The 72089-nt window shown below is 40.8% G+C and overlaps 2 protein-coding genes across 2 annotated transcripts in view; one reads left to right on the top strand and one right to left on the bottom strand.

Moving 5' to 3' along the window:
- SELENOT (selenoprotein T) overlaps window positions 1-13379 on the top strand; it is a 23618-nt gene extending 10239 nt beyond the window's left edge. The window contains exons 2-6 of the mRNA XM_058550959.1: window positions 6294-6404; window positions 6957-7083; window positions 9299-9386; window positions 10869-11022; window positions 11542-13379. Coding sequence (XP_058406942.1) covers window positions 6294-6404; window positions 6957-7083; window positions 9299-9386; window positions 10869-10993 — 451 coding nt within the window. The 3' untranslated portion in view covers window positions 10994-11022; window positions 11542-13379. The remainder of the gene's footprint in view (window positions 1-6293; window positions 6405-6956; window positions 7084-9298; window positions 9387-10868; window positions 11023-11541) is intronic.
- Window positions 13380-30146: 16767 nt separating this feature from the next.
- ERICH6 (glutamate rich 6) lies at window positions 30147-61577 on the bottom strand. The gene is made up of 13 exons (XM_058550946.1): window positions 61488-61577; window positions 57056-57147; window positions 54285-54347; window positions 53941-53996; window positions 53722-53838; window positions 50634-50747; window positions 49526-49683; window positions 49013-49083; window positions 47991-48136; window positions 41289-41374; window positions 38913-39068; window positions 35979-36207; window positions 30147-30446 (listed from the first exon to the last, which is right to left on the bottom strand). Exons 1-13 carry the CDS (start codon window positions 61559-61561, stop codon window positions 30183-30185), a joined length of 1626 nt encoding a protein of 541 aa, XP_058406929.1. The 5' UTR covers window positions 61562-61577; the 3' UTR covers window positions 30147-30182.
- Between the last annotated feature and the right edge of the window lie 10512 nt (window positions 61578-72089).

Here is a 72089-nt window from a genome sequence, read left to right as displayed (position 1 = left end):
TAAAACACTGAGCAAGTTCTGGTCCACATTTTGATCTTAAGTCAAAGTGTATGAGCACTTCCTGTTTGCAGGGTTTTTTTTTGGCTGCTTTTTTTAATGTATATTTTGGTAAAATATAGTAACATAAATTTTACCATTTTAACCATTTTTTAAGTGTACAGTTCTGTGGCATTAAGTTGTTTGCAATTTTTTTAAAAAACATTATCAGATTAATCTATTATTCACTCCCTGAATGTCTTGTTCTTTTGTGGTTTATAGAGTACCTTGTTCAGATTTTATTGCTTACAACAGAGCGGGCAATGCACCAGACAAATGCCTGTTACTACTTCACCTACTAAACAGAGCAAGGAGAAATAAAGATTACGTCTAAAAACGCAGTTTTCAATGGTCAGTGAGCTATTGGACTGGTCAGTGCTGTAGACAATTAGAAAGGACAGTATTTACAAAATATCTTCCTGATTTTCTTGGTATAGCATGGGGGAAATATTAATTGAAATTCTTGGAATGCAGGTGGCAGAAACCCATTTGAACTCATTTGAACAACCCATTTGAAAATGCATTTAAAAATTACTAAACAGTAGTGTTAGAATCCAAAGGCAGGAGTGCAGCAGGGCCTCATGACGGGCTGACATGCAAAACTGGAAAGTCTGTGGAGACTTCATTCACCCTTCCTCTGGTTCACATCTGTACTTTCTCAGTAAAATGTACTTCATTTTTCTTCTTTTCTCTGAAGATTGACTTATCTCCTCTCCTCAGTCCTTTTGAAAGATTACTACTCTCCTCTACCCATAACAGTTAAATATTTTCAGTCTCCTGAAATGTTAAATGTTCACTTGCATGGAGGTAGTCACTTCCTAAAATCCCAGTTCTTCATTTTTAGAGGGAACTCAAGCCTCCCTGTGACAGGTTCACATTTCTGGAACATCAGCTATGGCAAGGAGTCAGATCTCACTGTGTAAACGGGATCCAGTCCTGTGTGTGGGTGAGAGGACAATTGGAGAGGAGGTGGTTGTAAATAAAAAGGGAAGATGAGTTCAAGAGATGCTAAAAGTAGAAAGAAATCACAAGTATTTATTTCCTAACAGTAAATATGTGAGATTTTGCCCTATTTTCTTATAATAAGGAGATGTGAGAGATTAGGGTTTGTAACATTCTTGAGTTTGAGATAAGTAGGCATTTGAGTACGATTAGGGGCAGATATAGTACAGAAAAGGGAAAAGTGGGATGGTTGGCACCATGAATTAGGAGACTGAAAACAACATGGACTTTAAAAAGCACAGAATCGATTTGAAATAGTTAGTATGGACAAAGGATTTTTCTGTATTTCCTAAATTTCCTTTCTGTCATCTAATTTGTATGCAAGTTCTTTCTTTTAGAAAAGTATTTTGAGAAATATTTTAAATTGAGCACTGCAAAAGTTGACTCCATATAGTAAGATATTTTTGTATTACTAGAAAGAGATTTGCAAAATGATTAGGACTTAGATTGAAGATTTCTTTTCAGAGTTTAAATTTACTTCTTAAGGACCTTTGGTCCATGGGCAGAAGGAACAGGTAGCTGCTGCAACATATTTTTAGCATGTTCACGTATTTCTGTGTTGGAGGTGTACTGGAACTCATAGTTTTACTCACTGACCCAGAAAGAATGGAAGAAGTTGAAAGAGCTGGGTGTGTGGTAGAGGTGGGGTGATTACTGGCTCCTTACCGTGTATGCCTTTAATTTAACATTTTGCCCACCTCGATAAACACGAGGTATGTTTTATTTTATAAAACATCTGTCTGCAGTAATGATTGCTGTTTCAAAACAGAAAAATTGTTTTGGGGAAAATGGTTATATAGGAAAAATGTGCCTTCCTTTTTCCTCACAAGTCTGGAGGCAAATATAGAGAGGAAAGTTTACTTGTGCATATGTAAACTTGTCTAAAAATACGTTGTGCCAGTCTTGTAAACTGCTTAGTTTTCAGAAATAAGAAAGGTACAGATTTTTTTTTATTGAGGTATAATTGACATAGCATTATGTTAGTTGCAGTTGTACAACGTAATGATTCGATATTTGTATATATCGCAAAATGATCACAATAAATCTAGTTAACATCTGTCACCATACATAGAAATTTTTTTTCTTGTGATGACAGCTTTCAAGATCCGTTCTCCTATCTTCTTTCAAATATGAAAGACAGTACTATTAACTGTAGTCACCATGTTGTGTATTACATTCCCATGACTTATTCATTTTATAACTGGAAATTTGAAGAAAGATACAGTTTTAAAGTCCTTTTTGGATTTCAAGATTACAGGCTGATTCTATTTGGAGTTTGAGGCAAAGAACTGAGACTCAACTAGAGTTGGGACCAGAAGAACTGAGGATGGAGTTAGGCTTCTGAGCACAGTAGCCAGAAAAGTAGGTGACTAGGAGGAATCTTACCAATAGTGTTGCCCGCACATAGACACGCCTCTCTAGCTAGGCCTCTTAGGGTTTCCCTTGGTGAGGGATTGGAACTCCCAGAGCAAATATGAGGGACTTCTTGGGGCCCACAAGCTTAGTTCTCCCAGAAGGAGAGTCTATACTGTCTTCATCGTGGAAGAACCTCAGAGATCTCTGCTAGCAGGAGGCCAACTATATGTGTACTTGATTGTGGCATTGTGGGCAAAGGGAACTTTTTTCCTGGACACAAGGAAGGATGGCTCTTGCATCAACTAACTGTTCTATTGAGGACTCTTGGAAAGGGCCTAGGATCTCAAATCACAAAGTCTATGTTCTAGTCTTAGCCCTGACTAAGGGCAGGGACCATATCTGTGTCACTCACCGCTACACACCCTCTGCCTAGTATAGTGCTTGACACATAGTGTGCATTCAGTAAGTACTTGAGTAAGTGAATTAATAAATAATACATGGATATATAACCATGGAAGAGTCACTTGACCTCTCTGGGCTTCATGTTTTTCCCTTCATCTATAAAAAAAAAGAAGTTTCAACTCAACTGAGTCTCTAGCTCTCAAAATATTGCATTAAAAGTTAGATGCTATCATTTTAGACCATCAATTCCATTGTAAACACCGATGCAAGCTTCAGCATTGAAATCAGATTGCATTTCTTGGTTTCAAGGTAGTTAGGCATGTAAGTGATCGAGATTATTTTTGTAATATCTTCAAAACAAAAGCAGCATTAGAAATTTCTTGGAGCAGTTGTGGCAAAATACTAATACTGGATAATCTAACAACAATAATAAAATATTGAGAAAGGTGAGTGTTTATTTGGTAAAGGTAAGGTGTCTGGAGCTTCCTAGGTTCTTTTAAGTATTTAGCTCGAGATTTGTCTCCCTTTGCAGAAATTTCATACTTTTTAGAGACTTAATTTTTTGTGAAATTTTCATTCTAAATGTAGAGGGGGTATTAATTGTAAAGAAAGAGTGGTGAATTTCTTTTTTTTTTTTGAAAAGTGAGTTTTCTTAAATTGAGATTACTAATATTTGGACTGTTTCACCCTGTCAGATACAAACTCGGTGCTGTTCCCTTGGGGGGCTGGTGGTGGTGGTGGTTGGTATTTTTTTCTTGATAACAGTGTAGTTGACACAGCTGGCATCTCAGATTTTACTGTACTGTAGCTTAATTAGTGATCCTGCTTCCTCTGTACCGAGTGGTACCTTCATTGCTTTGTATTTATCCGTTCCTTAACTTAGAATTTAATGTCCTTAAGTGCTTAACAGTCTTATCTGAATTTGTAAGCTCTTAACGTTGATATGGTGGAAGCACCTCCGTTTTCCTCCCAGTTTTATTGAAGTATGATTGACAAATAGAAATTGTATATGTTTAAAGTGATAATTTGATATATGTTTATATTGTGAAATGATTACCACAATAAGGTTAGTTAACACATATCACCTCACATAATTACCTTTTGTGTGTTTGTGGTGAGAACATTTAAGATTTATTCTCTTAGCAACTTTCGAGTATACAATATGGTTTTGTTAAGTATAGTCACCGTGCTGTACATTGGATGCTCAGAATTTATTCATTTTATAGCTGAAAGTTTATATTCTTTGACCAACATCTCCCCATTTTCCTCACTCCCCCTGGCAACCACCAATCTACTCTCCATGTCTATGAGTTTGGCTTTTTTAGATTCCATGTATAAGTGAGATCATACAATATTTGTGTTTCTCTTTCTGACTTATTTCACTTAGCATAACACCTTCAGGGTCCCTCCATGTTGTCGCCAATGGCAGGATTTCCTTCTGTTTTATGGCTGAATAATATTCCATTATGTATCTATATCGCATTTTCTTTATCCATTCAATCGTCAACAGGCACTTAGGTTGTTACCATGTCTTGACTCTTGTAAATAATGCTGCAATCAACATGGGGTGTAGATACCTTTTCAGGATGGTGATTTCAAAGTGGAATAGCTGGATCATGTGGTAGTTGTATTTTTCATTTTTCTGGGAACTTATATACTGTTTTTCACAGTGGCTACACCATTTGTGCACAAGGGTTTTTTCCTCCACATCCTCACCAGCACTTATCTCTTGTCTTTTTCCTGACAGATGTGAAGTGATAACTCATTGTGGTTTTGATTTGCATTTTCTTTTATTAGTGATGTGGAGCACCTTTTCATGTACCTGTTGTATGTCATCTTTGGGAAAATGTCTCTTCAGTTCACTTTGCCCATTTTTTAATCAGATTATTAATTTTTTGGCTGTTGAGTTGTATGAGTTCTTTATATATTTTGAGTATTAACCCCTTATCAGATATATGATTTGCAAATATTTTCTCCCCTGCTGTAGGTTGCCTTTTCATTTTGTTGATGGTTTCCTTTGCTATGCAGAAGCTTTTTAGTTTTATAATCCCACTTGTTTATTTTTGCTTTTGATGCCTTTGCTTTTTGTATCAAATCCAAAAAAATCACTGCCAGGACCGATGTTAAGGAGCTTCCCCACTGTGTTTCCTTCTAGGAGTTTTATGGTTTTAGGTCCTGCGTTCAACTCTTTAATCCATTTTGAGTTGATGTTTGTGTATAGTGTAAGATAGTGGTCCAGTGTCATTCTTTTGCACATGGCTGTCCGGTTTTCCCAACATCGTTTGTTGAAGAGACTATCTTTTCCCCATTGTATATTCTTGGCTCCTTTGTTGACCATATATGTGTGGGTTTATTTCTGGGCTCTCGATTCAGTCCCATTGATCTGTGTATCTGTTTTTATACCAATACCATACTGTTTTGATTACTCTAGCTTTGTAATATAGTTTGAAATAAGAAAGCATGGTGCTTCCAGCTTTGTTCTTCTTTCTCAAGATTGCTTTGACTATTCCGGGTCTTTTGTGGTTCCATATGAATTTTAGGATTGTTTGTTCTGTTTCTATGAAAAATGCCATGAAATTTTGATAGAGATTGCATTGGATCTGTAGATTGCTTTGGGTAGTATGGACATTTTAACAATATAAATTCTTACAATCCATGATCATGATATGTCTTTTTATTTATTTGTGTCTTCTTCAATTTGTTTCATCAATGTCTTAAAGTTTTCAGTGTACATCCCCCCCCCCCCCGTATGCACTCTGGTGGCATATTTCTCTTTTGTTGCTGGGGCAGCATATATCATATACCCATAGTTTAGTTGTTCAGAGATTTTAATGAAGATGATTGGATACTGTTGACTTAGTTTCTAGAGTAATGATATGGATTACTGTCATATTACTGAAAATTGTCTTCCCAATCTTTGTTTTTCTTTGCAAAGTAGAATCAAATTATAGAATCAGAAGGAATCTAAGAGTGAGTCACATTTCTTTTATTGTGACTCTTTTATTGTGAGCAGGCAGCTTTGCCCACTTGGGGGCAGAGTGGGAATAAGAAGCAGAGTTTCATATCTCATGCCTTGGTATTTTTTTAAACTTCCTGTGCCCCAATTTGAAAGTCCCTATTTCAGATGAATAAGAGTTGTTTTCATTTCAGTGTTTATACAGTCATCAGTACCCCCCCCCCCCAAAAAAAAGGCAGTGTGATTTGAGAGCTCAAAATATGCTGATGTGTGAATAGGTATTTGCTGCTGTCCAGCAATAACCCAGATCTATAAAGTGTAATGTTCTAATGGAAGGATTTACTTGAGCAGGTGTTAACTTAAATATGTGAAATTTGTTAAAAAACCTCCATGTCCCCATCATCCAGCATCAGTCATTATTTGTGACTGTTCTTGAGAAACACTTTTAATCTTGGTAGTATTTTTTAGGCTTTGTCTAACTGCAAAATAAATCTAGACATATTCTGAACCACTTAATGGAAGCACTTTTATTTTCCTGCAGTGTTTCCTGAGGTTATAGGCGGGTGTTTGAGGAGTACATGCGGGTGATTAGCCAGCGGTACCCAGACATCCGCATTGAAGGCGAGAATTACCTCCCTCAGCCGATATACAGGTGAGTCCATGTCAGTAACCTAAAAGGTATTTTTTTAAGTGAATTTTTTTCACTTTTGTGAATAAATTTTGTGAATTAATTCAATTAACTTTCCTTGTTTATTATGATTTCTCTAGTTGGTTATAATATAGAGAACACTTTTATAAATAGCAAGTTTATTTGAAGGAGAAGGAGAAGGATCATTTCAGAGAGGGCAACCCTTCTAAAGATGTGTTTTCTTACGTAATTTTTATTGTGGAAATAGACCAAGAACTCTCAAATTTTATTGCAAGTCAACGGTATAAAATTATGTACTGTTAAAATAATAGTATGTTTAAAGGCCAATGCTATATAATTTTATAAGTTAATTTTTGATTGATTTAGAAGATGATAAACATTTTTGTTTTAAAACCGCACAATAAACTTTTGTTACCATCTTTGTCACTAGTTATAATTAGTAAGTTTTAGATTTGGTGTCTAGAAAGTGTCCATACACATATTCTTGAGTTATGAAATTTTGAAGTAGATGAGAAATTGTGGCTTCTGATGAATTTGTTTCTTTTCTTTTGCTAGACACATAGCATCTTTCCTGTCAGTCTTCAAACTAGTATTAATAGGCTTAATAATTGTTGGCAAGGATCCTTTTGCTTTCTTTGGCATGCAAGCTCCTAGCATCTGGCAGTGGGGCCAAGAAAATAAGGTATGTAACTTAATGGCTTTAGTAGCTGTAGGTTTTTAGTTTGTCAATGAAAATATTTTAATGGATTTTTTTTTTAGGTACTTGTTGCCAATTCACCTGTTGACATGTATTATTTCAACTGCAACCACTTTTTATCTCTGGGAAGGAACTTAACCTCCGTTGGACTTAGTTTCCATATTTATGTATTAAGAATGATTAAGTCTTACCTTTTTATTATTTGAAGGATAGGGAGGTGTTACTTTAGTAGAACCTGGGCACAAAATAATTTAATATCTGGCTTTGATTATATAACTTAGGCCAAACGTTTCCAGCAAAACATAATATATACATAATATAGGCCTTTTATACCACCTGATATGAGTATTAATGGGTTTATTCACATTAAAAATGGGATTTCCACTGATTTGTTCTGATCAAAACTCTTTTTATTATTTGTCCTTTGACTCTTCTGTTCATGGGGAATCTGTTTAGCAAATTACTTGAAACAATCATTTTAAATATAGATAAGAATCTTGTGTTGGGGCTGGCCCGGTGGGTCTGGCCCAATGGGTCTGGCCCGGTGGCACAAGTGGCTAAATGTGCACACTCTGCTGCGGGGGCCCGGGGTTCGCAGATTCGGATCCTGGGCGCGCACCAACGCACTGCTTGTCAGGCCATGCTGTGGCTGCGTCCCATATAAAGTGGAGGGAGATGGGCATGGATGTTAGATAAGGGCCAACTTTCCTCAGCACACAAAAAAAGAGGAGGATTGGCATCAGATGTTAGCTCAGGGTTGATCTTCCTCCCAAAAATAAAAAGTAAAAAAAATAAAAGCTAGCTGTTTAAAAAAAAAAAAAAAGAAGAATCTTGTGCTATGTCTTTTTTTTCTCTATAGGGTCTTGCTGCAGCGTACATTCTTTCTAGATCTCTCTTTCCTCTGTTTTACTTAAAATCATCTCTTCTGGAGGGTCTACCTTTCTACTGTGAGAAATACGACTAATTTTTGTTTCTCTCTTGAGAAATAACATGAGATGAGATTGCTTAGGTTTCCTTGTAAGAAGTATTCTCTCTTGAAGTCCTGTCTCTGGTCTTGTCCTTTAGTGCTGGGCTGAGACTACCTTTAGCTGACTCCTACATAGCTGTACTTCTTTTTCTTGGGGAGCCACTTACTTCCAGTTAACAGGCAAGGCTTTTTAACATAAACGTGTTCAGGTGCTACCACTAATTGAACTGTATCTGTACCCTGTTACTAACAAAATACTGATTTGTATAGGATTAAGAATTGGAAGCTAAGTACTTATTGATAATGTTTTGTGCCATATTTATTAATTCTATTGCTTCCAAATTATCTTTAGTGCATATTACTTCTGTAGACATATAACGTTGTTGATATGCTGTGGAAGAGGAATGTACTTGAAAGCTGGAGCTTTCACGACACTTCCTCGTGCGTTGTTTCCATGAAGGTAGACTTATACTCTCAAATGCTAGGGTGACCTCTATGAAATCAAAGTCCTCCTAGCTCAAGTGGGACCGGGGCGGGGAAGGGGGGCGAAGCTCTTTCTCATCTGCTGTGGGCATTTTGATTTATTTTTCTGAAACAGCTTGCTGTGAGTTGACATTCTCACTAGATCCTACTTTTAGTCAGGTGATTTTGTTAAATTAAAACCTTTCTGTCCAACAAAGAGCTTCTAGTCTCTTTTGGGAGGGTATAGATTTGCCTTCAAAATGTGAATGAATGTAATTTAATATGTCAGTGCTTTCGAACCTACTGTTTTTTCTTAGTTTGGCTTAAAATGATTTGTTTGGAACATGGGCAGGTTGCATTGAATACATGGAGTTGCTGATTATTGCATTAGTAGCCTCTTGTGAATTCATACATTATTGTTATAAAAATGGTAAAATGAACCCTTCTTATTCTGGTATTCTTTTGTTTAACTTATTAAGGCTATTATGAGATCTCTAGAAATTCTATCTCTATGTTATGAATATCATATATAAGTTCTTTAGCATGTATAGAGCTGTGAATTAGTGTTGCATTTTTCTTGTTCTGGTACGTTATCTGAACATACAGAATAGCAGTAATAGTTTGTATAGAAACTTTTAAAGTAGATTAAAAAAGAGCAATTACCAAATAAAAATTGACTATATGCTTAAAAGATTACTGTGTTTTAAGTTGTCATATTGTTTTGACTTCAAAATGACTTTGCCTGTTGTATTTAATTGTATTTTCTTGTAGGTTTATGCGTGTATGATGGTCTTCTTCTTGAGCAACATGATTGAGAACCAGTGTATGTCAACAGGTGCATTTGAGATAACTTTGAATGGTGGGTTCTGCATAGTTTGCATTCTGTGATAAATTTTTAAAGATTTATGATGAGCATCAGGCTTTTCAATTTTTCATAATATGCTAAATTATCTCTTTATATGGTCCTCATCTACTCCCATGGCTTATAATAATGTCTGTATGATGACCCCTGAGTGTATAGCTCTAGAGAGCTCTAGACCTCTCTTCTAGGTGCTGTACCCAGGAATCTTAAACATTCGCCACTCCCAAACTGTCAATTCCCTCAGCTTCCTGCAATTCTTGTATATTCCAATTTGCTCCTTCCCTGGCATTTCTCATTTATTGGCACCAGTATCATTCTACCCAGTTGGCTATGTCAGAAACCTAGGATAACATCACTTTCTCCCTTACTCTCCATATGTAATGGATTACCAAGCCTTCAGTACTACCTTCTACATTTCTTAAAAATCTGCTTTTATTTATCTTCATTGCCACCACCATAGTCCAAGCCACAGTTATCTTGTTACTAACCTCTAATACATTCTCTAAACCAGAGGTTGGCAAATAAGGCCTATTAGCCAACAATGGTTTTTTGTGACACATGGAAATTATATGAAATTCAGATATTAGTGTTCACACCTAAAGTTTTGAGTTTCATCAATGAAAAATTTGTGGAAATTTTCTCTAGTTGTGAGTACCTATATAATATCCTTGATTTTATCTCTTGGTCCATAAAGCCTAAAATGTTTACTGTCTGGTCTCTTACAGAAAAATTTGCTGACAGCTGCAACAGTAGAGTGATTTTTTTTTTGATGCACATTTCATCTTGTTGCTACGCTGCCTCAGATTTCATTAAATGGCTTTACTTTGCTCTCAAGATAAAGACCAGACCATTTAACATGGCCAAAAAAGGCCCTGCATGATATAGCATAGGGATTGGCAAATTATGGCCCTATGGACCATATCCCCTGCTGCCTGTTTTGTAGTAAAGCTTTATTGGAACACAGCCATGCCCATTCATTTATGTATTGCCTGGTGGTGCTTTCAGGCTGCAGTGATGGTTGAGTAGCTATGACAGACCGTGTATCTTCCTGAGCTGAAAATGCTTGCTGTCTGACCCTTTGCAGTTTGTTGACCCCTGCCCACCTCTCCAGCCTCTCTTGTACCACTCTTCCCCTATATTTCAGCCCTCTCTCACTTATAATAATAATACCTCTCAGTTTTAATATCACTCACTTTTAATAATAAAGTGCAAAGGCTCCTGTCTACCCTCTCATATGTCCCTCTCATAGCATCTTCTAGTTTTAATTCTTAGTACACAGTTGTGATTTTATAGCTATTTGTATAGTTCTTTTTGTATTTCCGCTCCTATAATATAAATCCCGTAAGAGCAAGAAGCTTAATTCTTTTGCTCACTTTTGTATCCCCAGCTGTGTACATAGACAATAGATATTTGTGGAATGAATATTTGTTACAGAATCATCTTTAATTTGGGGGGGTGCGGTACCATTTATTTTTATAGATGTACCTGTGTGGTCTAAGCTGGAATCTGGTCACCTTCCATCCATGCAACAGCTTGTTCAAATTCTTGACAATGAGATGAAGCTCAATGTGCGTATGGATTCAATCCCACCTCATCGATCATAGCCCCACCTATCAGCACTGAAAACCCTTTTGTAAGTAGTCTAAAAATACAATAACTATATATAGGTATCAGTTAATTCTCATCACGAATCAGCAAGATTCTAGATATTACATACATTATCACTTGAGTTTCCAGTTTAAGATTTAACACGTGGATGTTTTGTTCATTAAAATTTATAAGTGATCAAGAGAGTGGACCTGCTAAAATAAAGTAAGGTTGTGCTAATAATTTTATCTTCAAGGCTTAATAATTGGGCCTGTAACATCATTTTTTGCTGTGAACTCCTAAAGACCAGATTTGATATATTATGCTAGGATGTTTATTTACGTAGCCTGTCCTTACCTTCAAATAACTAGTTCCTAAGAGTATGCAAAGTCTTTTAACATGCTCAAGATAGAAAATTAATAGGCAAATGTGTGTGAACATGGAGAAGTGAGTGTTAGTTAACTTTTGCTTAGCAGAGGTGTTCTCAGTTCTTTTCTGATCAGTGAGTTGATTTTACAAGAGTGGATTTTGAAATAAAATATTCTCTTTTCTGTGTATCTTTCAGACATTAAGGGATTTTTGCAAGAGCAGCGTGACTGACATTATGAAGGCCTGTACTGAAGACAGCAAGCTGTTAGTACAGACCAGATGCTTTCTTGGCAGGCTCGTTGTACCTCTTGGAAAACCTCAATGCAAGACAGTTTTTCAGTGCTGGCACGTTTTGGAATTCTGCACATTCGTGGAGTGCAATAATACTGTATAGCCTTTTTTTTCCTTCCCCAAATCCACTCAGTTAATAGTTTTTAAAAAATGTAGACATTACGACTTGTACGTTTTTTTCTTAGTCATATTTTAAAAAGTAGAAAATTGAGTTACAATTAGATTTTTTTCAGGGATGTCTGTCAAATCTGTTGTGATTTTGTGTGAATTTTCCTTTTTTATAGTTTAAAATCAATCTTTTGGGGATTACAGCTGAAGTTCCCAAAATACTTTATAAGAGTTTATCAGACATCTCTAATTTGGTCATGTCCAATTTATATAGTTTTCAAAATATTGCATATTGTGAACAGTGCATTATACAAGATTAAGGGGGGAAAACCTATATCCAGAGTACTCTACCAGTTTGTGTGTATGTGTGTGTGCGTGTGTGTATGTGATTAGTAGAGAACTACTAAAAGACCAACCGCTTTTTAAATCCTGTTATGTAATTCAAGTCTCTTGCCTTGACCAATCTAATGAGTTGATTGACTGGGCCTTTATACTTAACTCAATAAAAAACTAAGCAGATGTAAGTTAAATAAAAAGTTTGAATTTATTGCCCAGCATACCTGTTAACATTACGTTTAACAGCCTGCCTAAATTTTTGTTTTTCACTTACAGATAATTTCATAAGGGACACACTTTAGATACACACACAAATAATAGATCATTTACCATTTTTAGGATAATTGAAACTTACCTCACTAAGGAAAGTTCAGTTGAACCTCTTTACAACATTAATATAGGAGAATGGAGATTACTTGTCTAATAATTTAACTTGTCTAACATCATATATCAGAATTTTATTATATTTGAGGAACAAAATTGAAAAAATTTTTATTCAGTTAATTTAATATCTTTCCAGAGTTCTAAAAAGATAGTTTCAAAAAAAATTTAAATTGATAGTGACTATAAGAGTAATTTAGCAGAAATAGGACCATAATGTAGAAAAATAGTCATATAGCAACACTGGTAACACACTTCAGCTTCCATACAGGAATAGAAGTGGTAAGTCTAGATTGTTTAGTGGAAGTAAAGGGATTTGAGGAAAGTTACAATTCAACATTGGGTCCACCACCTGGTACTTGGTTTGGCACTGTGTATTTGTTGACTGCATGTCTGGTAATGATCATGATTGTGAACATACTGTAATCTCCAGCTGACAAGAAGTCAGTCTAATCATTCACTGCAGAGAATTGATTAAATGGTTTATCCTTTTAGTAAAGACGGCGGAACTGTTACCTAAGTTAAGATAGTGGCAAGAATCAATGCAGTTGAAGCTGGAAAGTTACTTACCGGTTATTATTCAGGTGTAGTAACATTTTGTTATCTGTGACGAGGGCTTAAAACCTTGCTAACTTGATTGGTACCAGCCCAGACTCCTGTCTTCTGCACGTTGAACACATTGCCCAGTGTGTTAGGTTTCTTCAGCTGAGGGACATTCCACTGGTGACACAGTTAACGTTTGGCATTTAGCCCCTCCAGACTTGAGCCTTGGATGTTGCCTTGTATCTGACAGGTCAGCCATGAAGAACCTAAGATTCGAGTCTAGCTTTTTTCATATTTGCCTTGAGTGAATAAATTGTCTTTTGGAGAATAGTTTTAAGTGGCTTAGACACTGATAAAAGTCAGCTGTTTTGTTGACACTCGTCTCAATATTGTTTTCTCTTTGGCCATATTTAAATCTAGAATTTAATTGAGTCTGGTGAAAAAATTAGTGGGAAGCATGAATATAAAAAGGAAAATTTAAGGAAAAAGAGAAAGTTAAAATGAAACTATTTAGAATGTAGTTTTATTATATTCCTAACATGTCAACATTTATTAGTTGCTTTTACAAATTGATGTGGCTGTGTAGTTTATAAGTGTCTGTGTACTATAGTAATTAGAAGACCATAGAACATGACAGCAGATTGGCTAATGTTGAGGTATTTACCGCAGTTGCTATTGTGGAAGAAATTATTTGTTACATTAATAAAAAAAAGTTGGCAAAACATAGCTTTATACCTCCGTATCAAGATGTGCAAGACAAATATGCTTTCAGAATATGAATGCATTGTTTACTTATGGCACTTAGCATTATGGCAACGGGAGTTGATCAGCCTTTACTACTATCAAAATGTCACAGAATCCAAATGATGACTCTTTCTTATTTTGAATGTTTTTAGTTTGGGACTTTGATTGGTTGGCATTTTATCTTTGTCACAATTTTAAATAATTCAGATTTTAAAAATAGCCTACAGAATTTTTAAGCATGATTTGATATTTAATACTAAAGCTTTTTTTTTTTTATTATTAATCTTTTGAGAGAAACGTGAGGAATTGTGAAGTTTGGGGGCTTACCTCCCTAACATTGTTAAAATAAACTTTTGTTAAGCTGATGTGAAAGGAACCCCTTTTGTGGAATTAAATCTGTGCTAGAGCACTTTATATGATAACTGTATTTAGGAAATTTTACGTTTTACAATTGTTTTCATCAAATAATATGTTAACTTGCTAATGGCTTCTTAAACCAACCACTGCTAACACCCCGCCTTGCCCCTCCCAGTCAGCATTCAAGTCTTACCGTCACTCTTGGACCTTAAACTACTACTTGAGCTTTATGGTCCACCTGTGGTTCCGTGTTGCCCAACTCCCCACAGCTCTGTGACGTATTCTGTGCTGGGGTGGAACAGAGAGGAGCAGTTTACATCATTGTCCATCTTTACCCCCGACCTTGACAGTTCTTGAGAAATTCATACTAATCTACCCAGATCTAGAGAAAAATAAAGTGAGGGCTTTCCCTCTTGACTGGTATAGACAATTTAACAATCTCAGAAGAGACAACAAAGTTCAGATATGCCTTTCCCTTCATGGTCCCTGGCTCCTTTTCCCTAGGCTTTAGAAAAGGAAATAGAAATAGACCTAGCTCCGAACTGTATCTTGAGGAAAAATATAAACTGGTATCAGCTACAGTGGGAAGAGTGTTAGGTCACCCATTCTCACTTAAGGCTTACAGAATGTCTTCTGTTGCCTATGTTAAGCATGAGCCAAATAAAAAGAAACAACATGATAACTATGCAAAGATACTACAGCATGGTTTTAAAACTTGGGTGTTCTGAGAATCGTAGGGACAAATTCTTGAGTCCCATCGCTAGAGATTCTGATCCAGTTGGTCTAAGATGGGACCCAATAATTTGCATTTCAGCCAAGCTTCCAGATAATGCTGGTGCTGTCAGTCTGTCCATGCTGAGAAGCACTTTCCACAGAGCAGAATGCAGAGAAGACTGTGACTCAGCCTGGAAGAAAATGTATCTCATGGAATAAAAGAAAACTTTGCACATTTGCTTCACATTTATAGAATGATTTAATAAGAACAAGAATTCAGTAAAATGGGATCTCAGGAGGAGAGAAACAGAATGAGATGAGAGGGAGATTATGTTTCTAATAAAACAAGTTGAGGACTTAATTGTCCCAATTAATCTATTTTATCAATGCAACACATTTGTTATTCTTTGTTGGGTTAGTGTTTTAAAAGTTTTTGGATGGATGTTTTAAAAGGAAATGTTAAGTCTTTGAGTATAAAATAATTGATTTGAATTGCTAGATTTTCTCAGAGTAAAGCAGGCAACAGACCTGCATCATGCTTATATTTTATAGTGACAACTGATCTTGATTTTCACATAAAACAAATCTATTTAAATGCTTTTAATTCTGAGTAGAGAAAATATGTACTTTTAGTTTTATTGTAGTAACAATAATAGAACTCTTTAAATCACTAGAGAAATCCATCTGAACAATTAAGCCCCCCAAAAAGAAAAGGATTTATTGGTCCGTGTAACTGAAAAATCCGATGTAGAGTTAGCCTCAGAGATTCAGATGTGATTTTCAGAACTTGCCGTCTAAGTTGGCCTCATTTCTCCATGAGCCCCCACCATAATCGGGGAGAAGATTGTGTGGGGATGAGGGTGGAGGAGGGATGAGAGCATGGATAAGGTCCCAGAAAAGTACTCTTGTACAAACTTGGGTCACATTCCTGTCTTTGGATTCTATTTCTCACTTGATATCTGCTCAACTAATTTTGTCATCTGTTAACCCTTCCTTTCCTCTAGTTATTGACTTTACCGCCTCCACCCAACCTCCTTGCTATTCAGGATCGTAATTGTTTAAGACAGGTTTATGGCTGTGTGGTTATAAGCTGCTCAGATCAAGTGCTTAGCTATTTGGGAATTATCTGGAATGGATGGGGCCAACATTGGGTTGCTTGGCCTGGTTAATAAAGACAAGTGTTAGAACCTGGACGACAGGTTGCTACCAACACTCCCTTGAGCCCTGCCTGTAGTCATTTACTTTGTGTACTAGCAACTCTTACTAGAGAAGAAAGCAATTACTGCTCCTTTGTTTATTGTTACTCTGGAGTTGCTAAGAGCAGGTCTGTTTGCAGGAACTGTGCTGATGACATTTTCCCCTAAACGTTTTTTGGAAGTGTATTAGAAAATGCTGCTGGATTTCACCTTTTAATAGCCCATAAGATCTGAAGATGAGACACTGTTAAGGTATTAAAATATATAATGTATTTAAACAATAGGTTACTTATAAATGAGATTCTCCTGGTAAAATTCTATAATATACAGATGTATAATATACAGACATTCAGTGTTGTGAAAGATTTTGAGATCCACTTCAATACTCTAAAGAAAAAACCAAGAGAGGTTAAGTATCTTGCCCTGATTCTGTAGCTTGTGGTCATGCTAAAACAAAAAGAAAAAATCCCATACCCTTGGTGGGGCTTGGAGGAGGAAGAGTAAAGCAAAGAGGGCTTTGTCAGAAATTACTCTGGTGGGAAGAGAAGAGACAGTAACAAAGCAAACTTAAAAATGTAATCTCGGTTTCACTTCACAATTGTTCATTTACTTTTACTTTAGCTAAGATGGACTGGAATTTTTCAAATCAACTAAACTGGGGAAAAAAATGGTGAGGGAGTGCAGGAGACACCAGAAGAAAAGAAGGCAAGTTTACATGACAAGTTCTTGTCCTAATGTAACTAAACTCCAGCTGTAGATTGACTCAGCCTGTCTTCCCATCTGGAGAGACACTGGCCCAGAAGTGGATTTAGGAGTTGCAGTTTCCTGACCGTGTATCCTCCTCACTGAATTGCAGAGCATGTAAAAGAGAGACTACCAGTGACATGTCCCAAGGCAAGGGACACACGAGATGCATTTAAAAACACCACATCTGCCTCTGAGCTGGTGTTTGGATCCTATATTCTCTCAAAGTTCTGTAGCTTCAATTCAGTGAAGATGCTCCGTTCCACTACACTAGGGCTTCCCACCACTTACGCTGACCCACGGGTCTGCCTGGGCCAGCTTGTTGTGGCCCGTTGCAAAACGCAACTTTGTTATGCCTCTTATTTTGAAAGTCATACAAAAAATTCATTTCACTCCAAATTGTTCATGTTGGTTTTAACAGAAAAACTTCATTTTATTATTTTTAATAACTCCCTAAATCTTCAAGCAAAATGCATATTTCAGGAAATTGTGTTTCTCCTGAAGTTGTGTGTAACCCCCGCTCCATTGCGTCTTATTCCTCTCTCGGGGATGTGTGTGTCTGTACACACTGTCTTAGGGAACAAAGCAATCTACCTTATAGTCATTTCCTTTAAACTTCTATAGACTTTCTATATAGTCTGCAGTAAAGCACTATGCTTGAGAATTATTACAGTGACTGAAGAGGAGGTGTTCCAGGAAATTTGGCATGTGGAAAGATAATATGGGAAGCATAACTATGAGTTTTAAAATGTTACATAAAAAGAGTTACAATACAAAAAACAAATACTGTACAGAGTAAAGTAATGACAAACATGCTGAAAACAGAAGCCTCTAAAAGTCTTGAGGAAGGCTAAAATGGTGGTCCTGTAAATGTTGCTTATGGATGAACGGATGGATGGGTGATGAATGCGTTTAGTTAAGACAGTGGTTCTCAACTGGGGGTTTACTCTCTGAGGGACTTTGGTGATGAGATGTTTTTGATTCTCACGACTGGTAGGGAAGGGCGCATTGCTCCTGGCATCTAATGGGTAGAGCTAGAGAGGCTGCAAAATATCCTACAATGTCCAAGACAGCTTCCCACAATAAAGAATAATCTGGTCCAAAATGTCTATAGGGCAGCTCTTGAGAACCCTGGGTTTAGGTTTGCAGAGTCGGAGGAGGGTGCTGGAAAAGGAGACAGAGACCAGTCTGTGGACACATGCCTGTGCAGAGTGGCCTCTCGGGGGTCCTGGAATGGAACCTCATAACCTCAGCCTCCAGCTCGCACGTAGGGGAGAAGTGCCTTAGCCTGATAGCCCCTTGCGGTGGGAGAGGGCAGCTCTTTTCTAGCCAACCCTGAAAGGAGTTTTCTCTCAAGGAGGCCTATGTGTTTTCAAAGGGTCTCTTTTGCCTCCGTGAGTAGTGTTTTCATATTTATGTTTAAAATTACTTTAACAGAGGAAGCCTTTCATTCCAGTAATGAAAGAAAAGACTAAATTGAAAGTGACGAACATTTTTGTGGGAAAGACTGTCAAATGTAACAGTCCAACAAAGAGGAATGGCTCTTTTTAAGTCCTTGCTCTTTTTGACTAGGGAAAAAAGTGAGAGAAGAACCTTGAGGTCTTGAAGTTGGTACTGGGCCTCCCCAGAGGACAGAAGAGGGTACAGAAAGAGGCTTCACAGTGTTTTCTAGGGAGGTTTCTGTTTCCTTGGAACTTGTGTGGGAAAGTGAAGCTGTGATCAGAAGAAGCTTTGAAATATATAACTTAAAAAAAAAAAAAAAAGACTGGCTTTGGCCTAGGAGGTTTTCTTCCCCCCTGAGCCATCTGTATTAAAGAATTGGATGGTAAGAGGTGATTAACATTCCAGATTAGTAGAGTCCAGAAATGTCTTCCGACAATTAAAATAACCTGTGTTTTAATCCTCTGGTTCTACCTTTCCTTAGGCGGACTGAAGGGGGAAATAGTTTTGGAGTCTGCACTGAGGGCCAAGCAAGTCCATAACTTGAAAGTCAGTCCTATTGGAATTTTCCAACTTCAGAATAATGTTTCCACGTAGCTTCTTGAAAGCATTGTTTGAGAGTTCCTGTGTGCTAGGAAGCATGGAGGCCAACATGTGTGAAGATGTGTAACAATGCGTGCATTCAAGGAGCTTAGAGCATAGCAGGAGAGACAACCACACAAATGTTAGACACAGTAAAACATGCTAAGTCCTGGCAGAAAAAGCCTAACGAGGGCTGCTGGAGCAAAGGGAGGGGGCATTGAATCTAATCCCTAAAGACAGAATTTTCAATAAATGGCAGGGGGTGGGAGGAGGTGCAGAAGGAATAGCATTTTAGAGATGAGAAAACAGAGGCACAGAGTCTTTGTGATAATTTCTGGAGGGGAAGGGGGCTGGACCATAGAGCTTCTGGGGCGGGAGGGATGGGTGATGTGGTGGTTAATAGGCTGGAAAGGCAGGTTGGGGAAAGATGGTTGAGGGCATTGAGAGCTGAGGAATTGGGCTGCATTCCATGGATGAGAGTCAAGGAGAGCTTTTGTGCAGATGAGCAGTAGGATCAGATTTGGGTTTTCACAGGTGGTTCTGGCTGTAGTGAGGATATAGGGGTGGGAGTAGAGGGGAGGCAGAGGAGGGAGAAGAGGTGGACAGAGGCTCTAACAGAAACATTATTCTGACGTCCTCATAGCATCTCACTCTTCAGACATGTTTGACTTTGAGTGTATATACAGAATTTATTCAATTTAAAAAATCCATGTCAGCTTTTGTGGTCACAGTTCTCCTGGAGTTTTCTTTTACTTTAGGGTTCAGTGTCATGCTGAAACTTACACTCCCTTAGAATTATCCTCAAATCTAAAGTCTCATGTTTACAATTTAGCTTTTAACCTTTGGATATCATTTAAATTCCTCTTGGTATCTATTTTCTGCTCATTGGCTAAGGAACCTCCCTTCTTGCCCTGAGAGCATGAAATTCACTGTAATTAAAGTGCCTAGTGGTTTCATGTAATTATTCTGTCTTGTTTTTCTGAGAAGTCATCTTTGCCCTTTGTGGCCCAGTCCAGGATATAATCTTGGCTTTAATCTCCAGGGACAATACTCTGTATGTGCTGTGAGTATTGATTTCAGGAAGGACACTGAGCCTAGAAATTCACTTAGGGGATTAATTTTTCATATTAATTCCAAGGAAAAGTGTATGATGGAAATTAAACCGATTACTCCCTTGGATTGAATGAGAATTCCATGTCAATACAAGTATAAGTAAGACCTAGAAGTGCTATCTTGCTGAAATCTGAAATCTTGCTAGGATTATGCTGAGCTGCCTGATATATAAAGGATCCTTGCTCACACCCCAGACTGGGTGGAGAGAAGAGTAAGCAGTGACTGAAAATTTCTCACAGGTCCCTGTGATGGGTTGTGATTCTCCATCTTTTCCCCTTCTTAGAGATTTCTGAAAATCATTTAGTTAAAATAAAAAGCATGCTGCGGGGGCCAGCCCGATGGCATAGTGGTTAAGTTGGTGCGCTCCACCTCGGCCGCCCAGAGTTCACGGGTTCAGATCCCAGGCACAGACCTACACACCGCTCATCAAGCCATGCTGTGGAGGCATCCCACATACAAAATAGAGGAAGATTGGCACAGATGTTAGCTCAGGGCCAATCTTCCTCACAAAAGAAAAAAAAACATGCTGCAAAGGGACTCATGCTTCTGGCCATGATGGAGCAACTGGAACCCAACTGATCTTCCTGAATAAACAACCAGCAGTAGATGAAGTATGTGAAACAACTACTTTCAGAAATTGGACAACAGGCAGTGCAGGACCTTGATCCCGTAGAGAAAGGAAGATAGCAAGGAACTACATACATTGGTCCAGGCGTTCTCCTTGGAGGCTGTTAGCTCGGCTCCATAACAAAATACCACAGATGGAGGGGCTTAACCAACAGAAATTGATGTTCTTGTGTTGTGGAGACTGGAAGGCTAAAATCAAGGTGCTCTCAGGGTTGGGTTTTCTGGTGCAGCCTTTTCAGGAAGACCTGGTGTGTAGATGGCCGTCTTTTGACTGTGTCCTCACATTACCTTTCTTGTGTGCCCATATGGAGAGAGAGATCTTTGGTGTCTCTTCTTATAAGGACACCAGTCCTAGGGATTAGGGCCTCACCTTTATGACCTCATTTAACTTTAATTACCTCCCTAAAGGCCCTATCTCCAAATACAGTCACGTTGAGGATTAGGGCTTCAGCATATGAATTTTAGGGGAACGCAATTCAGTCCATAACAGAGGCACTTTCCAAACTAAGGTGCAGAGGGGGGGATCCCAAGCAGAGCATAGTCACCTTGCTAAGTTGAGGCAGACTGGAGTTCAAGGAGGTGGCTAGAATGTGTAGGGCAGACAGCCACAGAGGAGGGAGCTATACAAAGGAGGATCCCTGGCAGTCTCCACAGAAGTTACATGAGTGTATTGCTCCATAAGGCTGGACAACGAAGGGACTTGTAAGCTGAACAATTCCCAAAGCTCAAAGGGCTGGGAAACGTTCATGTCCTGAGCTGCCAGAATGGAGAGTTACACATTGAGGGCATTTAGTAGAGACCCCAGAAGGGTCACACCTTGGCATAGGGCTACACTAGCCCTAAACTCACACCTACAGGCTTAATAACAAGCCTTGAACATGATTCACAAGTAACCTAACTGCCTCACAGTACAGTCTCACACCCTTTGAAGGAAACAGCAAAATTCAACACTCCCCAATGTAGAGTTTACAATGTCAAGCCAATAAAAAATTATACATGGGGCCTGGTCTGGTGGCATAGTGGTTAATTTCACATGCTCCGCTTGGGCGGCCCAGGGTTTGCAGGTTTGGATCCTGGGTGCAGACCTACGCACCGCTCATCAAGCCATGCTGAGGTGGCATCCCACATAGAAGAGCTATGAAAGACCTACAACTAGGACACACAGCTAGGCACCGGGGCTTTGGGAAGAAAAAAAAAATTATACATGGAAAGAAGCGGGAAAATGTGAGCCATCGCCAGGGGAAAAACCAATAAAATACCTCCCAGAAATTACTAAAATGATGTAATTAGCAGACAAAAATTTTAAAGCAGTTTTTGTGCATATGCTCAAATATTTAAAGAAAAGCATGGATACAATGATGAGAGAAATTGGAGGTACAAATAAAAGAACCAAATGGAACTTCTAGCAATGAAATAATACAATATCTTATGAATAATTCACTGGAAAGGCTTAAAGGATTAGACACTGATGAAAAGATCACTGAACTTGAAGACATAGCAAAAACTAAGCTGAAGAAAGAAAAAAGACTGAAAAGTCAACCGAGTCAGTGACCTGTGGGACAATAGTATGAGATACAACTTTTGAGTAACTAGAATCTCGGAGGGGGCAGCGAGGAGCAAATATTTGAAAAATGATGAAAAATGTTCCAAATATTTTTAAAGTTTTGTGATATAGTTCACATGCCATACAATTCACCCATTTCCAGTGTACAATTTGATGTTTTTTATTGTATTCACAGGCTTGTGCAGACATCATCACAACCTAATTTTAGAACATTTTTTGTGCTCCCTAAAACAAACCCCTCCAGTCACCACAGTCAATTTTGGAGAATGTGAATCACCTCAAAAAGGATCCTTATGCCCTTTAGCTGTCATATCCCTATTCCTGCAGCCCCCAGCCCTGAGTAACCACTGATCTATGTCTGTCTCTGTAGATTTGCCTATTGGACAATTCATATAAATGAAGTCATGTAAGATATGGTATTTTGTGACTAGTTTCTTTCACTTAGTATAATGTTTTCAAGGTTCATCCATGTTGTAGCATGTCAGCACTTCATTTCTTTTTATTGCTGAATAACATTCCCTGGTCTGGATATACCACATTTTATTTCATCAGTTAATGGACATTTGGGTTGTTTCCTTGTGACTATTAAGGGTAATGCAGCTAGGGCCAGCCCGAGTGGCCTAGTGGTTAAGTTCAGTGCGCTCCACTTCGGCAGCCCAGGTTTGGATCCCAGGCGCAGACCTACACCACTCGTCTGTCAGTGGCCTTGCTGTGGCAGTGGCTCACATACAAAAAGAGGAAGATTGGCAGTGGATGTTAGCCTAGGGCGAATCTTCCTCAGCAAAAAGAAAAAAGAATAACACTGCTATAAACCTTTGTGTATGAGTTTTTGTATGGAAATGTGTTTTCAGTTCTCTTGGGTAATATACCTAGAAATGGAATTACTGGGTCATGTGGTATCTTTATATTTAATATTTTGAGGAACTGCCAAACTGTTTTCCAAAGTGGCTGTACCATTTTACATTCCCACCAGCAGTGTATGAGTGTTCCACTTTCTCTATATCCTCCCCAAAACCTGTGATTTTATGCGATTTTTTGATTCCAGCTATCTTAGTGGTTGTGAAGTGGTATTGATTTACATTTTTTTGATAGCTAATGATGTTAAGCATCTTTTCATGTGCTTATTCGCCATTTGTATTTATTCCTTAGAGAAATATCTGTTTAGATCTTTTGCCCATTTTTAATTGGGTTATTTGGCTTATTATTTATTAAGTTGTAAGAGTTCTTTATATATTCTGCGTACTAGGCTTTTATCAGACATGATTTGCAAATATTGTCTCCTGTTCTGTGGGTTGTCTTTTTACTTTCTTAATGATGTCCTTTGAAGCGCACAAATTGTTAATACTGAGGACGTCCAATTTTTTTTTTTTTTTTTTTTTGCTTTTGCTTTTGGTGTCATATCTGAGAAACCATTGCCTAATTCAAGGTCTTCAAGATTTACGCTTGTTTTCTTCTAAGGGTTTTATAGTTTTAGTTCTTCCAGTTAGGTCTTTGATCCATTTTGCGTTAATTTTTGTATATGGTATGAGGAGGAGTCCAACTTTGTTTTTTGCATATGGATATCCTGTTGTCCCAGCACCATTTGTTGAAAAGACTGTTGTTTCATTGAATTATGTTGTCACCTTGTCAAAAATCAATTGACCGTACATGTAAGAGTCAATATCTGGATGTTTAGTTCTATTCCATTGATCTGTATATCTAGCTTTATGCCAGTGTGACACTGTCTTGATCACTGTAGCTTTGTAATAAGTTTTGAAATAGAGATGTATGAGTCCTCCAACTTTACAAGATTGCTTGGGCTATTCTGGGTCCCTTTCATTTCCATATGAACTTTAAGATCAGCTTGTCAGTTTCTGCAGGAAAGCCAGGATTTTGGTAGAGATTATGTTAAATCTGTAGATCACTTTGGAGAGTATTGCCATCTTAACAATATTAAGTCTTCTGATCCATGAACATGAGTTTCATTCCATTTAATTAGGTCTTTAATTTCTTTCCACAATGTTTCGTAGTTTTCAGTGTACAATTCTTGACTTCTTAAAATTGTACCTAGGTATTTTATTTTTTGATGGTATCGTAAATGGAATTTTTTTCTTAATTTCGTTTTCAGAATGTTCATTGCTAATGTGTACAAATACAGTTTATTTTTGTATATTAATCTTGTATTCTGTAACTTTGCTGAGCTCGTTTATTAGTCTAATATTCGTGTGTTTGTGTGGATTACTTAGGGTTTTCTTTATGCAAGATCTTTCCGTCTGCAAATAGAGGCCGTTTTACTTCTTTCCCTTCTGGTCTGATTGCCTTTTATTTCCTTTTCTCGCCCTGACCAGAACCTCCAGTACGATGATGAGTAGAAGTGTCTAGAGCAGGCATCCTTGCTGTTCCTGATCTTGGTGGAAAGTGTCCAGTCTTGGACGACTAAGTGTGATGTTAGCTGTGAAGTTTTCCTAGATGTCCTTTATCAGGGTGACGAAGTTCCCTGCTTTTTCTGCGTTTATTGAAGTGATCATATTTCCCCCCCTTTATTCTATCCTGTTGTCCATTACATTAATTGATTTTCAGATGTTCAACTTTATATTCCTGGGATAAATTTCACTTGGTCATGGTGATTAATCTTTTTTATATGATGCTATATTTGGTTTACTAGCATTTACACATCTATATTCGTAAGCGATATAGATATTTGGTTTCTTTTCTTGTGCTGTCTTTGTCTGATTTGGTATCAGGGTAATACTGGCCTCATAGATTGGGTTGGAAAGTGTCTACTCTTCTGTTTTTTGGAACAATTTGTGAAGATATTAATTCTTCTCTGAATGTTTGGTAAAATTAATCAGTGAAGCCATCTGGGCCTGGGCTTTTCTCTGTGGAAATTTTTAAATTACTAATTTGATCTCTTTATTTATTATAGACCAAGTCACATTTTCCATTTCTTTTTGTCAGTTTCAGTATTTTGTGTATGCCTGGGAATTTGTTCATTTTATTCATATGATCTAATTTGTTAGCGTACAGTTGTTCATAGTATTCTCTTATAATCCTTTTTATCTCTGGAAGGTTGGTAAGTGGCCTCTCTTTTATTCCTGTTTTAAGTAATTTGAGTCTTCTCTCTTTTATTCCTTGGCCAGTCTAGCTAAAGGCTTGTCCATTTTGTTGATCTTTTCAAAGAAACAACTTTTGGTTTTGTTGATTTTTTTTTTTTTTTTTTTTTCTATCTGCTGAAAACCAATAATGAAAAGAAAATCTTTAAAGCAGCCAGAGGAAAACAAGACACATTGTGTTTGGTGGAAGAGGAAGCGGTGCAGTGCAGAGGATGGTGGAATGATGCTACACTGTTCTTTTAAACAGTAGATTAAACAAAACAAGCACGTCTCCTTCGCGCCTGAGGCCCTCAGCCGGCTCTCTGGGGGAGACAGGCTGCTTTGTCAGGAAGAGCCCTCGCCCTGACCCTGAATCCCACACAAGCACCATGTCCTGGGCTCTTCACGATGGAGGTGGTGGTTTCCCTTCCAGCACAAAGGGAGAAAGAGAAAAAGCATGCCGTGTGGACACTGCCCACAGTGCCGGTCCCAGTGTAGGCAGGAGTCTGTGCTGATTATGATGCTTTCGGGAAATAATGTTTTCCCTTATTTTAGCCCTAATCCAGTCGTTATCAACCTTGGCTGCGCTTTAGAATCGGCTGGGGAGCTTTAAAAAACTACCGAAACCCGTCTCCATCCCAGACCAATTTAAATTTAGCATCTGGTGGTGGAACCAGGCCATCTGAGTGTGTGTGTGTGTATGTGTGTGAGTGTGTGTGTATCGATATAAAATATATGTATGTATATATAAATATAAAATATATGTGTATGTATATGTGTATGTTTACTTATTATTTGGAAATTTAAAAATATATACCAAAGTGGAGAGAACAGTGATCTTCAAAAGATATGAGGACCCCCAGGGGTGAAGGCTTCTCCAGGGGATCAGCATTAGCTGACTATCCAGGATGGAGGTGACACCCCAAATATGTTTTGTCCAGTTTCCCCACCCAGGTGAGGTGCAAAATGGAGGTGATTCTTGGTCACGAAACAGATACCGTTACACACACACACACACACACACACACACACACATTGTTGGGAGGAAAACTTCCTCTACCAGCGAAGGTACTAATAGTTGGGGCCTGCGTATTAATCGACAGCTGCCGGTTTGAGGATCACTGTCGAGTGGTTTGCAATTCTCTGCTTTCAACTAGATTTTAAAAGAGTGAGTCATAAATTTCCCCTAAAATTTTACTTTCAATTTATCAAAATTTGTCATGTTTTTATCAGTTATGTGCTTCTAGTAATTATAATAACACAAAAGAATTTTTTTGAACACTTAGATCCTCAATATCATAGGAGATAAAGTTCAAAAGTTTTAAAATAAATATATACTTTTGTTGTCAAGAAGAATGAGCAGGTGATCATTAATAGATATTCAGGCATAAAAATATATCACAATCCAATAAACTTCTTTGGAGGAAGTAAGTGTAAGTTCAAAAAGAAAAAAAGGAATGTTGTTGAAGAAGAGCTAGTTTCTATATTTAGATGGATCATGGTAGGTATCATGTTGCTGTGATATTTAGATTCCATTGGATTCACTTCAGAAAGTAATGTATTATTTCACAATGTTGAGATTTACAATACATTGGAAATCATTTTCTTTGCAACTGCTCAAACTTGTGATGAATCATAGATGTCAACTGAAAAATGTGCGAGGGAGAACATGCATTAAAATTTTTTTGTGTGTGAGGAAGATTAGCCCTGAGCAAACATCCGATGCCAATCCTCCTCTTTTTGTTGAGGAAGATTGGCCCTGGGCTAACTTCCATGCCTGTCTTCTGCTACTTTATATGGGACGCCGCCACAGCACGGCTTGACAAGCAGTGCATCAGTGCGAGCCCTGGATCTGAACCTGCGAACCCCGGACCATCAAAGCGGAGCGCGCGCACTTAACCGCTGTGCCACCGGCCCGGCCCTCTACAATTTTTTTTAAAGGCATGAGAAAAGTTTGAAGATCACTGGTCTGGAAGGGTTGCTTTGTTTCCTTCTGGAGGGCCAAGGGCTGTTCCCTAGAATGTAATTTATTTTAAACCTTGTCTTTGTAGTCTAATAAAGCAGAAATTGATTCATACTCGACAGCTTCACCTGTTTTAGGATAAATAATGAACACTGCAGAACTTAAATATGTGCTTACGGAAATTGTGTGGATGTGTTTTGCATAGCACTTTCTATCTGTAATCTCTTGTGAAGGAGAAACAAATATGTTTCTGTGGTACAAAGTTACTTTTACTATTGTTAATATAGCTTATTTTATAGTAATAATTAAATCATTCCATTCTGACATCAGCTTTCAGTTCTTATTCCTTAATCTAATTCTCTAACCTGACTCTGTAATCTATTTCTAATTCTATTAATCCTCAGAAGAAGGGTGGGTTTGTTCCCTGGTCTGTGTGAATGAGAGGCTGGGATCTCTGCACAGGCTTAGCCGGGTCTCTGTAATAATCACAGTGGTTCCCATCACTGAGCAGGGTTGGCCGCAGGCGCCCCTGTACATATGTTCTCTCTAACGGTCACTACAACCCTGGGAAGTGGATCTTATCTTTCTCAGTTTACAGCTGAGAGAACTGGGGCTCCCGGAGGTTAAGTAGCCCAAGGGCACACAGCTAGTTGGTGGAGACCTGGGACCTGGCCCTGGGTTGTGTGACTGATGATTTCCACCTCAGCACGCTGCCTCTGGGGTCTGGCCCTGGGCAAAGAGTGCACAGGTGAGGAAGGAGGGAAGCACGGTGGGTGGGGTCTGAAGACCAGGGCTTACTTCCTAGTTCCACTCCATGGTTAGCTGTGAGGCCAAAGAAGTCACTTACCATCTTTCAGTCTTAATGTTGTTGAAAATTTGCAGGATTATGTGAGACTTAAACTGTAATGATTTGATTTTGTGGAATTGGAAATTGGGTTATGTTTTTCCATCTGTGTTGAATGCGGCCGTGAGTGGATTGTCAGAGCTTGGAAGCGTATAGTATCCCTGCCTGGTTTCGGCATTGGAGAAAGAAGTCAGGTAGTGTGGACACAGGAAAACGCAGCACATCTTTTTAGATAGAGAAATATTCCCTGCGTGCATTCCAGATAAGCCTGAATTGAATGAACTCGGGTAGAGAACATCTAAATTGTTCACATAAAGCTCTGAACCTGGTCTCTATCTCTGGGGACTTACGTAAGTGTAGAGTTAAAACACAAGAATTCAGTTTGTATTAAAGGAACGTCACTTCTTTGGATTAGGAGAAAAGAAATCTCTGAATTTCAGGCTTCGTGGCCTGATTCCCTACTGACTTTCAAGGATTCAGTTAAAGCCTCTGCTGACTCACAGAATCTGCCCAAGAACTGCTTCAAATGTCTTTTCTATGTTTGCTTGCCTGCTTCTGGCTAGTCTTTTGAAAAAGGAACACAGAACAATTTTGGAATTAAAAATATATGAAGAAAAATTAATGAAGGCCCATGAATGTACCACCTTGCTTAAGAATGTACCACCGAGCACCTGTGTGCATCGCCCCATCACAGACACGTCCAATTGGGGCCCCAGCCTGGGACTCGACAGCTGTCACCCCAGGCCTGCCTTTGTACGTGTCCTGCATAGGGATGTCTGCTGAAGTGACACACGGCATTGCTTTGCCTGATTTAAAACTTTGTATAAATAGAATAATACTGAACGTATTCTGTCCTCTTGATTTTTTCATTCAAAGTGAAAATGTTTTTGAGGGTTGTTCATATTGATTCAGGTAGTTCTAGTTCATTCATTTTCACTGCTGGATGGAATTCCACCATATGAATTTACCATGTCTTAGTTCACTCATCAATGAAAAGGAAGAGGCAATAGGCAAAAATAGAGAGACCTTTAGCATCGATCAAGACATGAGTCCAGGAGCCTCTTTTTCACTAAGATAACAGTGGAGATTAGTGAGTGAAATGAAAAAATAATCAAATTGAATCCTCAGCGTTAACACAGTTCCTAAAAAGCAAGCTAATGAAAGGCAAAAACAAAAAAAAAAGGTGGAGAATGGATTAATACCACGAGACAGGCCCTCTGTCTCCCGGGAGCTCAGGGCCTCCTGCTGCCCGGCGCTCAGCCCTCCCGGGTACCCCATGCTTCCACCTCCTCCTCGCCCTTGCGCTGCCTCCGTGCACGTCCTTGGGTGGCGCTCAGTAGGAAAACGGTATGATTGAGTACTTCACGCTAAGGGTGAATAGTGGATAGGCTTATTCCCTCTTCTTGCACATTAGCACCAAGTTCGGAATTGACTATAAAGAATAGCCTCGAAAACTACATTTCTTCCCCTCCCAAAGAACGGAACTGAGAAGTCCGGGGAAATTCAGGAGAGGCAAGGTTCGGGCGCTTCAAGGCCATTTTTAGCATTCTCCACATCCAACTCTCAATTCTGCTTTCTGCTCTAAAGCAGTGTTATTGAGCAGAAGATACTGGTCTGGGCTGTCACTGCAGGCTCAGCAACATCCCTCCTCCGTCCCCTCGGAAGGGGAAATACGTGATATTCCATAATCCTTTGCCAGCCGTTTCCATTATGACAGTTCTCCGGCGAGAGGCGCCTGCCTGCGGTTTGTGGGGCGGGAGAGAAGCGGCAGCCACCCTGCATCTCCGGGAGAAGGGGTGGACATGTGGGTAGAGCGCAGGTTCTGTTACCCCTGACCCCACTGTGAGGCTGCGGCTCTGGCAGAAGAGCCCCGCCCCTCTCTCCCCACGGCCCCTGAGGTTCCTTCCCTCCCAGACGTCCTGAGAGCCAGCAGGGGCTTGCCGCGCCCTTCGCTCTCCAGCCTCTCCCACGGTTCCGGAAGCATCTGACCCCTCCCTGCCTTCTGTGCTCCTGGTGGGACTCTGCCTCTCTGGTCACTTTGGCTGATTCGCGCATCCTCGGGTGTCCCGAACGTGAGTTGCTTAGTTTCCCACCAAACTCAGGACGTGTTTTCAATTTATAATAAAGCATATTTCATAGTCATTTTATACACTTTTCTTGAAATCTCCCACACCCCCTCTCAAAAAAACTCAACAAAACAAATGGAAACACCATCATTCTTAAATTTTTTCATTTATTATAGCTGCTATTGTTGTTATCATATCTTGCTTTATACCGGAATTGTGACAAAGGGCCATTAGTTTTAGAGAAAGTGAAGAAAGGTAGGAAGGTTGCTCTAATGTTTTCCAAACCTGGCTGGAGGGAAAATTCACACATCCTTCAAGTTTATGAAACAGGCGTCGAATCTTGATTAAACTGGCCAGCAGAAAGAGGTCATCCCCATTCAGGTGCCGGAGAACTGGAATCTCCTCAGGCTTCGGTACCTTTTCAGCAAAGAGAAAGAGAAGGGAAGCTCGGGGTCCAGTAGAGGAAATGGTGACTGCAGCCCCGGGGGAGGTGAGGGGAGGCGTGTGGGGGCACTAATTTGGGGTTGAGTCCGTGAGTCTAATTATCCATAAACAGGGGCAGTAGTGTTCTTCTAATCTGAACGAGGAATGAGCTGAAATGCTGTGGAGGCTGGAGAGACTAGAGCAAGCCAGACCCAACGGAATTTGGATACTTGCAAATGCTTACAATTTACCCAAGTAATTTAACCAGCACACGCTGAGGGACACGAAGACGCCGCGCACACAGCCCCTGCCCTGGGAATGCCCAGTGAGAGGAGCGTGGCGGGAGCTGGCCTGGAGGCTGGGAAGGCACTGAGGGGCGGCCTTCCTCGGAGCAGGTAGCACCTGAGCTGGTTTTCAAGAAGGGCCGGGATGACTAACACTCCTTCCTTCTCCTAAAACGTGCCCCTACCTCCAGGAGGCCCTTCCACGTTAACCTCTCCATGACCCTTCCTTGGCCTCTGCGCTCCCCACTGCCTCTCAGCCTTTGGTGATTCAGGCTGATGTTGTCTCCTTGCAGCTGCAGGACAGTGAATCTGTTAGGACAGTCTTGCCTGAGGTGTTTCCAGTCTGCGGCTTCCGGACCAGCCTGGGAGGGGCGTCTAGCTTCGGTGGGCGGGTTAAAGGCAAGCTGAACCACTACCTTCTGCAAGCGCAGTGACCACTTACCTGCGGCAGACACGGGAACTCAGGGCACCTTTCTGCACTTTCATCCCTCCTCTCATCGGAAGGGAGGGAGGGAGGGAGGGGGGAGTATAAGATGGATGGATAACGAAGAATGGGTCAGCATTTTTAACCTCCCTTCAATCCCGTAAAATGACAGAAAACTTGTTTAGAGAGTAAATCAATAATGGTTCTAGGAAATAGGAAAGATTTTTCATTAGCAGGAATAATCTTAAGGAATTCCTAAAAATCAAAAAGCAGATGGGACTGCTATATCCATAGAGAGAGAAATGACCAAATGAAACCACGAAACCCAAACACACACATTCTGAGCTCAAAGTCAACGTGAGTGAGAAGCAGCAGCGGCCCTGAGGTAAATATTAGGATGACTGGTTGGGAGGCGGCCCCGCGCCGTCCTTCTGTGTTGAGCAGTGGTGCCCACAGGCTGGGTTGGAGCCTGGCACTGGGGCCGGCCTTCTGCCCTCCACAGCACATGCCACTTCTCCACAGTTATCAGAAACAAACTTTGGCAAGCAGAACATGCAGAAAAACAGGGATTCTCAAATACAAAAATGAGCACACAACCAAGAATCACCAAATATTTGGGGAAATTTGAGGCCATGAAAGAGAGGCACCAGATTTACCTATCAGTGATACCAATGCTCAAGCAAACAGAATTAGTAGCCAGAGGAAGACTTTAGAATATATATAGTTAATATTTTCTGAGAGATTTGAAAGAATTATTGTCAAGGAAAAGAAATAACTAGAAGACTTGGAAGTTGATTCTATGCAAATAGAAAAAAGTTATGTTACCAATTGTAGAGTAACCATTAAAATATAATGTATTAAAAGATTGAGTGTTATATTGAGGAAAGCAACAAAATCCAGTTTTAGGCTGTTTGCAAGAGACACATCTAAGTCAAAATTACATAAAAAGGTTGAAAATGAAAAGATGAAAAAAATGTACCCAGCAAATGCTAACTTTTAAAAGAAAGCAGCGGTAGCAATTTAACATCAGATGGAATAATATTTAAGGCAAAGACCATTAATAAAGAAATTAGGAATAATACATACTGATAATGTGACCTTTTTTTTGTTAAAATAAACACAAAACCCCTCACTGATACACTGGTCAATAACGGGCACAGCTGAAGAGCCAGTGGGTGAGGGGGAAGATGGAGGCACGGGGTGAAAGGAACAGCTCACAAGAAGACAGCATCTTTAACTTCCTAACCATAGAGCCTCAAGACATACAAAGCAAAACCTGATGGAAATGGTAGGAAAAACGGACAAAGTCACAATCATATTGGGAGACTTGCATACATTTCTCAGAAATAAACCAACAATATAAAAAGAAAAGGATATACAGAGAAGTGTGAACAGAACAATTAAACATATACAGTTTTGTGCCAACAAACAATACACTTTTGGGGGGGTCAAATATACATGGAACAGTCATAAAAACTATGTAATCAACCACAAAGAAAATATCAATACATGTGAAGCAGCAGGGAAAAGATGCAAGCCATATTCCTCGACCATTTAGAAATTAACAAGGAAAGGATAGTAAATTTTTTTTATCTATTTGAAAATTCAATAACTACTGAGTTGAAGAAATCAAAATAGAAGTCATAAACTCTTCAGAAGTGAGAGAAAATGAGAGCGCTACAAACCAAAACCTGTGGCAGATGGCCAAAGAGGCCCTTGGAGTGCCAGGGTGGAGGTGGGGAGAGGGAGCTGCCGGGTTCCACAGGATGGTGGGGAAAGGACTGTGAGCAGAAACCCGGGGAGGTGAGGCAGCAGCTATGTGCTAAATGGGAGAGGAATGTTTTAGATTGGGAATAGCAAGTGCAGAAGCCCTGTGGCAGGGACCTGTCTGGTATGGTCCAGGCACAGCAGAAAGGCCAGCACGGCTGGAGCAGGTACGTGAGGAAACAGTGCCGCAGAGGGGCTCTTAAAAGAAGGAAGTCCAGACCACTGCAGTATTGTCTTTTATAGGACCTTGGCTTTTACTCTAAGATTGGAAGCCACTGGACAGTTTTGACCAGACTTATGTTTTCAAAGTATCACTCCAACTATTGTACTGGAATAGACTTTGGGAAGACCAGAAGCAGGGAGACTCATTAGGAGGCTGTTGTAATCGTTTAAACAAGTGATAGAGTAGGTACAAGAGGCAGACCAGGGTGACAGTCTTGGAGGATGTGAGGAGTGTCAGAGTCTGGAGATAGACTGGAGTCGAGTTTACAGGTCTTGCAGATCATGGATGTGGGGTCATGAAAGAGAGGAGGATGACTACTCCAAAGTTGTTGGCCTGAGCAACTGAAAGATGCAGCTGCCGCTTTCTGAGACGGAGAAGAGTGGGCTGGAGCAAGCTTTCAAATCTAACTTTGCTATGTTAAGTTTTTAATGCCCTCTTAGACACTCAAATGGAGACGTAGGGCTGGAATCAGAGATTTACAAGTCTAGAGTTCATGGAGGATCCACCTGGAGAGAAAATGAAAGGGTAACCCGCACATGGACGGTATTTAAGGACAGGAGGCTCAATGAGATCACCTGGGAAGTGAGTGTAGACAGAGAAGAGAGGAGCCCAAGGAAGCCCTGGGCCCCTCAACATTGAGAAGAGGGGAGGGAAGAAAACCCACAGAGAAAAATGAGAAGGAACAGCCCCCGCGGTGCAAGGAAAATGAAGGGAGAGCAGTGTCCTGGAAGCAAGGGAGCAGTGCTGCCAGGAGGAGGGAGTGAGCAGCTGGTCCGATGCCACCGAGAGGTCACTGGATTCTGCATAAATTAACTATAGTACATGTGGAATATTGTGGAGCAATTAAAAGAAAAACAGACAAATATGCTTGGAAATGTAGAGATGGACAAACCTTTAATACTTGTTAAGTGGAAAACGAAAACAAATAGAACCCCCCCAAACAGTACAGTCAGAATAGTATGGTCCAATTTTTATTAAAAAAAAGATGTACGTGAATAATTTATGAATACAGAGAAAAGAGAAATACAAGCCAAATTTTGGGAGGTGATTTCCATTGGGAAGGGGGCAGAATTGAAGAAAGGATGATTACTCTCTATTTTTCTATATGATTTGAATCTTCAAATAGGAGAATGTTCACGTCACTTTTGTAATTTTAAAAAACTCAAAGAAAGGGTGATCATGAGGATGAGGAGAATGAGAAAAGTAAAAACTTTCAATATCAAATTCTTTCTTTTGCATCAAAATGCTCTTTTTCTGATTAAAATTCATTTCTAAGGGGGAGGGAGAACATTTTTTGCATTTTTGGTAAGAATGCATTTACCTAAATGTAATGTACCCAAAGGAAGCTATCTTGCATATTTCTAACCGAGGAAGAAGCTTTTCTGCAGCCTAAACAGCTGACTGCAGTGGCCAGACTGACAGTAGCGAGGCTAGAGCTTAGCACACTGTAGACCCTCCCTCTGTGTGGTCTAATCGGAAGTCTCCCTTCTGTTTGGCGTTTACGAGATATTCCTGCCCGTGCTGAATGCTGAGGTCATATTTCCTCTTACTAAAAGTATAGACTTTCTAGAGGTTGAAGACACCTTGAAGTTTGGAGCCATCTCTTTCTTTAATAATTGATGAAAGAAGGTCCTCAGAGTTTAAGGGACTTGTTCAAAGTCACACACTGTATATGCTACATATGTACTATATGGATACACACAGACCTCTATTTATATCTCTTTCTACAGATTTCAGCTTGGCTGAGGTGTAACTGACAAACTCCATGTCTTTAGGATTGAGCTGTCCTTTCCTGAGTACTTAGTTGGTGTCAAGCACAGGCCAAGAGCTATGCATTCTTACTGAATCTATAAGGTGGGAATCATTAGCCCCATTTCATAGATGAGGGAGGTCAAGTTCACCACTTAACTAAGTGGCAGAGTTGAGGTCTGAAACTACCTCTCTATAACCTGAAGTCCATGTTCTTAACCATCGCGTGGTATTGCCCGTCACCGAGAGTGCACTCTGGGCTGTGCCCTGGGCGGGATGCAGGAATCAGAGATTCTGTCCTCAGGAGCTCACTGTCCAGTAGGGGAGGTGGCCATGAAGGCAAATAAGGCAGCATGGTTCAGCAAGCACAGGGACAGAGGTGAATACACCAGACAGCTTGGAGAAGGACATGACCCACCCCGACTGGGCAAAGGGCTAGGAGGTCTGGGCAGCGTCTCCAAGGAGATGGGGCTTATGCTTGGTCTTGAACATGGTTAGAACCCAGGTCTCCTGGCTCAGCCCAGGGCTTTCTACTATAGCATGGAGAAAAACAAACACAATACAAAATCCTAAAGCCAAACCCCCAAAGCAGCACTACTCAGTCACAGAGTAAACCATCAGTAAATGTCACTTGGATCCGGGTCGGAACTAAAAGGAATTTCTGAGGAAGAAGAGACAATTAATAAGGCTGCCTCAATTCCATATGAAACTCACTATGTGTTTGTTTCTTCCTTGAATTACAAAATTTTTTGTGGACAGTAGATTATAAAATATAATCTATCAGTAATAACACTAACAAAAGTTATTTTACTCTTATTATTCTTTTTTTTTAATAATTTTATTTATTTTTCCCCCCAAAGACCCAGTAGATAGGTGTACGTCATAGCTGCACATCCTTCTAGTTGCTGTACGTGGGACATGACCTCAGCATGGCCGGAAAAGCGGTGTGTCGGTGGGCGCCCGGGATCCGAACCCGGGCCGCCAGCAGCGGAGCGCGTGCACTTAATCGCTAAGCCACGGGGCCAGCCCATACTCTTGTTATTCTAAATGCTTTAAACCGTTTTTAAAAATGTACCTACCTTCACTTTGGTTCCGACACTGATTCTTGCCTGTTGGCCCATTGCTAGAAAAGTGATTGAAATCTTGTCTTGTTCTACGATGCGAACTCCAACATAATGGTTCAAAGCCAGGAAGACAGGTTTAAATGAAACAAAGGGTGAGGAAGCAACAGAACTTGACCAATTCCAAGCCCTCACTCTGTTGCCAGCTTGATCAAAATATTGACCTCCCAAGATATTGATGTATACCCTGGGCGGAAATGAAATTAAAAATCATAAGCAGTAACATTGTAATTCAACCTTGAAATTAGCCCTGTCACTTGCTGTTTATGCTAGCCAATAGCATACGAATGGTGGTAAACCTCAGGAAATCTTAGGAGTGAAAATACCGTGACTGAATTCTATACTAATTTGAGGTACTGGGTCCAATTCAAGACCTATTGATAAACCAACATGGGTCCAAAGGATGGAACCAGGACGGTAAAGGAGTCTGGAAAATTATGTGCTGAGAAGGATGAAGAGGAAGCAGGGAAGGTTTAGTCTGGACAAGAAGAAATACAGGAGAGCAGGCTATACCTTAAAGAGGGAGAAGGCCAGGGCTGAGATTTTCCCCATGCCGAAATGAAGACCAGTGGGTGTAAATGCTGGGGAAGGCCAAATTGGCCTCAGTACAATAGTGCTGTTTTCTAACAGCACCCAGCAACTGGGAGCCAGGAGTCCTTCTAGGAGGCCCCTCACCAGAGCTGGGTGTGGGCAGGAAAGGCTCAGGGAACATCTCTGAGGTCACTGGTGGAGAAGAGCTCTGCCACAGAGTAGAAGGTGGAACTTAAGCCACCTGAGCCTCCCCCATCTCCTAGCGTCACCAATGCCACATCTTACTACCTTCCATACAAGTTAGCCCTGCACAGTTTGAGGTCTAGTGGCACTAATGACTGCCATTCTACTCAATTATCTCCTTCTCATGCTCTCTCATCCTCTTCCAACTTGCATCTCCATCTGTTTCTTTTTTTTGTGAGGAAGATCAGCCCTGAGCTAACATCCAATGCCAATCCTCCTCTTTTTGTTGCTGAGGAAGATTGGCCCTGGGCTAACATCCGTGCCCATCTTCCCCTACTTGATATGGGACGCTGCCACAGCATGGGTTGACTAGTGGTGCGTCGGTGCATGCCCAGTATCCGAACCTGTGCACCCCGGGCCGCCAAAGTGGAGCGCGCGCACTTAACCGCTGCGCCACCTGGCCGGCCCCATCCATCCCTTTCTTGAGGAGAGAGAATAGGAACGGCTCCAGGTACTTAGAAAGTTGGCTTAATTTGATAGTGAATTATTTCTTTAAAGCTAGATGAATTGGCCATGAGGGCCCCCTAAAGTAAGATGACTAACATCTTATTTCCCAGTTTTAGTGGCAGTAATCTAATAGCAAAAGTACAAATGAGAAATTGAGGTGATTATCTTATTGTAACTGGGAAGAGGGAGAGCTAGTTTTATCTTGAAATGTGGGTGAAAGTAATATTTTGGCTAAAATTATCCAGATAGATTGTTTATTTAATAAACATTCTTTGAGTCTGTACCGTGTACAGATAGCTGCCATGTACTGGCAAAGATTCAGGGTGTGCCTTCAAGGAACTTCAGTCCAGCAGGGGAGATGGGCTTGCTACCTAAGAGGCAGCTAAAAGGGGCTATGAGAGCATCAAGGAGTCATGTCAGACGGCCCAGGAGTTCAGCTGGTGGGTCAGGAGGCTTCATTGGCAAGGGAAAAGTTCTAAAAACCAATGATTATCTGGTGACAATTAATATAGTGCCCCACCAAATGTAATACAGAATTGCTATTGAACCCTGAGGGATAAGTAGAAATTCTCCAATATACATGGGGGTAATGGATTGACTACTGCTTTGGTCTAAAAAACACAAATAGCGCTCTGTGTCCTAACTCTCTCAAGTACTGGAAGTGTCCAAACTTTGTCAATTATTGCCAGAGTTTCTCAAGATGAGATTGTTGTACCTGTAAATAACTTAAAGGAAGAGAATATCTCTTTCTGAAAAGCCCAAAAAGTTTAAATTGTAAAGTTAGAACCCAAATTTCACTTTCGCAGGCTAAATGAAATAATACAAAGTCACAGAGTATGTAAGTTGGTAGATCAAAATGGGATCAGGATCTTAATTTCTCTAGAGATTTTGTTTGTATGTTATTGTTGTTGATTGTGGCTTTAGGAAGCTTACTGGTTAGGAAAATATCTCAAACAACAAGAACACAGCGCAGCAGCTGTCCACCTCAAATTATTTCCCTAGACAAGGCTGTATGACATTATCAGGGCACAGGCTCTAGAGAGACTGCCTGGGCTCAGATCTCAAATTCCTATGGTGACCATATAATTTATTTAAAGATCTTTTTTCTGATATTGAAGTTGTATAGTTTATATTTTCTTGCTGTTATATAGAGAGAGAATATAATGAGCTTTGTTCTATGTGGTTGCCTGGGATTTTTCCACTGAGAAGCATATGGAATAGCATAAATCAAAAATTTCTCTGAATTGAACATTATTATCTAAAAACCACTAACAAATGAATCTTCTTAAAGCCATTTTTACCATTTCAAAGGAAAAACAAAACTTCCAGTTATAAGATGAATAAGTTCTGGGGATCTAATGTACAGCATAGTGATTATAGTTAATAATACTATATTATATACTTGAAAGTTGCTAAGAGAGTATAGCTTAAATGTTCTCAACACAGAAAAGAAATGGTAACTATGTGGCATGATGCAGGTGTTAGCTAATGCTATGGTGATAATCATTTGCAATATATAAGTATATCAAATCAACACGTCGTACACCTTCAACTTACACAATGTTATATGTCAATTATATCTCAATAAAGTTGGAGAAAAAATAAAAGGAGAAATAAAATTTAACAAAACCCGAAAAACAAAATGGCAGCAGGAGGAACCTGGAAGCCTACCAAACATTTCCATTGGGATGATAGCAGGAACTTCTGCCAGAAGAATCCAGCACTCCCAGGATCGCAGGGTTAGTGGGCATGTCATCTTGGACTATACAAGTGAAACCATTTATCTTGTTGGGCACTCGAATGATGGCTAGGTTTCCAGATGGATAGCTGAGATCAGATAAGGTCATTTGAGTTGTTCTAATGGTCCTTGACTATTCTGGGAATAAATTTAATTTATGAGAGAGCCCTTTGAAGCTATAAAGCATTTTGAAAATGGGAGGTACTGATATTACAAAAGGATTTTATGCCTTTTATGTGGATCAAAATATATTTATGAGACATAAAAATCCTCAACAAAATATTAGCAAATGGAATCTAGCAACATATAAAAAGGATTATGTACCATGGCAAAGTGGAGTTTATCCCAGGAATACAAGGTTGGTTTAACACCTGAAAATCAATTAATGAAATATACCATATTGATAGAATAAAGAACAAAAACACATGATCATCTCAACAGACACAGAAAAAACCCAATACTTTTTCGTGATAAATGACTCGATGAACTAGGAATAGAAGGGAACCTTCCAAACTTGATCAAGTGTCTAACAAAAACCCACAGCTAACGTCATTCTTAACGTTTTCCCTCTAAGATCAGGAACTAAACAAAAATGTCCACTCTCCACACTTCTATTCAACATTGCACTGGAGGTTCTAATCAGGGAAATTTTATGAAAGAAAAAGAAATGAAAGGCATCCAAATTGGAAATGGAAAAAGTAAAACTATCTCTATTTGCAGATGACATGCTCTTCTATATAGACTATCCTGAGGATTCCACAAAACAATATATTAGGACTAACAAACTAGTTCAGCAGAGTTGTAGGCTACAAGATCAAGAGATAAATATAAACTGTATTTCTATACACTAGCAGTGAAAATTCTGAAAATGAAATTAAGAAAATAATTCCATTTACAATAGCATCAAAAAGAATAAAATGAAGATATTCCACTAACCGTTAATACCCACTCCTCTCTAAGCTGATCAGAAGTCCAGAGGCGAAGTAAACACAAGACTGATTCTGAACCATTCTGAAAATCAGCCACAGCCTTCCAGAAAGATAAGAAGAATGAAAGCCAGGGCATGAAAAGATAACGAATAATAAAAGTTGGGGAAGTTATTTAAAATTTATGGATATAATTAAAACAAAATCTACACTCTTTCTCATAGAGTCTAGAGAACTAAAAGTTCATGACACTTCCTATGCCATGAAAGTCACTTTTCTGGTTTATTATTGGTGTTCGACTAAACATTTAGGAAACTATGACTAAAAATGACTTTCTCCTACAAAGTGTGGCCTTCAGTTCACCAAAAAGCCCTCCTCATTTCATAGTTTTTTTTTTTTTACTTTCTTTGAGATATTGAATGGCCTTCATATAGAAATATCAAATGGCCTGGCCATCAGGGAGAAGTTCAAGTGATCAATAACTTAGTGTTCCGTAAAATGGATATTGAATTTTTGTCTTAAAAAATAACGTGCCCCCCTTGGGGCCGGCCCGGTGGCGCAAGCGGTTAAGTGCGCGCGCTCCGCTGCGGCGGCCCGGGGTTCGCTGGTTCGGATCCCGGGCGCGCACCGAAGTACTGCTTGGTAAGCCATGCTGTGGTGGCGTCCCATATAAAGTGGAGGAAGATAGGCACCGATGTTAGCCCAGGGCCGTCTTCCTCAGCAAAAAAAGAGGAGGATTGGCGGATGTTAGCTCAGGGCTGATCTCCTCACAAAAAAAAAAAAAAAAAAAAAATAACGTGCCCCTCACGGATGTGTGAACTGGTACACATTCTCTGGGGGCAAAATCTACCTCAGCTTTAAAATGTCCATAACTTCCTACCCAGAATTTCTACCCCTAGGCATTTAATTCAAGTAAATAAGTGATAAGTATGCAATGAAGGATGCACAAAGCTGTTCATTTAGCTGTTGTATATACTAGCAAAAATTGTGAAACCACCTTTGTTCAGGAATAGGGGATAGTTTAAATGAATTATAGTATATCCCTATAATGAAATACCATGTGGTTATCAAAATAGTGTTATATCTCTATATTTATTGCATATTATATACTCATAACATTATTTGTTGTATAATACTATTGTGTAAACTGGGCAAGTTACAAAATATGAATAACTAGTTGAAGAATTGATTTTTAAAGAATTATATATATGTTTGTAGAAAAAAGGAAGGAAAGATACATGAAAAGATGTTAACAGCTTTTCTCTGGGTGGTGGGATTTGGGGGTAACATCTATTATTTCTTTATATTTTTCTACATATTTTTCCTTTATCTTTTTGTGAAGAAATAAACCTAATAGAAATAACTTGTTGAAAGAAAGGATACAATATTTGCATTGTCCCATCTGGAAACGAAGTCAGAAACTTGCTCCCATGCTTGTAATGCTTCTCTAAAAGCTCGTTGCTCACACTCTACACACCACAGAACGTAAAAGGACACATAATTGTTTCAGATACAACACATTCAGTATGACTACAACGCACATCCTTTGCTTGCTAGACAGTGATACAAACCACTTCTTACTTTAAATTTTTGGCCCTGCTTCAGCGACAGGAACAATCCTTAAGGAATCCATAAAGATGGTCCCTAACCCCTGCAGATGATAAAAACTTTCCAGCAGAAATCTGACATTACATGTCTGTTTGAAGGTGTTTTTTTTTTTTTTTTAATTTTTAATTTATACACATATTACTATAAAAACAAAAGAAGATAAAAACCAGCCCCAGCACAATGGAAATATTCTATATCCTGATTGTAGTGGTGGTTACATAACTGTCAAAATTCATAGACCTGTACATCTAAAAAAGGTGAATTTTACCGTATATAAATTATAATTCAGTAAGCTGACTTTAAACTTCAGGATAAGGTGCAGCATCTGGTGTCTCTTCAAGGTCGCTCTTGAAGTTCATTTGAGCAAAACACTAGTGGAGTATGGGAGGATGAAGAAAGACGTACAGGGAGATATTCCTTCTTATATCTCCAATTTTAACTACTTTATATATAATTTTCAATAGGGAGATGAATTTGTACCCAATAATGTTTTACAATAAACTAAAGATTCGATTTAATTCTACTTATTTCTAATCTTGAATTGTAATAAAATGGATACAAGAATTCCTAGGGCTAAACAGTGAAAATTTAAATTGTCATGTAAATGTTGCCATTTATTTTGGAAGATAATACATTTTTTCACTTTTAGGAATTACGAATATGAAATATATTCAGGTAAGTGCTAAAACATGCTATTTTGTTAATGAGTAATTATAAAATGAACACTGATGTTATCACCATCCAGATCAAGAAAGAGAGCAACGCTGATATCTCGAAGCCCCCTGCCCTGCCTGTCTACCCCAAAGTCAATATCCTTCCTTCCTAGACACAGCCATTGGTCTGATTTCATAGTACTTTCCTTGCACTTTTATAATTCCTAAACAATACAGTTTAATTTTTCCCGTTTTGAATTTTGCATTAATGGAATCACATGTTATGTATTTTGTTTCTTTCTGTCAACATTATGTTTGTAAGATTCATACACGTCCCAGTGCGTAGCTGTAGTCCAATAACTTTCAGTTGTGTATAGTAGTCCATTGCAGGAATTTATCACTATTTATGCCTTCTATTGTTAATGGATATTTGGGTGGTTTCCAGTTTGGGGCTATTATAAAAAATGATACCGTGAACATTCTCATGCACGGATGCTGGTACCCAGTTCCTCTTGATATTATACCCAGAAGTGAAACTGCTGAATCCCAAGAGATGCCTGACTTCCACTTTACTAGATGATGCCAAAATGATTTCCAAGCTGTTGTACCAATTTACGTTCCAGTGGAGGCAAAAAACAGCGACTGTTCTTGCTCTGTATCCTTTCCAACACTCCATGCCAGCACACTTGACTTTTTTTTCCCCCCAATATGGCAAGTATGTACTGATCTCTGCCTGTGGTTTTACTTTTCCTTTCCCAGGTTACTAATGAGGTTGAGCACATTTTCACATGTTCATTGACCATTTGAATTTTCTGCTTTGAGAAATGTCCAAGTTCTTTTGGGCCATTTTTCTATTAGGTAGACTTTTTTTCATGTTGATTTATAAAAATTCTTTATATGTTTAGGATACGAGCCCTTTGCATGTCGTACGTGCTGCAAATATTTCTCCTTTCTTGGCTTGTCTTTCACAATTTTAATTTTAATTTATCAAATCCTTTATGGATACTGCTTTTTTTCATTGGTTAGTAAATCTTTCCCTAACCTGAGATAATAAAGCTATTCTCCTATATTAAAGAAGTCTTTGTAGTTTTTCATTGAGGTCTTTAATCCACATGGAATTGATTTTTATGTATGATGTGAGGTAATAGTTCCAATTTCATTTAAAAAAATATATAGATACTCGATCATCCCAGCGCTATGTATTGAAAAGATTCTCCTTTCTCCATTATTGTGCAGTGCCACTGCTCTCACAAATCAGATGTTTATGCGTGCATAAACATGTCCAGTGATTCTGGACTCGATTCTGTGTCATGGATTTCTTTGTTTATCCTGCCTCAACATTATTACCCTGTCTTAATTACTATATTTTGTAAAAGATCTTAATATCTGGTAGAGCATGTTCCCTCCCTCCCAGCCTTCTTCTTGTTCCAGAATGTCTGGGATATTCTAGGTTCTTTATATTTCCACATGATTTTTAGAATCAACTTGTCAAGACCTCCTTTCCCCCAACAAACACAAATAGACAATCTTAATTTGAACTGCAATTGCATTGCATCTATAGATCAATTTGGGAAGAATGTCATCTTTAAAATATTTAATCTTCTGATCCATGAAGATTAGGTCAAATTTGTTAAATGAGTTATTCAAATATTCTATTCTATTATTGCTTTTTTTGGGGGGGTCTAATAGTCCTCTTAATTATTGAGAAAAGTAGGCTAAAGTATCCCATTATGATTATGGATTTAAAAATTTTTCCTTTTACTTTTGTGACATTTTGCTTTCTATAATTTTGAGGCTATGTTAACATGGAAAAACATATTTTGTAATGTTATATCTTCCTGGTGGATTAAACTTTTATCATTATGAAGTACTCCTCTTTATCTCTAGTAGTGCTCTTTAGAATTTTCATTATATATATCGTTTTTATTTATTTATATTTAATCTTTCTTTTTGATTTTTGAAGGTGTTCATTTATTTATTTATTTATTTTATTGTGGTGACATTGGTTTATAACATTGTATAAACTTCAGGTGTACATCATTATACTTCTATTTCTGCATGGATTACATCATGTTCTCATGTTCACCACCCAAATACTAATTATAATCCATCACCACACACGTGCCTAATCATCCCTTTCACCCTCCTCCCTCCTCCCTTCCCCTCTGGTAACCACCAATCCAATCTCAGTCTCTATGTGTTTGTTTGCTGTTGTTTTTATCTACTAATTATTAGTGAAATCATACGGTATTTGACCTTCTCCCTCTGACTTATTTCACTTTGCACAATACCCTCAATGTCCATCCATGTTGTCACAAATGGCTGGATTTCATCGTTTCTTATGGCTGAGTAGTATTCCATTGTGTATATATACCACATCGTCTTCATCCATTCGTCCCTTGATGGGCACTTAGGTTGCTTCCAAGTCCTGGCTATCCTGAATAACGCTGCAATGAACACAGGGGTGCGTGTATCTTTACGCATTGATGTTTTCACGTTCTTTGGATAAATACCCAGCAGTGGGATAGCTGGATTGTATGGTAATTCTATCCTTAATTTTTTGAGGAATCTCCATACTGTTTTCCATAGTGGCTGCACCAGTTTGCACTCCCACCAGCAGTGTATGCGAGTTCCCTTCTCTCCATGTCCTCTCCAACACTTGTTTCCTGTCTTGTTAATTATAGCCATTCTGACGGGCGTGAGGTGGTATCTCATCGTAGTTTTGATTTGCATTTCCCTGAGAGTTAATGATGTTGAACATCTTTTCATGTGCCTGTTGGCCGTCTGTATATCGTCTTTGGAGAAATATCTGTTCAGGTCTTTTGCCCATTTTTTAATTGGGTTGTTAGTTTTTTTTGTTGTTGAGATGTATGAGTTCTTTATATATTTTGGAGACTAACCCCTTATCAGATATATGGTTTGCAAATATGTTCTCCCAATTGTTAGGTTGTCTTTTTGTTTTGTTGATGGTTTCCTTTGCTGTGCAGAAGCTTTTTAGTTTGATGTAGTCCCATATGTTTATTTTCTCTGTTGTTTCTCTTCCCCAGTCAGACACGGTGCTTGAAAATATGTTGCTAAGACTGATGTCGAAGAGCATACTGCCTGTGTTTTCTTCTAGAAGTTTCATGGTTTCAGGTCTTACATTCAAGTCTTTAATCCATTTTGAGTTAATTTTTGTGTATGGTGTAACATAATGGTCTCCTTTTATTTTTTTGCATGTGGCTGTCCAGTTTTCCCAACACCATTTGTTGAAGAGACGTGCCTTTCTCCATTGTATGTTCTTGGCTACTTTGTCAAAAATTAGCTGTCCATAGATGTATGGGTTTTATATTTAATCTTTTTGTATCCTTATATTTTAAATGTGTCTCTTGTAAACAGTACATGGTTGAATTTTTTCTATTTTAAAAAAGTTGTCTGACAGTCTTTATTTACTGGAGTGTTCAGTCTGTTTACATATAATATAGTTACTGACTTTCCTTGATGGTTTCTATTTGTCCCCTGCTATGTGTTTTTCTTTTCCCTTATCCTTTCTTGTCTTTTGGGGGTATTTAAAATAAGTTATTCTATTTTTTGCTCTATCTCTTCTAGGTTGGAAGTTATACTCTCTGCTTCTGTTACTTTTCTGGCTACCCAGAAAAGTAGTAGTAAAAATTGTAGTAGTAAAAAGTAGTAGTAAAAATTGTTTTTGGCAAGCAAACAATTTATCAAAGTCTGAAGTTAAGCTATGTATTTGCCCTTCTCCCAAAGCAAGGACTTTACAACACTGTAACTGCATTTAGCCTCCTTCCAATCATGTACTATTTCATCATGCGTTTTTATTCTAGACTGCTTTTTGAAACTCCATGAGCCATTATTATTATTATTATTATTATTATTATTATTTTATCAGCCAACTTTTAGTTTAATCCATATATACCATTTACCACTTTCTTTGCTCTTCATCTTTCTTGAATTTCGAACTGTCCAACTACACAAAGAACATTCTTTAGAATTTCCTTTAGTGTGGAGCTACTAGTGACACACTCTCTTTGTTTTTGCCAGACAATGTCCTTTTTGGGCACATTGTCTTGAAAGATGTTTAACTGGGTATAGATTTCTAGACTGACTGTAATTTTCTTTCAGCACAAGGAAGCCATTCCACCACCTTCTGGCTTCCATTGTTGCTGTTGGGAGGTCATCATATAGTCTAATTGTTCTCTTTTTATGAAAATGGAACCTTTTTTTCTCTGCTGCTTTTAAGATTGTCTTTTTCTCTTTGGTGATCTGCAGTTTCACTACGATGTGTTTAGGATTTTTTTTTAATTCATCCTGCTTGGGATTCATTGGGCTTCTTAAATCTGTGGATTGGTCTCTTTTATCTGTTCTAGAAAATTATCACCCATTATCTCTTCAAATACTGCCTCTGCCTAATTATCTTTCTTCTCTCCTTCTGGGATTTTGAATAAATACACTTTAGACTCCCCATTTTATTTTTGTTATCATACATTCTCTTCTATATTCCTTACCTTTTTTTGTCCCCGTGGTGAATTTTGATAATTTATTAGTTCTCTCTTTAGTTGGTCTAATCTGCATTTAACTCTCATCTTTTAAGTTTTTAATTTCAGTTGTTGTACTTTTCATCTCTATAAGTTTGTTTTTCTTCTTTACAAACCTGTTATATCACGTCACTTTATTTTTTTCTGTTCCCTCCGTATATCTTCAAGCTGATCTTTTATTTTCATAAACATAGTTATATTACTTCAATTTTCAAAGTCTTTTCAGTCTTTTCTTACTAGATATCATTCCTCTGGGTTTTCAGTTGAGTTTCCTTGCATTCTTGATTATTTTTCACTGTGTGCTGGTAACTGAACTTGAAAGATAATTTGTAGGAGTAATTTGAGGGTTGGATGAGTGACCTTCCTCCAGACAGGGTTTGGATTTGATTTTGTCAGGTACCTCAGTTCACCGCCACCCCTTAAATTCTGTGTTACCAAGAGAAACAAGCCTGGTCTCGGTAATTTAACTTCTAAGAATCTATTCTGAGGAGCTATATTTATATAAAAATAAATTTATACATCAAGATATTCAAAGCAATGCTATTTAGTATTAACAAAAACATTAAGAACCCATATGTCCAATAATAGGAGAATGGTTAACAGATATTAAAATGATGTTAATGTAAGCTATATACTATCATAGAAAATATTTTTTATAATTAAGTTAAAAAAGATAAAAATCACATATATAATTACAAGTGTGTTAACAAAAACATATGCATAAAAAAAGACTAGAACAGTGCTAATAGAACTTTTGGTGACCATAAACATGTTCTATATCTGCACTGCATTATGATGGCCATTAGTCACACACAGCTATTTAGCACTTAAAATGTGACTAATGTGACTAAAGAATTACATTTTAAATTTTATTTAATTTTAATTATTTTATATTTAGATAGCCATATGTTGTAGTTGCTACCATATTAGGTAGTGCAGATCTAGAAAATATTGAAATATTAATAGTAATTTTGGGGAAGTGCTTGAGACTTTTGGTGATTTTCTCCCTTTCTTTTTAGTTTTCTAAGGGTTCTGAATGTTCTTTAATGTACAATTATCACGTTTTAAAGTAAAAAGGCTTTAACCAAAATAGCGCCCCATAAAACATATGTAAAGCATCGTCAGAAAGTCTAGTAGAAGTCAGAAGGCCAAGCCTGTACCAATTCTTTTTGACAAATGGTTAAATGTGTCATGTAGCAAAGCTGTTATATTCATCACGACAGCTTTTATAAGTTTAGGTAAGACTGATTTTTAAAGAGTAGCAATTTAAAAAATTACCAGCTAATTACCTTGCCACACGCTGTCCTAGAATCACAACAGAAAATGGATATGTTTCTTTGGTCTAATTGAAAATCAGATAGTCTGTCATCAGTTGGCTCTTTTTCTGGAATATTCATGGAAAGGTGATAAGAAATTCGTTTAAAGTTCTTTGAATCTAATGGGAAAAGAATCACAGGAAAGTACATATACGTTTTAAATTTTCCAAAACTTGTCTCTTAAAATGAAATTTCAAACTCTATTACAAATGCATTGATTCATCAGACTTTCTTTAGGGGAAGAAAAATGAGGACCTTCCTTAAATTAAGGTGAGGGCCTTCTTTTGTTAAAACTGAGAACATTCCTTTGTTAGAAGAAAAGTGATGATTTTCATTAAGTGGAGTTTTCTGGCCTTATGTTTAGTAGGAAACAGTTGACTATCTAGGAACTTTATACTAGGGATTTAGTTTTAGAAAAACATCGAGATATGTATATCTTCTCTAAGTATCTTTTCAGTAGCTCTGAGTGGTAGAGGAGGAGCCTGATGCTCAGAAAGTTTAAGCAATTTACCCCAAATCAGACAGCCTATAAGGAAAAAAGCAAGGATAGAAATCCAGAACTTCTGATTCTGAGATCAATGCTCCTTCAATTCTACCACTGTGGTAGCTATACTGGCCAGCCAACGGCTGGAACCCACAGATGAAGGAAGGAATCTGATGTATTTTTGACAGATTTTCCATATTCCAGCTTGAAAACAAAATGGAATGTATATTTAATAAAACAAGACAATGAACTCAAAAGCTCTTTGCAGCTATTTGCAACGTCCTCTATAGATGTTGCTAATTTATTTCAATCAATAACAACAGCTGAAGATTAAAAACTGCAAAAGCCAGATGACTGAAACACCAGATTTTCTGAGCCACTTTGACTGATGCATTGACTGAAATGAAAATTTTAAATGTTATTTTTTAAATATGCCAATTTTAACTCTTGGTCAAACATATGAGCTTTCTGATGTATGACTGATCTATTATACCAGCACTGATGAACTTACCTTCTTCAGAGAAATTTGTCTTTTCATTTGTTCTTACTGCAAAATGTCTGGCCATTTGTCGTTCCTGTTTTCTACAAAATCAAAAAACATGAATGCATAAATCTGAAATGTGTTTGAAGCTTAAAACAGCATATTACAAATTTTAACTGTTTAAATGCCATCCCTTGTTATTTGTATCTATTATTACCTGTGAATCCAGTCATATAATCAGTGTGCATGGGTCTCTACTGTGTTTTGTGGACAAATTTCTCAGATTTAGGAATTCTGAATTGCTGAGAATTTCAGTTTTGTAAATTTATACTTTAAATCAGTGCATTCACTGAGTTTCTGGTAGCTTCTGAATCTTATAACATCCACCAGGAATGGTAATAGGTTTGCTTTGGCCAATTTTTATTTCTTCATTGGGAACATATCTTCAAAATTGAATATTTTGAAAAAACAAGGTTCATTTTACAAAAAGCTCCCTGATTGAGCGGGCCTCTCTGAGCTTCAGGGTCTAAGGCTCTGTGTTACCTCAGCAGGGCTTTTTCCTTTGCTTTGAGTCTGTCGACCTCACTGCCGTGGGCTGCATGAGGGTTGATACAGATTAACTCAGCTTCAGAGCTTTGGATTTTTTGCTCTTCCTCATAGATGTAGTCAACCAGATTTTGGAAATAACTGCAACAGGAAGTCTGAAAAACAGGGAGGTCATTTTCATCCCGTCAGTCCCAGAGGAAGATAATTAGAAGAAAAAAAACAAAAGTGGCTAATGGGGTTTGGATAGCAACCTATCATAACTTTTTTTGGTAACAACTTTATTGAGATATAATTCACATACCACACGATTCACTCATTTAAAGTGTACAATTCAGTGCTTTTTAGCATATTCACAGAGTTGTGCAGCCATCGCCACAGTCAATTTTAGAACATGAAATCTGTACCCATCAACAGTTACTCCCTATCCTCCTCTTCCCCAGCCCCTGGCAGCCCCTAATCTGTTTTCTGTCTCTATAGATTTGCCCATTCTGACAGTTCACATAAATGGAATCATACGACATGTGGCACTTCGTGACTGGCTTCTGTCACTTAGCATACTGTTTTCAAAGTTCACCCATGTTGCAGCCTTTGTCAGTGCTTCGTTTCTTTTTATGGCTGGATAATATTCCATTGTATGGATACACTACATTTATTTACCCATTCATCAGTTGATGGACATTTGGGGTTGTTTTCACTTTTTAGCTGTTATTAATCATGCTGCTGTGAACATGTGTGTACAAGTTTTTGTGTGGACATAATTTTCAATTCTCTTAGGTATATACATAGAATGGAATTGCTGGGTTAACTTTTTGAGGACTCAGGCTGTTTTCCAGAGTGCCTGCACATTTTATATATTCTCCTTCAGCAACAGATGAAGGTTCCAGTTTCTCTATGTCCTTGCCAACACTTGTTATCATTTGTCTTTTTGATAGGGGGTGCAAAGTGGTGTCTCATTGTAGTTATGGTTTGCATTTCCCTGACAGCTAAGACAACTCTTTTATGAATGGCAATGCCAGGGAAAGATGCAGGAGAAAATACAGGATATGTTTAAAAGTAGTATTTAAAAATGACACTATTTCCTCAGGAAGCCCCCTCTAGAACTTACCTGCTCTATCGGTTCAGAGCCACTGTAGTCAGAGGACACATCCACACTGGAAAGAAATGTTCTTAAATCGCTCCCACAAAATTCACACTTGGGCGATATCTCCTCCTCTTCTTCCTTCAGAGAGGGAAAAAACGATGAAGGCGTTTCCACAAGGAGGCCCAGAGCCTCTGAGAGCAGGAGGAGCCAGGGCTCCAGGCAGGGACAGCAAGTGTCCAGCAGGACGGCAGGGGAGGGAGGTGCTTCAGAACTCCCGTCAGACACCCTGGGGGCTCCCAGAAATAGCTGGTGGGGGACTTTCAGGGGGATGAGAGCCTGTATGGGAAGGCCCCATGCCAGCAAGATCTGTACACTCCAGAGGTGAGACCTCACTGCTATTCAAGGCAGGTGAGGCCTGAGGAGGCTGAGGGGGTGTTTGGAGGGCCTCTGTGGGGTACAGTTCTCCAGAGCACAGCTGAGCCCCTCAGGAGCTGGCTGCGTCCTTGGGTGCCTCCTCGGTGCAAGAAGAAAGTTGTAGAAACGACTTTACTGTTGACATCAGAGTCCCTTGTGGGAGAGGGGGATGCACAATGTGTAACTAGATGCAACAGAAAGGAGAGCACACACTGGATTTTGTGCAAACAGTCTAAGATGTTTGAATACCCTAAACTCTTGCAAGAAGTGTCAGGTAGGAAAAGGGCTCGAGTTCCCACGTAGGCCACTGTTTGCAATGATCAGCTTCTAAAATGAGTTTGAGTTCTTCCTCAAGGGGAAGCCAGCTTGGGGCTCTGAGTTCTCCCATCTGTGCTACGAAGGTGACTCAGGTGGGTGGGGGAGAGCAGGGAAAGCCAAAGGGGGACTCGCAGTTAGGGGTTCGGGGGACTCCGTGAGGGGTTGTGCACTAGGGCCATGTTGTGATGGGAGGCCACGGCTGTGACTGCAGAGGCTCCTGGGCGGGCAAGCAGCCAAGCCTCAGGATAGGCCTCCAGGGAAAGACCCAGATCACACATGACTTGCAGATCATGCACTACCAGGGCACTGGTACTTGCCATGGAGAGCATTGTCTGGAACTGGCAAAACGGCCACCGTGGGGACAAAGAGTGACCGAGGTGGCCAGTGCAGCCAGGCACTCAGCACCCTAGAGTAATGTCCAACCTCTTTAGGCCATTGAGACATGTGATGATAAGGACTGCATATCGTTGCAAGCAGGGGACTGGGGAGGAAGGCCTTGCGATAGAGAGATGACAGTGAAAAATCTAGGATGGCTACCAAATGATGGGGCAGGGCAGAAAGAGGGCTTGGCAATGCCAGCCCCTCTCCAACCTGTTCCATACAGGGGTCTTGGTAATGAACTCCTCAGCCCGTGGACCCTTCACCAGAGGGTGAAGAAAGGTGGAGATGCTTCAAAAGACCACGAGTGGGGTGGAATCTGGCCTGAAGAGGGTGTGGCTGGAGAGGAGAGCTGGCCAGCCAGCTGCTGCTGCCCCTGAACGGCACTAGTGTGAAGGCCCCATCTCAGAGGACCTGGAAGATCTGCCCGCGATGCAGGAGGAGCCAGCCCTGCCAAGTGCCAGGGCAGGGACAATTCCTGGGGAGAAAGGCCACAAGGCCTTCCTCATCTCTGGGTGAGGCCCATCTCTGGATGTCAGGGGAAGAAAGCTCAAGAAATGTCCCTGGATATAAGCCTTTGTGGTTCAGCAAAAGGCAGGTGCTATGTTTGAATAAACAATTTCAGGGCTGGCCCCGTGGCTTAGTGGTTAAGTGCGCATGCTCCGCTACTGGTGGCCCAGGCCCGGATCCTGGCACGCACCGACGCACCGCTTCTCCGGCCATGCTGAGGGCGCATCCCACATATAGCAAGTAGAAGGATGTGCAACTATGACATACAACTACCTACTGGGGCTTTGGGGAAAAAAAGGAGGAGGACTGGCAATAGATGTTAGCTCAGAGCCGGTCTTCCTCAGCAAAAAGAGGAGGATTGGCATGGATGTTAGCTCGGGGCTGATCTTCCTCACAAAAAAAAAAAAAGAGAATTTCAGCCTGCAAAGTCTATAGGGTGACCATAAAGTTCAGAAATCTGGGCAAATATAAACAGTCGATGTTGACTGATATTACATTACAGGATATATTTAATGCCCTCATTAGAATCACAGAGTTCCATGCACTGCACAAAATGGCAATGAACACCAACCACACCGGTGCACACACACAGCATTCCCATCAACCCCTGCACACACGTCTGTGATGCCTGCCTCCCATGGTTGACGTCTCATTTTCAGTGAAGAAGCCTGCGCCTGTAGAAGAAGTAATCAAGGGGGTTCCGACCTGGGGAGTGTGCAGCTTTCTGTAGGGCCATGCTGTCCAAGTTTGGAAATAATCACACCCAGGCAGTCCCTCACCGCTCTGGGGGAGCGGTGGGGGTGCCATCCGGCTGGAATTACTACGGTGACCTTTCCCTTGCCCATTGAGCACGGGCATTAATTGGTCACTTAACCTGATCAAATATGACAAACGTTCACCTAGGTTTCCAGGCTTTATGGCCACTGTTATCGGGTGAGATGTGTCTCCCAAAAAGATATGTTGAAGTCCTAACCCTGCTCCTGTGAATGTAGCCTTACCTAGGAATGGGGTCTTTGCAGATGTCATCACATTCACATGAGGTGATGAAGGGTGGGTCCTACTCCCATATGACTGGTGTCCTCGGGAAGAGGGACACTCAGACACAGAGGCACAGAGAACGCCGGCACAACTGAGGCAGAGATGGAGCGATGCAGCTGCAAGCCCAGGATCGAGGACCACAGCCAGAGCCTGGAGGCGGCGAGCGAGGATGCGCCCCTGCGGCTGGCACTTGCTGACACCGTGACTGTGGGCCTCTGGGCTCCAGAGCTGTGAGACACTGGGTTTCCGCCGTTGTCAGCTCCCAGTCTGTGCCACTTCGTTACAGCTGCCCCAGGAGACTCACAGCCACCAGGTCTAAGTGCTGTCCCAAGTAAATGAGCTCTTCGCTTGTTTGTTTGTTTAAAGTATGTTCCTTGTCTTTTGTGCAAATCATCATGTGGGCTTTTACGTCATTTATTACAGTAAAAGTAAAAAAATCATAAATTAAAATCACCTTGAACTGAATGTCTAAATTGGAACTCTCCTGTTTGAATGCCAGAATGGATGGCGGCCCGATGCTGGGTAAGGTTCTCAGAGAAGATTCAAACAGTCTTAGGAAGTCTTCCTTAAACTAAATTTTAAAAAGAGAGAGAGAGAGAGAGCAAATTGAAGATTGAATAAGTGATTTTTACCATGTGCACAGTGTATTACTGGACTGATAAACATTTCTTACCTCCAGCTCACATAAAATATTTAGTTTTGGCTCTTCTGGATTAATTACCCATTTTTCTGAAGAGAAAAGGATAGATTTAGAAGGAAAGTTAAACCCTTTGTGCACGGTATTGCATTTTTTCTAGTTTGGAGATCCTAGCCCATCTCTCTCTCTCTCTCTCTCTCTCTCTCTCACACACACACACACACACACACACACACACACACTGTTTAAACGCCCTGAGACCGCCCTTCTCACCGCCTTCTTGCAGGTATTCCCAGACGCGGGCACCGTCCCAAGTGTAGGTGGGTCCCGAGGGCGGTCTGCCTTCGCAGCAGAGGGCAGGCCTCTAAACAGCTGTTTACCTCTTAACGCAGCAGCCCGGCCTCCAGGTTTAGCTTTCTTCATCACAGAGGGCATTTTCTTCCCTGTGAAAAGGGTGTACATGTGTCATCAATCCTGACAAAGTGGGAAAGAAGTTGACTATAAAAGAAAATATGCCTCTTGGAAAAATAAGTACCCTTACTGCGTTTGTTTTATCTTTTAATGTTTTGCCTTTTCCAAATAACATTTATGAACAATAACGAACAAAAAGAGGAAACTCACCACTGATGTATCACATTTAAAAATGTTTCCTGTTCCTTTCCAGTCCTGGAACACTGCACGGATGCATATTTTACCTGATTATACCACAGTTCGCAGACCCTTTTGTTTTCTGCTTTTATAAGGTACTATTCTTTCTACCTGATGTCTGTTATTCTGTAAATGGTTTTTCAGGTGGAAGGGTGTCGGGGGTTCCAGTTCAAGATGGTGAACTAAACTTACCAGGATTATTCCCTCCACGGATTCCAGGGCCGCACTGGAAATGAGCAAGGCGGCCACAACAACACACCAGCAACTCTGAGTAAATGTCTAGAAGATTTACGCAAATAGGAATGGAGTGATGAAAAAACCCGTCAGGGAAATAGACAAGGGGGCAGAGGTGAAGGGAGCGGGCGGACCCATTTTCCCAGCAGAGCCAGGGACAGCAAGGGCTGCTGTTAGAGAAAGAGGGAGGCTTCACAAGATGACACACTTCCTATGTGGACTATCTGAAAAACATTTAAATATGTTTTACGCATTTTGTCCAATAGAAATGCCAGCACAAGTATAAAAAAAATGAATGCACAAAGATTTTCATTAAGGCATTATCTGTTACAGAGAAGAGCCTAAAACACAAACCCAAACCAACCCTGAAATAGCTAGCCATCAGGTTGATTACATAAGTGACAGTAACTTTACGTAATACCATGCAGTCGTCTCAAAGAATTAGATCGATCTTTCCCGACATGGAAAGATGTCCATGATACACTGCTAAGGAAAAAATTAAGAGAGAGAGGAAACTGCCCTTATTCACAGGGAATGTAATTGTCTAGTAGACTTTCAACTGACAAACTATTAGAATTAATTAGAATGGTCAGCCAGGGGGTCTGATACAAGGTTAATGCATAAAATCAATAGTTTTCCTATACATTGACAATAACCATCTGGAAAATATAATAGGAAAAAAAGATTCCAAGTTTTACATCAATAAAAGACCATGAAATACCCAGGAATGAACTAACAAGAACTGCATGTGAGTCCTATATGAAAAAAGAAAAAACTATAAAAGATCTGAAAAAAGTGGAGCGGTCCACGAGGTTCCCGCTGTTAATCAGATGAGGCGGCTGCAACGCCTGGAGAGCAAACCGAAACCTACGCCAGAGTCCATCCCTGCACATGCCTCCAGGGCAAGAAGAGCGCTGCCACGCACAGCCGTCTAGGCTGTCCCAAATAATGCAACCGCTCCCGCGACAGCCAATCAAATAACGTCCTTGCTGGGCTCCCGCGTCTTCTCTACAAAAACCTCTCCCCCAGTTCTTGTTGGTGGAGCGCCCCAACCACTTTCTGTTTGGTGCTGCCTGATTCCAATCCAGGTTTGCTCAAAGAAACTTACAAATTTGAAAATGCCTCAGTTTATCTCTTAACACTGCAAAGCAAGACCAAAGATTCAATTTGTCAGTTCCATTGGAAAATCCCATCAGAATTGCATTGACTATACAGATTAATGTGGGAATAATTAACATCTTTTGAATCTCTGGTCCATTTTTATGTGAGATTTGGTCACTCATCTGTGCAAGCCCTCCAGTGACGTCTCCCTTCATTCCCATTGAAAAAGATTTGGTCTTCGTTGTCTCTTTGACCTCGTCCTCTAGGATACGCCTCCTTACTTAGTCCACTGCAGCCACACGGGCCGCCTTCTTGTTCTAGAAGGAGGCTCTTGCTGTGCGCTGTGCCTGGAACACTCTTCCCACAGAGGTCATCGTGGCTCACTCGCTGCCTCCTGGAGGTCTTGGCTCAGGTAGTCCAGCTTCCCCGTGAAGACCTCCCTGAAACCTGTGTAAGCTCGCACCCTCCTCCGCCCAGCATTTTCCATCTCCTTCCCTGCTTTATTTTTCTCCCGAGCACTTACATCACCGGATGTCTTACATATGGACTTATTTTGTGTGTTATTATCTCCCCATCACCTCCACCTCCCACCCTTTGATAGAAGATCACTGAGACAGGGGTTTTGTCTGTTTTGTTTACCGTTTCCTAGAACAGGGCTTGGCCCATGAGAGGGGCTCAGGGAGCACCTGATGAACACAAAACAAACGTCAAAGTTGCAAGGGAAGGCTATTCAGAACGATTACTTCTGAGGAATACATTGGGCTAAGTTAAAATTTTAATTTTTACACTGCATATTTCTTAATGCTTTGACATTTAAAAAACAGCGTGTATATGTTACTTCTATAGTAAACAATAAAGATATGTATCAAAATATAACGGCAGATTATTTCTAGACACGAACATAAATGCCTCATTTATTGAAGACTAAGTGCCCAGGAGTTTAAATATTTCATCTCGTTTTGATCTTCATGACAATCCCGGGACGGAGGTATTATTATACTAGCAGATGAAGAAACAGACTCAATGATCGTAGGTACCTAGCCCAGGAGTCACAATGCTGGTTTGTGGGGTTGGGATTCAAACCTAGCTTTCCTGGCCGTCTACACCCATGCTCTTTCCAGTGTGCAATCCTATCTCCCAGCAAAAGCCAAGAAATCAAAGCACTCACTCGGCTGCTTTTTGCTGGAAGATTCTTGAAGCCAACTTTCTTCTGTTTGTACTGATGCTGGAATTCCTGGATACAAACTGTGAAACATACTCCTGAAATTTAGACAAAATGTTACTTTTGAGTTGATACCTATGTAGCTGTTAGCAGTTCTTCTAAATATAGTACATTTAACAGTCAAATAACAAATAAACATAGAAGATCTGGATTTCTATTTTCTTTGACATATTTTCTTCCATTCATGGCTCTTCAGTGTAGTCAGGCGCAGTGTGTTTACATCATACCTGTTCTCTGGAGAATACTCCTTTCTGAATCCCGAGGGCTCCCAATACCACACTATTTGCCTCAGGGAGTAAATTACTACCACTCTCTCTGCGCATGTGTGCTGGTGACAGTGGTGGTGGCAGTGATGGTGTGCGTGTTTAAACATTTACTTGAATTTAAATGAGAACATAATGTTTTAAATAGCTTAAACATAATCCAAACTCTTTCTCAAGGGCTGAAGTTGAATGTACTGTAATTAAACAATCAGTCATCTTTCTACAAGTAGTTTAACCAGTTATTTGAGTTATCATTGACCTGATAAGAACACAGGAACTTACCGACTTCTACTAGTTAAAATGACTGTTACTGGCAACAAGTAAACAGTAACTATTGCTTTTCAAGTTCCTTTGCCTCTTTGAATTTCAATTTTTTGGTAATAATTTGCTGGATCTTCTAAAATTATCAAACAAAATTTTTCCAAATAATGTACTTAATTTCAGGATTGTCACTTTTTCAACTTTCTCAGTTCTCTGCCATCTCCACCTCCCTTTTTTGATGCTTCATTCCTCAGCACATTGCATCAGTGGGGTGTTCCAATTCTGGAATGACCGTGGCCTCTAATAGGTGAAGAACTGTCTGCCGAAGCCACGTGTGCAAGTCTCTGCGGGAGTGCTGTTTATCCAGGCTCCCAGGGAAACGAGTGACGGGGACCAAGACTAAGGAGCAGTAAGGAGCAGTCCCCAGACAACATTTAGTGTTTGTTTTTCCAGTTCAGTAGTTAACAAACTCAATACATTATTTATCTAGGTCTCTCTGCCTTCCTTAAACCAACACTAAGGATGGTTTCTGAAATTCTGTATAAAGATGGCAGACGACCGAGGATAACAACAAAGTGAACGTTTACTGAGGACTCCCTGTGCAGTAGTACATACATAGCAGCTGCTTTGCTCACACTATGTCATCTATCTTCACAAAACCCCATCAAGGCAGGTAACAGCCTTCCCTTTCTACAGGCGAGGAAACAGGCTCCAGGGAAGCTCTCGAGAATCATCTGTGGCAGAGGCAGACGGAGTCCGGAACCGATCGGCTCCAAAACCTGTTTCTGCACATTCATCTGCTTCCTAAAGTTTGCCCCATTTGCAACCAGAATAGCAATATGGCAATTAAAAATGGAAGCTGAATCAATATTGATTGTATTTTTATGACTTTTTAGGACAGACTTTCTTAAAAACATGATCTCACCAAATGCACCAGAGAATGCTTTGAAATACAAAAGAAGCATCTTCTTAGGAAGAGTTATGAGGAGAAATTAAGAATCTGATCTAGGAAAGAGAGGTTCCCATATAATAGGAAGTCCAGGTCAAGAAGGCAGCCGAGCACACAATCCTCATTCCCTTCCTTTTCACCATCGTACTGAAATAACGAACACTTAAACAAATGAAAATAGCCCTGGAAAACAAGAAAGGTGTCATTAGTAGACACGTAATATTGAAGAAGACCTTAAAAGAAAGAAAATAAATGGCCTTAGGTTGCTGGAAACCCAGAATGGAGAACACCACAGCTTAAGACGAAGGTGAGTCAAGTTCTCGGAGGGAACCCCCGTGAAGCTCCTAGCTCAGACTCAACCAAATGCAGAGAGGAGGGGGCTGGGACCGTCATCAGAGGAGTTCAAGAGGTCAACCTGGAACAGCTGTCCCAGCAGCCCCTTCTTCTCCCCTGGTACAGGGCACTTGGCAGCAGTTGTTTGTACTTCTAAGGAAGCCCGAAGAACTGCTTTCTACAAAGAGCGGGCAGCCTGCCTGGGGAGGTTTTAGGCCTGACAGAGAAGCAGAGCGCAGAATGCAATTGCTCAGGACCTGCCCAACAGCCTTGGGTGAGAAATGGGGAAGGGACATTCCACCCAGAAAGAAATGCGTGGAGAACTGCAACCACACAGTGAAGTGTCCTTATCCTAACTCGAGTCAAGGGGAGGTCGTCCAGCTCGCCTGCTCCTGCCCACACCCCACAGGAAGCTGGCTCTGTCATGCCCCACCTCCCCTCAGTCGACCCTCCAGGCAGCCCTTCAGGAAGCAGAACCACTCAGCTGCGGAAGGCCTCCATTCTAGCTACTACCAGTCATTCATTTATAAATGCAAATGGATAACCAAGGATTACCAGTCACTCAAGGACAACGAGTAGCATGGAAGAGAAGGACCAAGATAAACAAATGGAACACCTGATTCCGAAAGAAAAGGAAGAAATACAAAGAACAAAGGAGAACTTTAGTATAGTATGAGTACCCTTAAGGAGATTTCAAAGGAAAAAACCCAACTATTTGAACAGCAACAATCAGAGAACAAGAACCGATTCTTGGAAATGACAAAGATGAATCCTGAAATAAAAAATTCTGTACAAGGGCTGCATGGTAGCACGTGAACACCAAAAGTCTCGAAGATTTCCAAGAGATCCAACAGCCATGCAGTAGGCGTTCCGGAGGAAAGACTGCGACCCTGAGGGAGGGAGCAATCAAGCGGCAGAAGTGTCTGGGAATCGGACTATCAGCAGTACTGGACTCTAGAAGACGATGAAGCAATGTCTTCAGAGCCCTGGGAAAACGGTTTTAGACCTCGCTTTTACGCCACGTTGTATTATTAATAAAGTATGGGCGCAAAATGAAGAAATTTCCAGACAGCAAGAACTCAGAAATTTGACTACCCATGAGATCTATATGAAGTAATTACCTGAGGAGTTTCTCCAGCAAAAAGGAAAGGAATAAAAGAAAGAAAGCAATATGGGAATCAAGAAAGTGTGCCCATTGGGCCTGACTCGGAAAGACTGAAGACAACTGAACACAACAGGAGAATTGAAAAGTGCTCCTTTTGGGAGCCAGGTTTTACAGATACAGGATTTCATTTTCATGTGCATGATTTCAGTCACATTATCGGGTTCTTTAGCATGAAATTATGAGTATTGTTTATTGGTTTTCACTTTTTAGAATCAATCTGTACCCAACGCACTAAGAGTTAATTATAATTATGAAACCTAACATATACATAACAAAACTCGGCAAAGTAATATGACTTTATATGAGTATATATGCCATATTTCAATACAGTTGGTTATATAATGTATATAGTTTGTTGCTAATTGGAAGAGGAAAGGGTGAGAGGATAGCTAGAAGGAAGTACAAGTGCATTAATGTGTTAGTTTTTCATAATAGAGTTAATAGATAGTCATGAAAATTGATAAATCAGGAAGTAGAGGTTTAAATACTTTAAAATCCTAAAGGTTAAACTAAAGGTCCTAAACTAAAAATAATATAATGACCAAAAATGGAGAGGGGGCAAGTAGCATGAGCTACATTCCTCATCTTTCATGGTGGGAAGTCAGTAGTTGTGTCAAAAATCGATAAACCAAGGGATGAAAATATGCGATTTAAAATTATCCTGGAAACAAAACAAACTGTTAAGAGTGTGTGAACTCTGGGGAGTGGCATGGGGGTGGAGGAAGGCATGGTGATTTTTAATTTTATACCTTCATATATTTTTAATATTTTAACCATGTGCATATATTATCTTTTATTAAAATGTTAAAAGGATAAATAAAAGCACATAAATGAGACAGAACAATTCTCCTTATGCTTAAGCATTTAAATATTGCTTGTAAAGGCAAAGCTTAAGTGAATGGTAGTTCAAGATTGTGAACTCAGGTGTGGTGTGAGATTTCGGAGAAGATTGATAAAGATGTTCCAAAAGGCGTTTCTCTGGTGTCTTCTTATTCCAGTTAAAGGCTAACAGCAATAACAACAACAAGAAAAAGAGAAGAAAAGGAAAGACGGTAAAGTCCCCCCTCCTGCACAGGTGTCTGATAGCTCTCCTATTGAGCCAGCAGAGACCCACATCCTAAATGTTCACAGCGCTCACCACTGGCATATAGGTGTTATTTCATGTGACAGTCATCAGGGGACAAGTCATCTCTACAGGTGGGTAAGAAGCTGGAGATGGGCAGGGACCCTCGTGTCTATCACCTCCAAAGTGTCTAAGAGTGTAGATTTTTTTTAAAAAACCTTTTTGAACAAATTAGTTGTAAATGCCCTGGATGATTTTAGTCTACTTCCTGACACGTTTATTCAAAAGGTAAATATCACCACCTTCAAAAAAATAATCATATGAAACCGAAAACATTTTCTTACCTATCTAAATTCATTTTAGACGTGTCTTTCCTAAATGTCTGAAATATTTTAGGAAAACCTGTTGAATGAAACATTAAAAAATTTAGCCACTCTCTCAATGGTTCTCAAAAGGGCCATTTCGCCCCCCCCCTCCCCAGGAGACATCTGGCAATGTCTGAAGACATTTTTGATTGTCACAAAGGGGGGTAGGGGCTAATGGCATAGCCAGGGGTAGAGACCAGGGATACTGCCAAACATCCTGCAGTGCGGGGGACAATGCCCCCCACCCCCCAAATCAGGAATGGTCCTGCCGGAGATGTCCACACTGGGAGACTGAGAGACCCGCTCGAAGCTGCTCTACCCTCTTCTAGAGGAAGCGCCCGGAGTGGGTCCAGTACAGAAGTCAGACACGAAAGCGAGCTGTATTGTGCAGGACTGTCTCAGTACACAGCCCCTAAGGCACTGCTCCTTGTCCAGGAGTGGCACGTGCGTGCGTGTGCGTGTGTGTGATGGCTAGCGAGCGAGCCCGCGAGCCCCGCCCGAACGCACGCACAAGCGTTGTAAAAAGCAGCCCCGGGCACGGCGCGGGCCGCCGTCCGCTTGTCACCCGCGTGCTAGCCTGTGACCGTCCCCGGGGCCGGCCGAGCCCGCGCGCCCGGACGGAAGGGCGGAGACCGCGGCGGCCCGGGGCGTGGGGCGGGCCGCGCCCTGGGGTCGGGCCCCGCCGTGTGCGCCGCGCCCGGCCCGGGCCGAGCGGGGCAGCGCTACTTCTCTGCGACGAGACGCTCGAGGAGCTGGCTCCGGGCGTGCGGCCGGGCGAGGGCGTGCGGCTCGGGCTGGGGCTGGCCGGGCGGGGCCGGAGGGCCTGCGGCCGGCCGTCTTCCAAGGCCGGGACGGTCGACAAGTCCTCGTCGCTGAGCGCCCCGCGGGCCTCCGCCGGCCCCCTCTCCTCCGGGTCCCCCGCCTTCTCCTCCTGCTCCTGCTCCTCCTTCCCGGCCTTCCCGAGGCTGCGGCGCGAGTGCGGGCTGGCCATGGCGGCGGACGCGGGCTGGCCGGCGCCCCGCTGCGCGTCCGTCTCCCGGGCAACGGGCGGCGCCGCCTCGGCTCGGGCTGCGGGCGCGGGTGGCCCCCGGCCGGGCGCGCGGTGCCACCTGCTCGCGGTCTCCGTCACCCCGGCGGCCCGCGGCGGCATGCTCCCCGTTTCTTCTCAGCGACGGACCCCGTGGGGCCACTTGGTATTGCGGACGCTGGAGTTGGGTTTTTGTGTAGCTAGATGCTTGTTGGACTTAGATACATCTTTATTTACAAAAACAGGCACCGGGCCTTGGGTCGTAGTATGCTGACTTGATTTTTTAAAATATTGCCCTAAATCTTAGCTATCTTGGGTTACTGAGATTTTTGGTGCCCCGTAAATTTTGCGCCCCAAGCGAGCGCCTCGCTCTGTTCGGGGTCCTGCTTGCTGTTGCCCCATCCATCCAGCCCTACGCCCTGCAGGTGGAAAGGCCGGAGGCGCCTGGCCATCTAGGCACCACCTGCGTCTTTCTGGGCTTTGTTTGCAGTTCATTGTCCTTACTAAAATGTTCGTAAAGTATTTGTCTACACACGGGTATACAGAATAATATAATGGGCATCAGTTTACCGACGACCCAGATGGGAACATACACGTTCGCTGTGGAGCTCAGCGTCCTTTTAAAAGCCTCTCAGAGAGGCCGAGGCATGTGCTGGTGGGAGGGATTGTGGTCTGCTGTTTGACTTCACTTCTAAGGTAAAGGATGCAAGCTAAGATTCTGCGTGGCTGCGGACATCTGGGTGTTGTGGAAAGGGCCTAGACTGACCCTCACGTTAGGTGACCAGGCTTAGGCCTAGGAGTCCCCTGTGTGATCTCTGCTAAATCACCTTACCTCTTCCAGCCTAAGTTTCTCTGGGTGTAAATTGGGAATAATAATACTTACCGATGAGATTTTGGTGGATATCAGTGAATGTGAAATGACTGCCTTCATGTGTCAGTACATTTCAGCCAATGACCACCAGGAACACAGGTATGGTCATATAAGTTGGGTTTATTACTTGTTGCAGCAAGGCGTCTGAGTCAGAGGATGTTAGAAAGAACCTATGGGATTTAGGCTTTGGTTAGATGATTTGGGAGAGGGTCTAAGGAAGCAGGGTTTTGCTCCGCACTGGATGATGTCAGAAAGCAGGGGCAATTCTGTGATGTGCATTTTGTGGTGGCACAGTGACCTTATTTTTGTCTGTGCTTAAAAGGAATTATGAAGAGGCTTTGTTTTCTTTCATTTTATCATAGCGTCAGAGTAACCTTGTGTCTCACTCCGTTTGGGTTGCTATAATAAAATATCATAAACTGGGTGGCTTATAAACAACAGAAATTTATTTCTTACAGTTCTGGAGGCTGAAAAGTCAAGGATCAAGGTGGTGGCAGATTTGGTGTCTGGTGAGAGCCTGCTTCCTGGTTCATAGGCCTCTTTTTGCTCTGTCCTCTTGTGGTGGAAGGAGCTAGGGAGCTCTGTGGGATCTCTTTCATAGGAACACTAACCCCACCCACGAGGGCTCCGCCCTCAGGACCTAAGCACCTCTCAGAGGCCCCACGTCCCAACACCATCACACTGGACATTAGGATTTCAACATATGACTTCAGGGGGCACACAAACATTCAGACCATAGCAATTAGCTAAGAGGAGCATCTTTCCAAGTGCCAGATCTCCATCCTTTCCCACAGCTCCTTTCGGAAGATGAATTCTGAAAGCACATTTAATGCCTCTTAATTAGTAGTGACATCCACTTTATCTTTCCCCTAATTATTTTTCTGGAGTGCTCTCCCCCTGATTGCTGTGCAACCAGCAGAGACTGCCTAGGGAGAGGGTCTGGTAGCAAGCGCTCTTGTCTACCCTGAGTCCCTGGCTCCTGCTCTCCCCTCCCTGACTTCCTGTCCTCTCATGAGTTCCTTCAGGTCAAGCGCTGCTTCTTTGCCCTTTTGACGCCATCCCTTTCAATCTGTACGCCTACCTGTCTTTCTTGTTTCTTGTCTCTGGACCATCCCTGTAGTTACAGAGAAGTGGATGCCCTTTATCCCTGCTGAAACTAACCACTCCAGGGCCATCCCTCCCCTTCTTGCCTTTTGCCGGACTTCCCATCCATCCATCCATTCATTCATTCATTTAGCACGCTCAGTAATTCATTCATTCAACAAACATTTATTGAGTGTGTGCTCTGTAGCAGGCACTGTTCTAGGCCCTGGGGAAGCAGCAGTATGCAAGGCTTCTGCTCGCTCATGGTGCTCGCGTTCGGGGAGGACCACACAAGAAATAATTCATACATGTGAAGGTCATCGTGCTGTGGAGAAACATCAAGTGAGTGTGTGTGGGAGGGGTGCAGAGGCGGGCAGGAAGAGTTGCTTTTTGATAGAGGTGGGCGCGGAAGACCTCTCTGGTAGGGTCATACTTGAGCAGAGGCCTGAAGAGAGCGAGGCAGCTGCCAGGGGGATCTCTGGGGAAGAGCGGGCCAGGTCAGCGGGGCTGGTGTGGCTGGAAGAGGAAGTGGGTGATAATGGTGTAGGACCTTTGGCTTTTCGTCTGAGTGAGACGAGGAGCCCTGGGAAGGCTGTGAGCAAGGTGTGGTTTATGTCTTAAACTAGATTCACTAGATTAGTCTACTCAACTAGAGTCACTGGATTATGGGAGAGCAAAGGCTTAACTAGTAGGGAGACCTGATAGAGGGTATTGTAATGGGCAGTAAAGCTGGGGGAAAAGTAATACGTCTCATCACAGAAAATCTGGAAATGCAGAAAGAAAGCGGGGAGGGGAGCCTACCCATGTTTCTAGCATCCTGGAGCAAACGCTGTTAACATTTTCAGGTATTTTCTTTCAGTCATCTTTCTCTGTATATTCATTTGTTTTACATCTTGTGATTATATATAACTTTGTATCTTGCTTTTTTCATTTAACATGGCATCATAAACATCTTCATCATTTTATTAATTTTTGTATGATATCAAGTAGATGTACCTCAGTTTATTCAATTATTTTTGCATACAGTTAGAGAATTAACCAACAAATATTTGATCTCAGTGCCGTAGGCTCTGAGGCTACAGCTGGGAATAAGACCTGCAAGGCCCTTGCCTTCATGAAGTTTATTCTGGAAGGAGTTAAACAAGGAAACAAAGAGTTCTATCTGTAAGATAGTAAATTTGTGCTGTTGGAGCCACTGAGTTTGTAGTAATTTGTTACAGCAGCAACAGGAAACTGATTTCCACCTCAGGGCTCTTGCTCTGGCTCTTCCCTCAGTTCTTTGTGTGGCTGGTTCCCCCTCAACAGGTCTTAGCTCACATGTCATCTCCTGGGGAGCCACCACCCAGGCCTCCAACACATCACCCTCTTTTATTTTTTTCAAATTCTCCCCTAGAGCCTCCAGGAGGAACCAGCCCTGCCAACACATTGACTTTAGCCCTGTTAAGCTCATTCCAGACGTCTGGCCGTGGGAGAAAGGTGAAGTGACAAAGGTGTGGGGGATGGGTGGAGGACCAGGGTAGTCTGCTGTGTTAGGGCTTGCATAACAAAATACCACAGCCAGCAGCGCTTAAACACAGAAGCTTATTTTCTCACAGCTGTAGAGGCTGGAAGTCCATGACCCAGGTGCTGGCACATCTGGTTTCTGGCTTGCATATGGCAGCCTTCTCGCTGTGTCCTCATGGCCTGTCCTTCCTTACAGAGTGGGCAGGGGGATGGGGTGGGGGAGAGAGAGCTCTCCCGTGTCTCCTGTTGTAGGGACACTAATCCTATCTGATCAGGGCCCCACCCCTATGACCTCATTTAACCTTAATTACTTCCTTAGAGGCCCCATCTCCAAATCCACCACCTTGGGGTCAGGGCTTCAATATATGTATATTAGGAGGACGCAAACATTCAGTCCATAACACCCACCTGGATGCAAACAAAGGAGCTAAGGTCTCAAGTGACCCATTGAGCCAGAAGTGGCGACCCAGGCTGCAGAGAAGACTACTGGACCTTGGTGACTGGGTTATTGATGTTTGCAAGAGCAGTTTCAGTGACGCGGCAGAGGTCTGCTCATCCTCCAGAGGTCTTTGTGTTGGTTTGGGTCCTCCAAGAAGTAAATGTCCAGATGGGAAACGGCCTGTGAGAGCCTTGCTCTTGCAGTTGCACTGCAGGTCTGAGGTCTGTGGGGCGAGGGCGGGGAGGGAAGGCAGGCAAGCAAGCTGGCAGGCTGGCGGGCTTGGTGGAAGAGTGTTGGCCAGCGGTACAGGTCTGTGGAAGTTTGGAAAAGCTGTCAGGGAGTCGCTGAGCCAGAGTTGCCCATCAGGGAGTCTGTGTCTTGCAGGAATGAGCCTGCCCTCTTATCCCTCTGTGCTCAGCCATTGGCTGGGAGCTGCGTTGGGAAGTGCAGCTATGTGGTGGGTGAATGTGGTGGGGCCCTCCGAGACCTGCTGCTGGAGCCATCAGTCAGTCACGCCCCCCCATCCCCCAGCGGCAGGAGATGAGCAGGGCATTTTCAAAGGTCTCTGCTCAAGTCTGCCTCCCCCCTTGCAGTCTCCCCTGACTCCTCCTGGAACTTAGTCTCAGCCTTCCCAGAGCACTCTTTGTCACTCCATCAGGACACTTAGCAGGCGATGCTGTTGAGAAGGGCAGTGGTAAAATGGTTAAGAGCATGAATTTGAGGAGCAAGATGACCTGGGTTTAGATCCTGGCCTCAAAACTGACCAGCTGCACGCACTAGCCGAGATACCCAATTCTCTGTGCCTCGGTCTCCACATCTGCACAACGGGAAACAGTTTATCCTCTCCACAAGCCTACAAAGTGGCCTAACAGCCGCTTCTTTGAAGTGTCACAAAGAACTGGTGTTCTTCGCACCTGTTTTATAGGCTGATCTTGAGGGTTCAATGAGCGAAGATGCGGAATAACTCAGACCAGCTCCTGCCACATGGGACGTAGTGCGTGATCTATTTACGTTTTTTTTATTGAGGTCATAATAGTTTATAACATTGTGAAATTTTAGTTGTACATCATGGTTTGTCAGTCACCATATAAATGCACCCCTTCACCCCTTGTGCCCACCCTCCACCTCCCTGCCCCCTGGTAACCAACAAACTGTTCTCTCTGTCCGTGCGTTAGTTTGTCTTCCATATATGAGTGAAATCATGTGGTATTTGTCTTTCTCTGTCTGCCTTATTTTTCTGTCTGGTATTATTTCATAATACCCTCCAGGTCCATCCATGTTGTTGCAAATGGGATGATTTTGTCTTCTTTTATGGCTGAGTAGTATTCCATTGTACATATTTACCACATCTTCTTTATCCAATCATCAGTCAAGGGACACTTAGGTTGCTTCCACTTCTCGGCTATAGTGAATAATGCTGCAATGAACATAGGGGTGCATAAGCCTCTTTGGATTGTTGATTTCAGGTTCTTTGGATAAATACCCAGTAATAGGATAGCTGGATCATGAGGTATTTCTATTTTTAATTTTTTGAGGACTCTCCATACTGTTTTCCATAGAGGCTATACCAGTTTGCATTCCCACCAGCAGTGAATGAGAGTTCCCGTTTCTCCACAACCTCTCCAACATTTGTTATTTTTTTCTTGGTGATTATAGCCATTCTCACGGGTGTGAGGTGATATCTTAGTGTTGTTTTGATTTGCATTTCCCTGATGATTAGTGATGTTGAGCATCTTTTCATGTGCCTATTGGCCATCTGTGTATCTTCCTTGGAAAAATGTGTGTTCATATCCTCTGCTCATTTTTTTATTGGCTTGTTTGTTTTTTGTTGTTCAGTTGTGTAAGTTCTTTATATATTATGGAGATTAACCATAATCGGATATATGCTTTGCAAATATTTTCTCCCAGCTGGTGGGTTGTCGTTTCATTGATCCTGGTTTCGTTTGCCTTGCAGAAGCTTTTTAGTCTGCTGAAGTCCCACTTGTTTATTTTTTATTTTGTTTCCCTTGTCGGAGTAGACATGGAATTCGTAAAGATCCCTCTAAGACTGATGTCAAAGAGTGTAAAACATACTGCCTATGTTTTCTTCCAGGAGTTTTATAGTTTCAGGTCTTACCTTCAAGTCTTTGATCCATTTTGAGTTAATTTTTGTGTATGGCGAAAGAAAACGGTCTACTTTCATTCTTTTGCATGTGGCTGTCCAGTTTTCCCAGCACCATTTATAGAAGAGACTTTCCTTTCTCCATTGTATATTCTTAGCTCCTTTGTCACAGATTAGCTGTCTGTAGATGTGTGGTTTTATTTCTGGTCTTTCAATTCTGTTCCATTGATCTGTGTGTCTGTTTTTGTACCAGTACCATGCTGTTTTAATCATTATAGCTTCATAGTATATTTTCAAGTCAGGGATTGTGATGCCTCCAGCTTTGTTCTTTTTTCTCAGGATTGCTTTAGCTACTTGGGGTCTTTTGTTGTTCCATATGAATTTTAGAATTCTTTGTTCTATTTCCATGAAGAATGTCATTGGGATTCTGATTGGGATTGCTTTGGATCTGTAGATTGCTTTAGGTAGTATGGACATTTTAACTATGTTGATTCTTCCAATCCATGTTCCTGGAATATCTTTCCATTTCTTTATGTCATCATTGATTTCACTCAATAATGTCTTATAGTTTCCTTGTATTGGTCTTTCACCTCCTTGATTAAATTTATTCCTAGATATTTTATTCTTTTATTTTATTTATTTATTTATTATTTATTTATTTATTTATTTATTTATTTTTTTGTGATGAAGATTAGCCCTGAGCTAACATCTGTTGCCAGTCCTCCTCTTTTTGCTGAGGAAGATTGGCCCTGGGCTAACATCCGTGCCCATCTTCCTCTACTTTATATGGGACGCTGCCACAGCATGCTTGATAAACGGTAAGCGGTGTGTAGGTCTGCACCCGGGATCTGAACCTGTGAACCCCGGGCTGCCGAAGCAGAGTGCATACACTTAACCACTACGCCACTGGGCTGGCCCCAAGATATTTTATTCTTTTTGTTGCGATTGTAAATGGGATTGCATTCTTGAGTTCTCTTTCTGTTAGTTCGTTATTAGAGTATAGAAATGTAACTGATTTTTGTAAGTTGATTTTGTACCTTGCAACTTGGCTGTAGTTATTATTTCTAATAGTTTTCCGATGGATTCTTTAGAGTTTTCTGTATATAAAATCATGTCATCTGCAAACAGCAAGAGTTTCACTTCTTCGTTGCCTATTTGGATTCCTTTTATTCCTTTTTCTTGCCTAACTGCTCTGGCCCAAACCTCCAGTACTATGTTGAATAAGAGTGGCAAGAGTGGGCACACTTGTCTTGTTCCTGTTCTCAGAGGGATGGCTTTCAGTTTTTCCCCATGGAGTATGATATTGGCTGTGGGTTTGTCATATGTGACCTTTCTTATGTTAAGGTACTTTCCTTCTATACCCATTTTGTTGAGAGTTTTTATCATAAATGGATGTTGGATCTTGTCAAATGCCTTCTCTGCATCTATTGAGATGATCATATGGTTTTTATTCTTTGTTTTGTTAATGTGGTGTATCACATTGATTGATTTGCAGATGTTGAACCATCTCTGTGTCCCTGGTATAAATCCCACTTGATCATGGTATATGATCTTTTTAATGTATTGCTATATTTGGTTTGCCAATATTTTGTTGAGGATTTTTGCATCTATGTTCATCAGTGATATTGGCCTATAATTTTCCTACTTTGTGTTGTCCTTGTCTGGCTTTGGTATCAGAGAACGTTGGCCTCATAGACTGTGTTAGGAAGTGTTCCGTCTTCCTCTATTTTTTGGAATAGTTTGAGAAGGATAGGTGTTAAATCTTCTTTGAATGTTTGGTAAAATTCTCCAGAGAAGCCATCTGGTCCTGGACTTTTATTTTTTGGGAGGTTTTTGATTACTGTTTCAATCTCTTTACTTGTGATTGGTCTATTCAGGTTCTCTAGTTCTTCTTGATTCAGTGATGGGAGGTTGTATGAGTCTAAGAATTTATCCATTTCTTCTAGATTGTCCACTTTGTTGGCATATAGTTTTTCATAGTATTCTCTTATAATATTTTGTATTTCTGTGGTATCCATTGTAATTTCTCCTTTTTCATTTCTAATTTTACTTATTTGAGCCTTCTCTCTTTTTTTCTCGATGAGTCTGGCTAAGGGTTTTTCAGTTTTGTTTATCTTCTCAAAGAACCAGCTCTTTGTTTCATTGATCCTTTCTACTGTTTTTTTTTAATTTCAATTTCATTTATTTCTGCTCTGATTTTTTTTATTTCCCTTGTTTGCTGACTTTAGGCTTTGTTTGTTCCTCTTTTTCTAATTCTGTTAGGTCTGCATCTGCATGATGCTGATGTTACTGGACCAGGGATCAAACTTCGAGAACGTTATACCTGTGTCAACTAGCTTGGATTGGCTTTGCTTCTAAGAGCTGATGAAGAGGGGTGTGTATAACAATAATAATATAACTGAGCCCCACATTTTCAGTTGTGAAGTTCTGGAGTCCTTCACCATTGTATTCCTGAGGGGACATTTGCCATCTAGACTAGACAAGCTCCTTAACATAGACGAGCATGGCCACTTTACTTTGATATCCTAATACCCAGTTTCTTTCTCCCGGCTAATTCCAGTAGAGTGTCCTGGAGAGAATCTCCATTCAGAGCTCTTCCCTTGCAGCATCTCTGATAAGCAGACTTCACCATGTGTTTACTTCACAGATAGTGCAGCATCTTATTTTTTAGCTTTTTATGTATCTTTTAATGAGAATTATATGAATATAGGTCTTGGTTCTTCAGGATAAAATGGGACACAATTTATTTAGTTGCTTCCTCCCCTTTAAAAAAAATTTTGGGAAAGATATTGAATTTACTAAGTGAGGTACCTGAATTTCCATGTACTCATTTCTAGAATGCAATTGTAAACAAGGACAGATCAATTTGAAAATAATGGTGTTTCCTGGGGAAATTACCAAAAGCTGGATGGAATCTATCTGTCGGCTTCATTTTTGATTATTGAAGCTACAACTCAGCTGAGTTTGGGTTGTTTCATTTCCAATTCCAAGTGGCATTCAGCAGGCTGGCGGGGAAGGAGAGGGGCGACTTCAGCCCTGCAGTGTCACAGCTGGCCCTCAGCAGGATGTTAGAGGCACACCTGGGACAACGGAAGGAGCCCAGGCATGAGGAGAACGGGCGGTGGGGACAAGCAGGGACAGAAGCGAGGCCCCGGAGGAGGCCGCAGGCCAGGTGAAGCCCAGGCAGCGTGTGGCTCCTCCGGGGCAGCTCTGGTTCCTCGAATCACAGGGAATCCAACATGGTGGGAACAAGCTGAGGTACGGTTTCAAAGGAAGTTTGGTAAACGTCCTGATATTAGGTCCAGGGCTAGGTCACTCCGATCATTCTCAGAAATCCAGGCAAAGGCTCCGAATGGAGAGAAAAGTCAGGTCGAGACCAGGCAGGGGCGGTCGGGGGCTCCCCCTGCGTTGTCTCGGAGCAGTCAGGGATTCAGACGCCAGGTGAGAAGTGACTGTCCACTGAAGCTCGTCTGGGTTTTGGGCAAGCCTGTTGTAGAGGGTCAGGGCAGCTTCTCGGGGGTTCGATGCTGTTTCACACAAGCGGGTGACACTGCTGG

The sequence above is a fragment of the Diceros bicornis genome, chromosome 2 (genome assembly GCF_020826845.1).
Source record: "Diceros bicornis minor isolate mBicDic1 chromosome 2, mDicBic1.mat.cur, whole genome shotgun sequence".
Taxonomy (NCBI): domain Eukaryota; kingdom Metazoa; phylum Chordata; class Mammalia; order Perissodactyla; family Rhinocerotidae; genus Diceros; species Diceros bicornis.
Note: the sequence above shows the minus strand (reverse complement) of the source record. Positions and strands in the feature narration are given on the sequence as shown.

Bases quoted from the DNA above. Each gene is read 5' to 3' on its own strand.
- ERICH6 (XM_058550946.1), bottom strand. From the start codon at position 61,561: ATGTTTCATTCAACAGGTTTTCCTAAAATATTTCAGACATTTAGGAAA. The intron at 49,684-50,633 runs GTAAGTTCTAGA...CCTGTTTTTCAG, and splicing joins GCTCTGAACCGATAGAGCAG to ACTTCCTGTTGCAGTTATTT. The intron at 41,375-47,990 runs GTAATTAGCTGG...TGTGGTGTGTAG, and splicing joins CTAGGACAGCGTGTGGCAAG to AGTGTGAGCAACGAGCTTTT.